The sequence below is a fragment of the Notamacropus eugenii genome, chromosome 5 (genome assembly GCF_028372415.1).
Source record: "Notamacropus eugenii isolate mMacEug1 chromosome 5, mMacEug1.pri_v2, whole genome shotgun sequence".
NCBI classification, from domain to species: Eukaryota; Metazoa; Chordata; class Mammalia; order Diprotodontia; family Macropodidae; genus Notamacropus; species Notamacropus eugenii.
Genome location: NC_092876.1, coordinates 447,819,981 through 447,892,069, shown reverse-complemented (window position 1 = coordinate 447,892,069; position 72,089 = coordinate 447,819,981).

Here is a 72,089-nt window from a genome sequence, read left to right as displayed (position 1 = left end):
AATATCAATAACCTATGCTGATATTAATAAAGAAACTTCCTAAAATAGCCTTCTATTACAAGGTTGGGTAGTTCTCAAATATATCTCTAACATCAATCTTAAATAATGATTTTTCAAAAAGACTAGAAAGTTTAAGTACAATATAAATCTTTAAATGTAAGCTGATTCTGAAAAAAAAAAGTTTGAAAATAATGATCCAAATTAACTAAGAACTCTCTTCCTTGGCTTAGATTATGCCAAACTACTGACAATGGACAGACTTTACTAATTACATATACATATAAGGTATTTACACAATGCAATGCTGTACTATTTCTGGTGTGGGAAGATAGACATACAAATACTTGCCTCAGACTGTTTTGTTAAGTTAATACTACCTACAGTTATTCTGCTTGGGAAGGGGTGAGACAGATTAGTATAGAAATTACCTGAGTTTTTTTGCATAAGAAATTAGACCAATCTCTAGGTCCTTATGAGGAGTTCCATAACTCATGACAATTTCCCAAAATCTCAATCTAGAATGGAAACAAGCAAACAGCATTTGGGTAAATGTTAATTGGTTAAGAATGGTTCAGTATGAACCAATGTCATGAATAATGCAAGCTTAAAATGCATTTTGGGGGGTGACAAAGTGGTCACAAGCTATAAGGCATAATTATACATTTAAGTTATATTGATTTGTCTCTAGGATGTGGTTTACCATTCTTTTGACTTTTCAGACAGAAAATGTGGCTTTGCCCCCTTGAGTTGGGCCCCTTTTAGTGCCAATAAAGTAGAGTTGTACAGCAAAGAACTTCTCTTTCAACACTGGATGAAAACTTAAAGAGCAAGCCACCCTACAAGAGAGACAGGGAAGATGGAGCTAGGGCCAGGCAAATCAAACCACCACTACTAACACCTTGACAACCATCTTCCCTCAGACCTTGAAGGAGATTTCCCAGAGCACCAAATCCAACAGCTTTGGAAATCAAGGTATTCCCAAACCATCAGACCAGAAGCCAAAGTCATCATTGTGAGGAGAAATTATTGTGGAAAAGCAGCCAACCTTCCTCATCACCACCAGAAACAATTGCTGAGCAACTCCTTCCAACGAGCAGAAAAGTTTAAAAACCTTAGAAATGTCAGCACCTCTCAGACTACTGATCCTGCTTTCAGTTCAGTACTCACAGAAATTATCAGGGGAAGCCACTCCTATGGAAGGAAGTCAGCCATCTCTACCAGTGTAAACCAAATGTCACACATAAGGCAAGCAAGCCAACCTAACTGAAGCATCAAGGAACCCTTGATAGAGAGATAGGAGGCAATATATGCCAGACAAGTTAAATCCCTGCCACCATCACCTTAACCACCTACACAGCTAGACCCTCACAGAGACAGTTCATGACCCTGAACCAAAGAGGTTTTGAAATAGTAATGTGTCAAGCCTACTGTCTTTAGCCATCACCATGGGAGGCAATCCATATGGAGATGCAACCTGGCAACTAGTCCTGCAAGTGCTGCAACCACATCTATTGAAGACTTAAGAAAATAAAAACTAAAACCACAGTCACTGGCACTGTCACAATACCAAATGATCTAACATTAAAAAAGGGATATTATTTTATCCATAGAAATGACATTAAGAATAGGTATTAGCATCTGATTTGCTGTTTGTGCCTTAAGGGTCATGGAACCTTTCCATTTGACTTGCAACTAAAACCTTCTATATTTGTTATTTCCCTCCAACAGGAACTGTACTAGTTTTCTAATTATATTCCCACAACTTAACATATTGCTTTGCATATAGTAAAGATTTAATAAAACAATTCTTTCATTCATCAATTACCAAAACAATGCTCCTTGTCAAAATAAGTTGAAACATTATCTTAACTTGGTGATCTAATTAATTTCTTTTTTTATTTCAAGGTTAGAGGATATAAGGTTGCCCCTGTATCTGTGAATGTAGTTCTACAAGATAACAACATGAAATCCAAGATCTAATACTCATACTTTTGCAAATCCCAACATTTTATAGGTCAGCAAACTAAGGAGGCAGCTAGATTTCTCAGTACATAGAGCTCTGGGTCTGGAGTCAAGAAGACCTGAGTTCAAATGTGACTTCAGATACTCACCAGCTGTGTGACCCTGGGCAGGTCACTTAACGTTTGTTTGCCTTAGTCCATTGGAGAAGGAAATGGCCAACCATTCCAGTATCTTTGTCAAGAAAACCCCATACGAGGTCATGAAGAATCAGAAACAAATGAACAACTAAAAGCAAAAACTGAGACTCAATGGGTTAATGATTGGACAGTATTCAAATATCCTGTTCGTATTTCTGAGCAAGGCTTTTTTTTAATTTTATTTTTGTTTTAGGTATTGAACAAAAGTTTTGCTACTAAATATCACACATCAATAACACATATCTACTAAATATCATACATCACTGACCCTTGGCAGGGCCCACCTGATCCTAGAAAGCAAGCTCAACTGGGTACATTTTTCACTTTTTCTTCTCAATTTATCTTTAAGCCTCATGATCTAACTTAGGTCTATAAAGACTTTCCTTGATTACAGTAGGCCATGATCCTTCTTCTTCATTCATATCTGGTTAATTCATAGCCACTAATATGAAAAGAGAATGGAAAGAAGGGATCAAGATTACTTTCCCAAAAGAGGAAGGTCAAACATCTACTAACATTCCAGCTGCCATTGTCTTTATTAAAGAAAGATGAGTCTGATGTGTTTTATGCAATACATAAGTTTGTGAGGTCCTATGCTGTTGTACAATGAATATCCTAATACTAGATGATAGGACCCATACTATATGTTAATAGTATAAAGTATATAGTTCAAGGATGTTATCAGTACAGAATGAGGCAGAAGGTCTTTAGAAAAGGTCTTTCTCATCCAAATCACCTGAGAAATGTGGGGATTTCATTATTGAATTTGAAATTAATTTTACTAACACAATTCCTCAGACTTTAAGAACTGTCCTGGAACAGATCCTGCCTATATTAGCAAATTTTGCTCCCTGAGGACTGAACCAAGGTCATTTCCAAAGTTCAAGGTTTTCTGGACCATCTCCAATAATTATTGTCTCCAGGATGCAGGGATCAAGAGGGTTTTCCTATTGCTGAATGTTTCCAGAGAATATATTATAATTTTAAAAAAATCACCCTCATTTTATCACTAAAATAACTGAACCCCAGGGAAGTTAAGATGATCTCCTAATATCACAAAAGTAGCAAGTCAAAGATTTGAATCTGTATTTAAATTAATGTCATTTACAAATGGCACAATATTTAGAGAATGAAATACTGAGTGATAGAATCAGGATAAAAGAGTTCTTAATAGGGTAAGAGAACGAACCAAACGAAATAAAGTAAAATTAAATAAGAACAGGTGTACACTTGGTTTAAAAAAATTCAAATACAAATTAGAGAAAATGTGGTTAGACCACAGTGCCTGTGAAGAAAATCTGGATACTTAATTGGACTGTAAGTTCATATGATAGGCAAAGCAACTAAAAAACAAAAGAAAAAGCCCACTAATATAATACTATGCATCTGTCTAGAATGAGTGAATTATTCACTATTCACTGAAAAGATCTTGGATTTAAGATGACGAGGGACATTAGTGGTTATTGATTCACTGCACTAATTTTATGTATGGGTAAGTAATAGCAGAAGAAGTTTGACAAACCTAAGGTCACATCACATTAAGCAAGTGATAGTTTGGATTAGAAGTCAAGTTGTCTGATTCCGAACCCAGTACTCTTTTCATGGTACTGTGTCTGATACTAGATAAGCTAGATAAGCCATATCTGAATACTGTGTTTAGTTTCAGATACTACACTGTGAAAAAGACTAAGGCAAGATGGAGTGTGTCCAGTAGAGGGTAACAAGGATGATGCCATGACTTATCAACACAAAAGCAATGGAAATGTTTATTTTGGGGAATAGAATACTTATGAGTAACATAAAAGCAGTTTGCAAGTATTTAATAAGCTCTCATCTGAAAATTGAATTCAATGTATGTTCTACTTGCGTCTAGAAGACAGAACTAGGAAAAATAGCTCAAAGAGTGGCAAATTTTAGCTTGATTTAAAGGAGAAACTTTTGGAAAATTAAATCTGTCCAAAACTGAAATGGATTGCTTCAGGAGGCAGAGGGGTTTCCCTCACTGGAGGAAGAGAAAGAGAATAAAACGAGAAGGAGGAGGAGAAAAGAAAGAACAGAGGATGAAGGGGAGGACAAAAGGGAGGAGGAGAAGATAGTCTTACATAGTCTTATTCTTCATGCCTTCCCTCATTGAATTTTTTCCCAGTCAGGATGCTTAGAATTCATCCTGGGTGCTTGATCAGGCAAAAGATTTAAATAAGATCAGAGTCACTAATTTTATTTCTTTTGATGTAGATGACCATCAAACCTTATTATCTGTCCTTCCTTTATGCCCTGAAGAGTATTGACATAGACTAAAAACCCCTGAGCCTTGCCATCTGCTTAATGTTATATTATTAGGATTTTTAGGATGTGCATTCTCCCTGTAGCTGAACTTTGCTTTGTGCATTATCTCCTCTCAATCAGAACTTGCTCTCCTTGAGAGCAGAGATAATTTTGATTTTTCTATTTTTTTCGCAGGGTTTAGAACAGGACTTGGAGTATTGAAGTGTTAAATAAATATGTCTTCATTCACTCATTCATGAAAAGACTTGATGGCTGTTTATTGAAGGTGTTATGAAAGGATTTTTGGCCAGGTATGGATGGAATAGATGTCCTCTGAGGTCTCTTCCAGCTGTTAGATTGAATGATTCTGTCATTCTTATATGTTTGTTTGTTTTTTTTATTCCTACATCACTTGTAGAGCTGTATTACCTAAATATTTATGTGATAATTAGGAAAGAAGAGTTGTTTTTGATTTGACATTTTTGGGTTTCTTCCCCCAAGCCCCTTCCTCTCTTCATTTTTGTTGTTCACTGTTGTTATCCTACAGAGAATTATCCCAGATGAGCATTTTACAAATGTCTAGAAATACTATCATTTGTGAGGTCTCGTCAGTAACAAGGATGAACATTAAAAAGAGCAACATCTTGGAGGAAGAATATAGTTAATTTTCTTCATATCTTTAAGCCAAACACACACAGGGCTTAACATCCTTCCCACAGCTACAGCCCTTGTAAAACAGTGGCAGTAATGAGCTTTCGGTGGGTTGGAAGTCAACACTACATGCCGAAGATTGCGTAAGCTCTTAATTGCATGGTTCAATCAAAATAGTTAAGCTCTCTTTTTAGTAAGACATTTACACAATATGTCTAGGACAACAAAAACCAAAAATTTAAAAATTAAAATACTAGTTATCACTATAATGCCTATATGAACTGGATACTTCTGAAAAGATTGGCAGATGGACAAAGAGACAGAAAGACAGACAGATAGACAGACAAGTAGATATATAGATAGGTATGTAGATAGATAGATAGATACATGCATACATACATACATACATACATACACACATACATACATAGATGATAGATAGATAGATAGATACATACATACATACATAGATGGATGGATAGATAGACAGATAGATAGACAGACAGACAGATAGATAGAGGCTGGATTGTGTTTGTTTTTAGGGACCACTGATTAAAAAGCCTTGTATGTAAGTATATGCTATTTCTAAATTTGCTTCCAAAAATATCTCTATTGTGTGACAACATTTGTGTGCCATCAGTAGCAGACAGAAGGAAGGCAGAACACAGTGCAGAGAAAACTCATATGTGTGCCTCTTTCATGTTGACAAAAAAGAAGGAAAAAGAAAGAAAGAAAAAAGCCTAGCTCCTCTCTTTGCAATATAGATTAGTGTTACACTGAGCAGTTGGAAATTGGAATCCTATCTCTTGCCAAAATCATTAGAAAATAGACATCCAGATTGTTCTCAACGAGGAGAAAGAGATATTATCCTTCCTTTCCATATGCTGAGCCAGTCCTTGTAACAGTCAACAGAAGAAGGTTGGGGCATGCTAATTTAGTATAAAGTGGCTATTCATCTGAGCCTGCATTTTTGTCCATTTTTCTATCAAAATCAACTGAATTTTAAGATTGAAAAATTAAAATAAAAACCTCAAAAGTAAAGTGTGGTTTTTCAGGCAGTTTTTGAGCCTCGCATGGAATGATTTTGTTTATTTTCTGTTTCTATGGACTATTCTATGATCATGAACATAAATGTGCTTAAACTCTATGGAAAGGACAGTGTTGCTGTCATTAAAGAGGTCATATACAATTGGGAATCAGGAGAGGACAAAGCACTACTAAAGGAAAACTTTAAAATTCTAAGACTAATGTCTTATACCCTCAAACTCAATTAATGTAACTACGCCATTGTAGTTGTGACAACTTTATCAGGTGAGAACCACTCTTTTGTTTGAGGGTAACATCAATTAATCAAATCAAAATTAAGAAACAAACAACTAGTTAATCAAGTTAGGAAGTTGAAAAGTTCTTCTAGTAATTAGATAAAGTTAGATGTGATGAAACGCATCTGGACTGGTTGAAAGAATTGAATATACAGCTGGGTCTATGTATCAGAGAGAGAAATTTGTGTTGGAACATTCCATCAACTGCTTTGTACAAAGTTTGAGAATTCTTTATGGAGTCACACTCTTGCACTGATGACCAGAGGAGGCAAGGGGAGGGAGGGAACCCAGGGGGAACGTATAATTCTTTTAGCCAATTTCTGCCTCTGATTTCAACTAATGGCTCAAAATACTATACTCTTTCCCAACTTTATTCACTAAGCATGCCTAGGTTATGACTTTGAGTGACTGATTGGTTGATTCTGTAATGCTTTCAAAGATGGCTTCTCACCTGATAAATATGTGTATCCATCCTTCGTTGCTGAAGACCATGCCATCAGAGAAATAATGACATGACTTGCACTTGACTTTGTTTTTGTGAAGGAAGGTTGTGCAGGTCACCAGCCTCACTTCTCCTCCAGAGCCATCTGAATCCAGTGACCAGATACTCATTAGGATGACTGGAGATGACCCAAGATGAGGCAGTTGGTGTTAAGAGACTTGCCCAAGGTCACACAGCTAGTGAGTGTCAAGTGTCTGAGGTGAGATTTGAAATCAGATCCTCCTGGCTCCTGCACTGGTGTTCTATCTACTGCACCACCTTGTTCCCTCTACCTGATAAAGATATCACCACATAGAACATCTTGTTAGGGACATTGTTGATGCTGTTGTGTTTGTCCTTCCTTCTTGAAGGGGACCATGACATCAAGATGATGACATGACTTGCAGTTGACTTTGATTTGAGTGAGGGAGGGCTGTGCAAGATCACCAGCCTCACTTTCTTCTCCTGAACCATCTGTGTCCCATTTAATTATGTTCAGTGTGTGAGAAGCCCCACTTATACAATCATAAAATCTTAGTGTTAGAATTTACCTTAGGGGTCGTGTTCAATTCTCCTTGCAATGGCAGAAAAGCTTTTTGCAACACTACTTCTGTATGGCTAATCTATTTCTTTTTGTATAATTCCAGTAAAAGAGAAGCCATTATTTTGTAAGGTAGTTCATTACGTTACTGGATAGCTGTAACTAGTAGCAAGTTCTTCCTTACACTGAGAAAAAGGGCTTCCTATAGCTCCTACTAATTGACATTAGAACTATCTTCTGTGGTTACAGAGAATATCAAATCTCTATTGTATATAATTCTAGGTGTGGCACAATTGCATGTGTATACATATGTGTATATGTGTATATACACATATATGTGTTTATGTATATATGTCTGTGTGTATACACACACAACTCTGTGTGTATATGGTAACATTAAAATAACATCTCATTATCTGAAATCATCTCAGATTGAATGTTTCCACATAAATTAATTTTCCAGTTAAATGGAACTTAGATTTTTAAGCATCAAAGTTGTTTTTTTTTTCATTTTTGTTAACCATTTTTAATGGAAATGACTCTAAAATATATTGTACCCTTCTTACACATAGGACAGTAAGTATCCTACACATAATAAATATTAAATAAATGTTTGCCACTGGTACAGCTGCTGTTGCTGAAGGCAACTGTTACAACACTCAACAACCAGGATGACAGTACTGAATATCATTTGACCATTTCATGATGAATCAGGGTCATCATTATGAACAGTAGTCATTGTGTAATACATGTATATAATTGTTGTCATGTACTGTGATTGGAGTTTGGAAGGCTGTTTGACCCTAGGAAAAATATTGCCAGATGATTAGCTTTTCTTCTTGTTGTTTTTGTTAATGTTTGTTTCCATTTTATAGCATAAAAAATGTTTCTTTCCTCAAATTCATACAGTCAGCTGTCATATTTTTATTGCTCTTAGGCAAGTAAAAGCATCTAGCAAAGCTTTCTCCTTGACTCTGCATTGTTTCCCTACTTCTTATCTCACATAATTTGGAAAATAGGCTAATCTTTTATTTCTATTTTGTTAGAATTCTGTCTGAAATTGGAGTAAGTACAATATTCATGGAAAGAAGCTTCAGTAAAAGACATGGATTATGTGTCATCTTTTTGTGATGTACACTTGACAACCAAACTTGCTGAAAGGACTATTTACACCCAATGCTACTTCCATAACATCATAGAATTTAGAGTTGGAAGGGACTTCCAAAATCATCTCATTTTTATTTTACCAGTGCAGAAATCGACACTCAGAGAGAGGAAGTAACCTGACTAAAGTTACAATGAAGAAATATATATGTGTATACATATATATATATATATATATACATACATAATAAAGCTGGGATTTTCAGAGGACAGAATTTTAATTTATATCTCTTTCCACTTAAAAATATGTCTACTAACATGTGGAGGTTATGATGACCCTCGTTGACAAAGGATATGAAATCATGGATTTTTTTATTATTGATGCATTATTATAATACTACAGTTATTTTCCAATGTAGTTTCCTATTTCTGAGGATATATGTACATGAAGATTGTCTTAAAGATATTTCATTTAGGGGTTTCCCATACAAGGTGATTTTTCTAATGATTACATATGACAGAAGGTTGAAGTGTTGCTAAACTTTTCCCCATAATTATAGTATTCAGAGATTCTTTCTTGTAGTGATTCTTTGATATTGAAAATTTGATAACTTTTAATAAATGTATCCATACAATTTTTCTTGAGCAAAATATTTTATGACATTTGCCTTACTATTATTTTCAGTTTTCAACAATAATTCATTTGTTAGATTTCTCCCCACTATGAATTCTTTTATTGTCAATAAGACATACATTCCTGTTGAAATATTCCCTTCCTTCAATACAAGCAAAGTGTTTCTTTCCTGAATGGGTTCTTGGATGTCTAAAGAGCCTACCTACTCAGACCTCCTTGACATCATAGGTAGCAATATTTCCTAAAGCCCTGATATAGCTTCCTGGCAAGGTAAGAGAAAAGCCAGCAAACAAGGAATCAGTGGTTCCTTCCTGATGTTTCAGGCAGGAAGACTCACAGCATGACCAATGCAGAGAATATGTGATCAATGAAATAAACAACGTATTCTTGATTAATATATTTTCCCAGGTATGAATAGTCTTCCCTTGTTAGGGCTAAGTAAACTGACTTTCATTTACTGATAGATGGGCTATGTGTCTCATTTTCTTCTAGTCTCAGACTGAAATTCCAGTCCAACCTAAGAGAGGCCTTACTCATTTGTTTGCAAAGAGTAAACAGAGTAATCAGTACCTCTTCTAATTGGAAAGTGGGCCCTAAAGACATACTGACTAGATTGAGGAGACTTTCAGTCAATGTGTCAAGATTTCCTTGATTCAAAATGGATTTGTCCCATGGATAAAAAGAGTGGGGAGGCATCCCAATGGACTTTCAGATTTCATAGATCTTGGAGAAGCCACTTGTGATAGTGGAGGGTACACTGCCTTTGGAACCAGAGAGCCCTTTTCAAGTCTCATTTCTTATGCTAATTACCTGTGTTCACCTCTAATCTCAAGGGTGGTGGTTGAGAACTAAGGAGTAGAGAAGAAGAAACATGACTAGAAGAATGGAACCTGATTAGAACAGAAGTAATTGTCTAGACTTTGAGACCTGGATCTCCTGTTATTTTTCCCTTGATCTCTCTCTCTCTCTCTCTGTCTCTCTGTATCTCTCTGTCTCTCTGCATCTCTCTGTCTCTGTCTCTCTCTCTTTCCCTCTCTCTCTCTCTCTCTCTGTCTCTCTGTATCTCTCTGTCTCTCTGTATCTCTCTGTCTCTGTCTCTGTCTCTCTCTCTTTCCCTCTCTCTCTCTCTCTGTCTCTGTCTCTGTCTCTCTGTCTCTGTCTTTGTCTCTCTCTCTCTCTTTCTCTCTCTCTCTCTGTCTTCCTCCTCCCCCCACTGGAGAGAACAGCTCTCTCAGACAGTCAACAGGCAGATATTATGACTTTGATATATGCTAGTTCTTGGGCAAAGCTCTAGAGATACAAATAAAGACAAAAACAGCATCTGCTCTCAAAGAACTTACATTCTAATCGAAGAGATATCATTCATGTAACAACATATGCAGAACAGATATAAGACTGTCTGAGAGAGAATGCAGTAGTAGCCAGGACAGACAAGGAAAGCTCTCTTGTAGAAGGTAGGACTTCTTGTAGGACTTGTAGAAGGTGAGTGTTGAAGGAAGCCAGGAAAACTAAGAGGTAGAGGTGGGAAGACAGAGTATTGGGAATGAAGTAGAGCCAGTGAAAAAGCCTATCAGTGAGGGTTGGGATTCCATGTTTCAGGAAGAGCAAGTAGAGCAGTTTAACTTGAATGTAGGGTACACGGAGGGAAAAACAAAGTGTAGGAAAGGTAGAAAGACAGGAAGGGTCCTGACAATGAAGAAGTGTAAATATCTGAAAAATTTATACTGAGTTTGGGGCAGCTATGTGGATCAATGGATTAAATGCCAGGCCTGGAGTTGGGGAGATCCGAGTTTAAATCTGACCTTGAATGCTATCCGTGTGACCCTTCACCCTGTTGAGTCATTTAACCTCTGATTGTTGGAGTTTCCTCATTTGTAAAGTGAGATTAAAATAGCATCTAACTCCCAGGGTTAGGATCAGATGAGACAACAATAATTTTAAAGTGTTTAGCACAGTGCCTGGCACATAGTAAGCACTATATGAATATCAACTATTAGCCATAAAAGGATCCAAGGAGCATCTTGAGTAGGTGGTTGATATAGTTTAAACTATGCCATAAAAAAAGTGACCTTGGCACCTGCCTGCAAGATGAATTAGAGTGGGGAGATTTTTGAGGCAAGAGTTCACTTACAAGGCTATTTTGATTATCTAGGCAAGACGTGATGAAGGCCTGAATCAGGTTGGCTACTGTGTGATTAGAAAGAAGGGAAGTTATACCACAGATAATTTCGAAATAGATATGACAAGATTTTCAAAGGATTGGTTATGTGGAGGGACTAAATCAACTGTGACACCATGACTGTAGACCTGGGTGACTGAGAGGATCATGATGTTAATGGGATAACAGGACCTGGACTCAAAAAGTCAAAGGCCTTGTCTCTGGAAGTAAAATCCAGCCCTTTTCCCTATAAGTATTAGCATTACTCCCATCAGGTCGCAAGCTACCTAAGGAACTTTGCCTACTTCTGTTGGCATCACAAAAAATTTTGCCAGTTGACTAGAAGACAGTTTGTGTGAATTCATTCCAAGTGACATCCCCCTGTACCCTGACATTTGGTGGTCCTAGCACCCTAAACTATGTCAGTATCCCTACACTGCATCAATGTCCTCGACAGTGATAGGGAAATTAAAAAGCAGTGAGGATCTGGACAAATAAAAGAAAATTAACTCTAATTTTAGAAACATTTGGTTGAAACTGAATGCTACAAAGTTGTAAAGACAAAGCCTATCCACTAAAAGAAACAGGGACTTTGTGAGACTTTTCATGTAAAGACAGGTTGAATAAGTTAAACTAAATAGGAGACCAATATGAATTACCTGCTAAACCAGGTAGTATGTTCTAAATTGCATACTTCATTGGACTGAGCAAGTGAAGACAAATTTCCCTCACAGACATGGCCACTTCACATGGATTCTATTAAAGCAGCGGTGGGGAACCTGTGACTCAAGGCCATATGTGACTCTCTAGGTCCTTGGAAGTAAGGAGGATTTTGTTATTCTTTTTGTTTTGTTTAGTTTTTTAGGTTCCATAGCCATGGCCATTTCCAGTTCCCAGGTGTTAGACAGTATTTCCCAGGCCTATCACTTGTAGATATCTCCACCACAACTGTGCAGTGAGATATAAAGGTGCATTGAATGATGATAATGCTGAAGTTGACCTGTCAGGCTATTACTGGCAATATGCCTTCCTTGGTCTGTTGTCTGATAAAGCAGGTGGGCACTGGTAAGTGAGTAGGGAACCCATAGGGTAATATGACAGTGTAATGCTGTGTTTGCCTCAAGTAGCCCCATGGAGGCTTAGGGGATCCCATAGGAATTGCAGCTCCTACTATATTCTCCCTGACCCCTGTGAGAAGGGTGATTAGGAAATGCTGTAGGAGCTGGTGCTCCCATTGTGAGGACCACATGGTAGAAAAGAATAGACCCTTGAGAAGAATAAACTAGAATAAATTGAGATTATTAACCCCTCTGTAGCTGTCTTCCCATCCTTCCTGTCTTATCAGATCAAGAGTAAACTTGTTATAGAGACTAGAGTCCAAAAATTCCAGTGTTTCCTGTGTGTTCTTCATAAAACAGACCTCAAGTGCAGCCTTTGACTAAATGCAAACTTCACAGAACAAATGCTCTTAATAAAAGGATTTGTTCTGTAAAACTTGGACACATTTAAAAGGTCACACCCAAGGATCTATAAGGTCACATATGACCTCAAGGTACAGATTTCCAAAATCTGCACTAGTTCTTATTTCTCCTTACAGATTGAAAAATGAGCTCCCTCATTTAAATTCTATGACCTCAAATAAAATTTCATTTTGCTACCATGTTGTGGTTCACATTATGCTAGTGCCACTATGATCTGAATCCAACCCCAGAGCAAAGTTATAAGGAGTTATCTCTCTTCTTTGCAGAAGTTTGGCACTATGGGTCTAGAACACTAAAGATTATACTGACATTTTTGGGGGGTTCTTTATGGAACAGGGGACTGTAAAATGAAATCTTGATCTTCAGAGGCAAGTATAGTGTACTCTGCCATATATAATTCCCAAGGTCTATGTTTTATGAATTTGCTCTGGACCTGTTTAATAGAAGGCCATGTTATATGTTTCAGAGAATGCCCAAGTATTTGTTGGGTGTTTCCTGTGTGTGTATTATGTGGCCAAGTAGGGCTTTTAGATTTGCTGATAAACTAAAACTAAGAGTGAATACAAAAGGCTCCAAAACAAAAAATAACAAAAAACAAAGCAAAATGTTTTCTTTTTGTTTCTCCGGTGGTAAACAAGTAGGATGAATTGCTGTGATCATCATCTAGGTGGGAAAGAAGTCTCCAAACTTCTCTGTCCTAAAACCACCATAAAGCCAAGAGCATGCTTCTACATGGCTGCTTTCTGTCTCCATTTCATCTATTTATTCCTGCTGTTAGATAAAGGAGTATTGGAGCAGCTAGATATCACAACGGATAAGGCAGTAGGTCTCATCAGCAATACCTTAAATTCAAATCTGGTCTCAGATACTTGGGAAGTCATTTAATTCCTATGTGTCTCAGTTTCCTTATTCATAAAATGTGGATCTTAATATCATATGTCTCCCAGAATTGTCGAGAAGATCAAATTAAAGAATAATTGCAAAATGCTTAACATAGCACCTGTCACATAGTGGGCACTATTTAAATATCATTATTATCATTCTCATTATTATTTGTTATTACAGATGGCTATAAACTTGTGAACTTTGAAAGTGGAAAATCAAGGAGCAGAGCGAAGATGGCAGAGTAGAAGGACAAACCTACTCTAGCTCTACCACCATAGCCCATAAAATACCTGTGAAAAATGACTCTAAACAAGTTCTAAATCAGCAGAAGCCGCAAAATGTCAGAGTGAAAGAGATTTCCAGCCCAAGACAGCCTGGAAGGCTGACAGGAAAGATGCACTGCACCAGACTAGGAGCAGAGTGCAGCCAGTGCAGCCTTGGCCACGTGGCAAGGACAGGACTGGAGCAGGATTCAGCACTTGGAATCAGAGGCAGCAACTTCAATTCCCATATATCTCAATCCAAAAATGCCAAAGGCAGTTTCAAAGGTTAGTTAGAGAGAACTCTTTCACCTGGGTGAGAAGGGAGTAAGGTCTATTCATAGACCTGGCCCGAGGGTGGCAGCTGCCACTGTGGGAGCAAGGTCCATTTTTGGAGTCTTCTGCCTAAAGACCTTGGAGGAATTGAGCAGCAGATCAGGATCTCAGCCCTCAGTGGCAGCGCTGAAGTGAAGAAGATGACTGTGTTGGTGGAGCTGGTGGAGACTTTGGATCGGGAAACCTATTCAGAGATCCTGATCAGAAAATCTTGTGGTTGCTCCCATCTTGGAGGAACTGAGAACTTACAGGTCCCCAGAGTATACCCTTCACTTGATAAAGGACTCAAAAATCAAGTAACTGTCTGAGAAAATACCCAAAAAAGGGGAAAAATAAGACCATAGAAGGTTACTTTCTTGGTGAAAAGGTATGTTTCTCCATCCTTTCAGATGAAGAAGAACAAATATACCATCAGAGGAAGACATCAAAGCCAAGGCTTCTACATCAAACTCCCCCCAAAAAATATACAATGATCTTACACCATGGAAGAGCTCAAAAAGATTTTGAAAATCAAGTAAGAGAGGTGGAAGAAAATTTGGGAAGAGAAATGAGAGCAATGCAAGAAAATCATGAAAAGCAAGTCAACATCTTGCTAAAGGAGATCCCAAAAAGAGCTGAAGAAAATAACACCTTTAAAAGTAGAGTAACCCAAATGGCAAAAGAGGTTCAAAAAACCAATGAGGAGAAGAATGCTTTAAAAAAGCAGAATGAGAAAAAGGGAAAAGGAGGTTCAAAAGCTCACTGGAGAAAATATTTCTTTAAAAATTAGAATGGAGCATATGGAAGCTAATGACTTTATGATAAACCAAGAAATTACAAAACAAAACTAAAAAAAAACTTAAAAAAATGGAAGATAATGTGAAATATCTCAGTGGAAAAGCAACTGACCTGGAAAATAGATACAGGAGAGACAATTTAAAAATTATGGGACTACCTGAAAGCCATGATCAAAAAACGAACTTAGGCATCATCTCTCATGAGTTTATCAAAGAAAAATGCCTTGATATTCTAGAACCAGAGGGTAAAATAAATATTGAAAAAATTCACTGATCACCGCCTGAAAGAGATATGAAAAGCAAAACTCCTGACAATATTGTAACCAAATTCCAGAGTTTCCAGGTCAAGGAGAAAACATTGCAAGCAGCCAGAAAGAAACAATTTGAGTATTGTGGAAATACAATCAGGATAACATAATATCCAGCAGCTTCTACATTAGGGAATCAAAGGACTTGGAATATGATATTCCAGAAGTCAGAGGAACTAGGATTAAAACCAAGAATCACTTACCCAGCAAAACTGAGTGTCATCCTTCAGGGGAAAATATGTTCATTCAATGAAATAGAGGATTTTCAAGAAATTTTGATGAAAACATCAGAACTGAAAAGAAAATTTGACTTTCAAACACAAGAATCAAGAGAATCATGAAAAGATAAACAGGAAAGAGACATCATAAGGGACTTACTAAAGCTGAACTGTTTATATTCCTACATGGAAAGACAATATTTGCAACTCTTGAAACTTTTCTCAGTATTTGAGTAGTTGGAGGGATTATATACATATAGACAGAGGGCACAGGGTGAGATGAATAGAAAAGGATGATATCCAAAAAAGTAAAATTAAGGGGTGAGAGTGGAATATATTGAGAAGAGAAAGTGAGAAATGGAATGGAGCAAATTATGTCTCACAAAATAGGCAAGAAAAAGCTTTTTCAATAGAGGGGAAAAGGGGGGAGGTGAGAGGGAAAAAGTGAAGATCACTCTCATCACATTTGGCTTAAGAAAGGAATAACATGCACACCCAATCTGGTATGAAAACCTATCTTACACTACAGGAAAGTAGAGGAGAAGGGGAGAAATGATGTGAGGGGGGATGATAAAAGAGAGGGAAAAAGGGAGGAGGGAGTTGTTAGAAGTAAACACTTTTGGAGAGGGACAGAGCTAAAAGAGAGAACAGAATAAATGGGGAGGAGGTTAGGATGGAGGGAAATTTAGTCTTTCACAACATGACTGTTATGGAAGTCTTTTGCATAACTACACATGTAAAACCTATATTGAATTGCTTGTCTTCTCAGTGGGGATGGTGGGGAGGGAGGAAGTGAGAGAAGTTGGAACTCAAAGATTTAGGAATGAATGTTGAGAATTGTTTTTTCCATGCAACTGGGAAATAAGGAATACAGATAATTAGGTATAGAAATCTATCTTGCCCTACAAGAGAAGAGAGAAGGAGGTAAGGGAAAGGAAGGGATTGTTAGAAGGGAGGGCAGATTGGGGGAAGGGGTAATCAGAATGCACAGTTCTTGGGTTGGGGAGAGGGGAGAGACTGGGAGAAAATTTTGAACTCGATATTTTGTGGAAATGAATGTTGAAAACTAAAAATAATTGAATTTTTAAAAAGTGAAAAATCAAGTCACCAGAGGTTCATAAAACTAGGTCCATAACAAAGTATATTAGCAGCCAAATATCATGATGAGTTTATCCTTGAGGCTATATGTTGGACACAGAATCACAGGGCATTGATGCTAAAACACCATGTCCTGTATAATGGGAACAACGTGTTCCCATTATGATGCCACTACCATAAGTGACCTGGGTGAGGCAAATGCTTTGTAGCCACCATTCTGAGTTTGAGCACATTCTCCATAGAGACTGAGATATAAAGGAGAGAGTGTGACTCAGTGTCAGAGGGAAATGCTTTGTATCTTCTTACTATATCTTCTATTGCCGTTATTTTTCAATTGTTTTTTAGTCCTGTCCAACTCTTCATGACACCATTTGGAGTTTTCTTAGCCAAGATACTGTAGTGATTTTCCATGTCCTTCTCCAGCTCATCTTACAGATGAGCAACTGAGGAAAATATGCCCAGGGTCATACAACTAGTGAGTGTCTGAGACTGGGTTTGAATTCACAAGAATGGGCTTCCTGATACTAAGCTCAGAGCTCTATCCACCTTACCACCTAGGTGCCTGCTACTATAAACATATTCAAATTAATCTGTGAAATGATAGTGGGTTGTTAAGCAGTGATATTGATATTATAGAGGAGATATTAAATGGAGCACTGGAATAAGAGTTTGAGTCCACAGAAAAATCTATGGTTATCCCTAGAATTTTTAAAGGGAGTCTACTTCAGAAGATAAAACTTCTACCCATCCCAATCTATAAAAGGGTAGTGTTAGTTTTTTCTGATGTTTTTTGTATAATTCAGTGTAATGGATAGCTCTCTGGGAGTTATGGCAGGGAGGGAGACACTGAGAAATGCAGATATATAAAAATATAAGACAGCAAAAAATATTTGTTGTGGAAAATCTTTCTATCATACACAGTTATCTAAGAGGTAGTCTGTGATTATGTTCTTGTGTTAATGATATTTTGGGGAATTTCTTGCTTATTAGGCTAAAGGCCTTCTTATATCCCATATTAGTATCAATAAAATGTTTTCTTCATTGTCAGTTCTCTGGCTTTTAGCTAGTTGTGCTACCTAAATAAAATGCAAACACATTGTAATTAAGGGTTTATCTCTAGTGTGAATTCCTTTTCATGGGCATTATCTCCTCAATAATGACTCCCCCCCTCTTAGATCTCATATAAATGTTACACCTCCATCAAATTTATTTGTATTATAATTATTTGTTGATTTGCTATATTTTCCTATAAGAATATAGACCCCGGGAGCACAGCCAAGATGGCGGAGTAGAAGGATGCATATACACTAGCTCCGAAACCCACAGACCATAGAACATCTGTAAAAAAAGAACTCCCGGCGAATTCTGGAGCAGCAGAGGCCACAGAACGGTGGAGCAGAGGAGATTTCTGTTCCAGAGAGCCCTGCAAACCTCTCGCAAAAGGTCTGTCGTGCTGCAGACGTGGAGCCGAGCCCAGCCCTTCTGTGGTTGCACGGCACCGAGAAGAGCGGTTCCAAGCAGGCTTCAGGGATGGAATCTCCAGCAGCCGAGCAGGTCCCTCCACCCACAGGTGATAGAGGTCAGTGAGAGGGTCTCTTTGGCAGGTCGAGAAGGGGGGTGGGGTGCCCCCATAACTCAGGCCCCCTCGGGAGGCAGCAGCAGAAGCAGCAGCAGACAAGGGCTCCCCAAGCAGGCAGGAGCCTGCATACATTGTTGAAGGTCTCTGCATAAACCCCCTGAGGGAACTGAGCCCCGTGAGGTGGCCCTGCCCCCACCTGAGCACGTGAACTTAATCTCACACTGAATAGCAGCCCCACCCCCGCCAAAAGCCCTGAGGCTGGGAAGCAGCATTTGAATCTCAGACCCCAAGTGCTGGCTGGGAGGATCTGGAGGCAAAGTGGATGTGAAGAGAGTACTCAGAAGTCAAGTCACTGTCTGGGAAAATGCCCAGAAAAGGGAAAAGAAATAAGACTATAGAAGGTTACTTTCTTGGTGAACAGGCATTTTCTCCCTTCCTTTCTGATGAGGAAGAACAATGCTTACCATCAGGCAAAGACACAGAAGTCAAGGCTTCTGTATCCCAGCCCACTCAATAGGCTCAGGCCATAGAAGAGCTCAAAAAGGATTTTGAAAGTCAAGTTAGAGAGGTGGAGGAAAAACTGGGAAGAGCAATGAGAGACATGCAAGAAAAGCTTGAAAAACAAGTAAACACCTTGCTAAAGGAGACCCAAAAAAATCCTGAAGAAAATAACACCTTGAAAAATAGGCTAACTCAGTTGGCAAAAGAGGTTCAAAAAGCCAATGAGGAGAAGAATGCTTTCAAAAGCAGAATTAGCCAAATGGAAAAGGAGGTGCAAAAGCTCACTGAAGAAAATAATTCTTTCAGAATTAGGATGGAACAGATGGAGGCTAATGACTTTATGAGAAACCAAGAAATCACAAAACAAAACCAAAAGAATGAAAAAAAATGGAAGATAACGTGAAATATCTCATTGGAAAAACAACTGATCTGGAAAATAGATCCAGGAGAGACAATTTAAAAATTATGGGACTACCTGAAAGCCATGATCAAAAAAAGAGCCTAGACATCATCTTACATGAAATTATCAAGGAAAACTGCCCTGAGATTCTAGAACCAGAGGGCAAAATAAATATTCAAGGAATCCACAGAACACCACCTGAAATAGATCCAAAAAGAGAAATTCCTAGGAACATTGTGGTCAGATTCCAGAGTTCCCAGGTCAAGGAGAAAATATTGCAAACAGCTAGAAAGAAACAATTCAAGTATTGTGGAAATACAATCAGGATAACACTGGATCTAGCAGCTTCTACATTAAGGGATTGAAGGGTGTGCAATGTGATATTCCAGAAGTCAAAGGAACTAGGACTAAAACCAAGAATCACCTATCCAGCAAAACTGAGTATAATACTTTGGGGGAAAAATTGGTCTTTCAGTGAAATAGAGGACTTTCAAGCATTCTTGATGAAAAGACCAGAGCTGAAAAGAAAATTTGACTTTCAGACACAAGAATGGAGAGAAGCATGAAAAGGTGAACAGCAAAGAGAAGTCATAAGAGACTTACTAAAGTTGAACTATTTACATTCCTACATGGAAAGACAATATTTGTAACTCTTGAAACTTTTCAGTATCTGGGTACTGGGTGGGATTACACACACACACATGCACACGCACACACACATAGAAACAGAGGGCACAGAGTGAATTGAAGAGGATGGGGTCATATCTTAAAAAAATGAAATCAAGCAGTGAGAGAGAAATATATTGGGAGGAGAAAGGGAGAAATCGGATGGGGCAAATTATCTCTCATAAAAGAGGCAAGCAAAAGACTTAGTGGAGGGATAAAGAGGATAGGTGAGAGAAAAACATGAAGTTTACTCTCATCACATTCCACTAAAGGAAGGAATAAAATGCACACTCATTTTGGTATGAAAACCTATCTTACAATACAGGAAACTGGGGGATAAGGGGATAAGCAGGTTGGGGGGGATGATGGAAGGGAGGGCATGGGGAGGAGGCAGCAATTTGAGGTCGACACTCATGGGGAGGGACAGGATCAAAAGAGAGAATAGAAGTAATGGGGGACAGGACAAGATGGAGGGAAATATAGTTAGTCTTATACAACACGGCTATTAGGGAAGTCATTTGCAAAACTACACAGATTTGGCGTATATTGAATTGCTTGCCTTCCAAAGGGAAGGGGTGGGGAGGGAGGGAGGTAAAGAAGTTGGAACTCAAAGTTTTAGGAACAACTGTCGAGTACTGTTCTTGCCACTAGGAAATAAGAAATACAGGTAAAGGGGTATAGAAAGTTATCTGGCCCTACAGGACAGAAGAGAAGATGGAGACAAGGGCAGAGAGGGATGATAGAAGAGAGAGCAGATTTGTGATAGGGGCAATTAGAATGCTCGGTGTTTTGGGGTGGTGGGAGGGGACAAAAGGGGAGAAAATTTGGAACCCAAAATTTTGTTAAAATGAATGTTAAAAGTGAAATTAAAAAAAAAAAGAATATAGACCCCATGTTTTATGGGATATATTTATGGGGTAAATAGTATCTCCTCCAAAGCTTATCAAAGTCTTCTATAAACAATAAGTGTTTATTTATATTTGCATTTTGCAGGGGAAGGTGTGCTGGACTTGGAAATCAGGAGAATCCAGACTAAAATACTGCTTTTCTGACTTTTATATACTTGGATAAGTATCCTAGATTCTCTGATCATCAGTTGTTCTTTGACAGAATATTACAACGATAACTTCTATAGTTCTGCAATAATAAGTGTGAGGACAGAATGACATAATACATATGTAGATAGATATATGTAAAATCTTTGTTAACCTTAAAGTACCCTATGAGAACTATTATTATTAAATATGTTTTGAATGGAATTTTGACTTCTTGTAAGAGCTTTTTTCCTTTTTCTTTTTGAATGTCATATATATATATAAAATATGTCACATATATGAATAGATTTGGATGTCATATGTATACATGTATACATATATATATATATATGAATGAGTAGGATTAGTACACCTTCAAATAGGTGAGATATAACTGTAAATACAAACAGAAAACTGAGTGTAAATTTTAATTATATATGAATACATATATAGTCACACTATTTGGAGAAGAGCAGCAGCACTTAGGTGGTGGCTATTAAATGATCAGTACAACAACTTGAAGAGAGTTTTTATTTATGATTTCATGGAACAAAGAAACAAAGCATAGCATGTTGGAATTGAGGAAACATTTTGCAAAGAAGAGTAGTGTTCACAAAAATGAGATAGTGGGATATTGACAGGAAAAGAAATGGCAAAAGGAAGTAGCAGGAGGTGAGGTTCACATGGTAGGGCATTCTAGATGGAAGAGCAGCTATATGACAAAATATCAAGAATTTTGACATAATTTCATGAATTGCCAAAAAGTATAAAAGTGTGTTGAGTGTAGGTGGGGGGGTATAGTTTGGGTAAAAGTAATGGCTGGGATGGAAAAGGATGAGGCAGAATATTGTTGAAGTGGCTCTTAAAGAAAATGGCTTTACAGACTGAATTTAGATGAACTACAGGAGAGGAAGACTGAAGTCTCACAATTGACTGATTATCTGGATAATTGCTTCAATTCCCTAGTGACCTATGTACCAAGAGACTCAAGAAAATCTGAACAAGCCTAATGAGAATCAGCCAATGATTCTAATGAGAGATTTAATATCCTTTGTTTCTCCTTTTCATTCTCATTTTGTCTGGTTTTCATTGGACTATGTGAAAAATCTGAATGTGTCTGTAGCAGATGGGGCAGAGAGAAAGAGGGAGGGGTAGAAGATGAGGGAGGGGAGAAAGATGGAAGGAGAAAGAGAGAGAGGGAGAGACAGACACCCAGACACACTTTTCTCAGTTTTGTGATATGAAAGCACAAGATGAAGTGAACATTTCTACAAGGTTAGTAAGAAAAAAATGAAAACTCACAGATTAAAGAATGTACCTAGGTAAATTTTCACTTGTCTTTCCCCTACTCAGACCCATCAGAATTAGACAGATCTCTCTAATAGAGTCCTCTCATTTCAGTAAAATACCCTTTTGTAGGGAGGTTGGAGTACCAAGCCTTATCATTCCTGGAAAGAGGGAAGGGAAGAAGAGGAGAAGTGATTCTGAATTTACCTTCCCTCAGATCAGGGAAGTGATATTAGGCATTTAAATTTCCAAATATCAATGTGTTACACATAAAAAAAATTAACTTTAAAAATAAACAGGGAGCATGTGAATTTTGAAAGAATAAGGCAGGTGAAATGTTACCTTCAACTCTTCTTTTAATTTTTACTTCAAAATTACTCCATACCCTTCCCCAGTTTTGGGGGTGCCTAGAACAGATTTTCTATATTAAATGTGGTTTTGAGCAACTGACTTTTTTGGGTGGTTGTGGCAGGGAGACTATTGGCAAGATTTTTTACTGTGTTTTTTCAACTCCTTCTTTGATGGAACATTTGCCACTGGGTTATTTTGTTGAGAATTACTTCAGGTCTCTGTTTTTAAATTCCTTTAAAGTCTTTTGTATAGCTGTTTTAAGGTAGTTCATTCTGGTGAAAATAGAAACCATTTTTGAAAATGATTTTTAATATAAGCTAAAAGTTTTATAAAATAACTATGTTAAAAGCATGTTTGCCTTGATTACTCAGCTAATAATTGTACTTAAATGAATCAACAGATACCATAGTTTAGTAACTGGTAAACCTTTTTGGGAGAAGCACAGGTCTCTATGGCTTAGCCTCTCCTTTCCCTTTCTTGGTGTGTTTTTGTGCCACTCTATGTCTTTCTGTCTGGCTCTCTTAGTTGTGTGTTCTCTGCTTCTATAGTTTGTCTCTGTGCTACCAAGCCTCTCTTTTCTTTTTTCATTTCTTTTGAAATGTTTGTGCATATATGTGTGTGTATGTTTGACTCCTCTTTTGTCTCTCTTTCTATCTCAGTCTTTTTCTCAGCATATTTTTTTTGTTTTTGCCTGTCAGTCACTCCCTACCTTTCCTTAAAGAGATTGTAAAATTATTTGCTACTGTAATGGTGATTTGAATGGGAAGATCTTTCCCATTCATGATAGGCCCATGTGATCTGTTAGGTCAAATGGAAGCCTGAGTCACATGAGTCTGTGCTGGAAGGAGTTTGCTGAGCAGGTGGAACATGAAGGGGTGAAGCAGGAAGGGTGGAGTGGGACAAGTGTAGCTGGAGCATATCTGATAGGAAATTGGTCAGAGTAGTTGGAAATGAGGGGAAAAGAGAAAGCCAGAAGCTGCTGGCTGAGTCAGGAAGTCTGTGATTTTGTTTAAGGGAGCCTGTTTGTGATTAGTTTGACAAGGGAGCTGGTCTGTGGGAATCCTAGAAGAGGGAAGGCTTGGTGTTGGTGTTGCCCTTTGCAATGTGGTTGTGTATGGATTTCTTTATTGCCATGATGGATTTGGCTTTCTGGTGTTGGGGTCTGGTTTTCTGAGGTCTGAATGGATATTTTGGTTCTGTCTTCCACATGGAGAGTCTGTTATATTTCTCAATTTAGAATCGCACCAGTGATTTCATGGTTGCCATAGGTGCTGTGAGTATTGATTTGGCATTATCGCTACATGCAGACTGTGTAATTTTTGTATCTACCTGCTACTGATATATGGAGATATTAAAAAAAAATGCTCTGTAAGTGAATAAACCAGAAAATATGGAGGAATACTTCAAAAGCTGATTTGGATAAAAGAAACAGTTCACTTAGGTGAACTATGAGGATTGTTTTTTTCATTCAAATTAATCCTGAAGTTCTACAACCACATATACCTTCAGAAAGGGCATGTCTGACTCAAGACAATTTTCAGAACATTTCTGGGCCTCAGTTTCCTCATCTAAAAATGAGACATTTGGTCTACATTCTCTGTAAAGTATCTTTCAGGTGAAATATCTTATGATTCCAAGATTTTGAATGTATTGACAAATTCCATAAAACAGGAGAGAAAAATTCTCTAGAATCCATAAAATTCCAATGATGCCAAGCTGGAAATTAATTATAAGGGGATTAGGGATGCCTAACCATCACCATCAATTAAATTCATCCTTTCTCCCCTGCTATTTACTTCTTTCAGTCATGTCCAACTCTTTGTGACTCCAACTGGGGTTTTCTTGGCAAAGATACTGGTGTGGTTTTCCATTTCCTTCCCCAGCTAATTTTACAGTTGAAGAACTGAGGCAAAGTGACTTGTCCAGGATCATACAGCTAGTATGCATATGAGGCTAGATTTGAACTTAGAAAGATGAGTCTGTCTGACTTCAGGCCTAACCCTCTATCCCTGTCTTGTACCCCCTACATCCCCCCAAAATTTTATTTTCAACAGTCCTCTGTTAAATACTTTTCCCCATTGCTATAGGTGGTTCAAATATATCAAATCCCGCTCCTCCCATATTTTTGTTTATTTGTTTGTTTTGAGACTGAATCTCCTTATTTCTTCCAGGCTAGAAATGAAGTGGCCCAGCCTGGAAGTGAAGTGGCCATTTATGAGCTTATCCCTCTCCTGATCAGCATAGACTCTATGATCTGATTTAGTTCTAACTTGAACCTGTTTGCCCCTCCTTATTCTGCCTCATGGTGAGTTACCATAGATTCACTACATTGGTATAGAATTTAGTGGGCTTAACTGATCAGTATTGGCCCTAGTCCCTCCTCTCCCTGATTTGCCAAGGATTACATTTTACAACACATATGATTCTTACCAGTATATTTGAAAACCTTTTTTTGACCCAGAAGAGGTTAAAATGGGAATAATTTTAAACAGTAGATTATGAACATTCATTCTTCATATTTTACTTTGGATTCAAGGATTTACAAAATTATTATAATTATATCTCTCTAAAATCTCCAAGGGACTTATGTGGTTATTTCAATTATATAAGTTGGAAAACTGAGGCTCAGGGTCATGAAGTAAAATTACAAACCCTCTAAAGAACACAATATTAGGGATTTTAACAAAAGCCTTTTTTGGCTTTTGGACTCTTGACCTATTCCAAGAGAAACTGTTCCAGAATATCACAGTTTTTTTATAAGCTGTAGTGACCTAGCAGATGTATTTTTTATCCATATCTAACTCCCACCTTGGTTCTAACTTCTCTTCCTCCCTGCTTCGTCTCCCTGCCTTCTTTTCCCTTGTTTCTTATGCTGCTCCATCTGGTGGTTTACCGTCTGTTTTCTTATTTAAGTATGTTAACATTAAGAAATTTGATATATGAAAATCTGAATTTTCCAAGCATCCAATTCAATTCATACATTACATGCATTTCTTTAAATAGAGCTTCCCCCACGCATTTTCAATATGATTTGGTTTGCGGCCAAATCATACTGGATTACTGAATTCAGTGACTTACCCAGAGATGAAAAGCTATTGTGTCAAAACTAGGATAAAAACCAGAGTGACATCTTTTCTGTGAGCCTTCACTATCTATAGTACTCCAATGGCAATTTAGATTTAGATGGAAAGAACTTCAGAGGTGAGATAATTCAACCTCTTCATTTTACAAATGACTGAACTGAGTCCCAAGGAGAAGATATGTTTTGGTCAAGGTCAACCTGCTAATATGTATATAGTGGTGCCAGTAATTGATTTCAGGTTCTCTGACTCCATTCTGTACACTAGGATGTAGCAGGTAAAAGGGTATTGCAACTATTTCTTCTCTGGTCTTCCCTAAAAGTGAAAGGAATTGGTATAAACTAGAGATTGAGACTTTGGAGGCTGAGGCAGCTCAAATAGCAATTCTGAGCTGTGTACATGTTAGCAGCACTGCACAGCCCATGCCAGTCAAAGGGGAGAAAAATGTTACCACCTGCTCATTGCATCATTATTGAATGTATGTTTTTATTCATCTTTCTATATGTTTCAAAACAGGTCTTCATATGCCCCAAATATGGAAGATATACTGTGTGCCAAATAAGTGGTTGTCAATTCAGTTTGGTTATCTTGATTTTATTATGTGATGAATTATTTATTAAAGGGCAAATAACAAGCCAAGAACATTATTCATATCAAAACTCATAATAACTCACACTGCCTTGGCAGTTTTTTTTAAAATTTATTTCCAACAGACTAAATTATATTTGTTTCATTCTTTACCTTGGTTTCTTATATGAAAAAAATAAGTTTGTGCTTTCAGTTCTGTTTTTAGAACAAGTCCACCACCTGGACATCTGGGTGCATGTATGAGAATTCATAACAACAAACTTTGCAGTATAAAGTCTCTAGTATTTCTCAGCATTCTGATCCCTCACACTCCCACATTACTGATTGAACAGATGGATTTTGGAGTTTGAAGTATTAAAATAGATTTGGGTTTCTTCAACTTGATGGGAAAAAAATGTGATTTCCACAGATGGAGAGAATTTATGGGAAATGCCCCACAGTGGAAGGTCAGCTCTAGTACTACCAACCGAAATACCACTGTTTTCTCAACTGCTGAGTCAGTGCTAAGGAGGCAGACTAGTTGGAATATGACCAAGACTGACAGCTTCTGAGTCTATAAATTGAGACCATCCTATGTTCATCATAATCCAGATGTAATCATATAGTTACTACCAATAAATGCCATTCGATTAAATTCAGCCATCATTTATTAAATACCTAGTAAAGGCAACCAGCTGACACAGCAGATAGAATACTGGACCTGGAATCAGAAAAATGCGAGTTCAAATCTGACCTCCGACCCACCTAGCAGTGGGACACCGGGCAAGTCATTTAATTGCTGTTATCTCAGTTTCCTCATTCACGATAAAAATCGGGATTACCACGTCACGTATTTACCAATGTAAAATGAGATATTTTTAAAGAGCTTTATAAAACATAAAGTTCTATATAAATAATGGCTATTATTTTTTTATTTTGTGCAAGCCACTGTCTTGGATTCTTGGAAGTCGAAGACCAAAAATTCTGCCCTCAAGATGCTTACATTCTGTTTAGGGACAACAATTGTACAATTAGGGACACCAATGTACACAGAGGAATAAATATGAATGCATGGAAATCAAATGTGAAGTAATGTGATTATTCTCTTCATGAGAATAGTTTGCAACCCATTTATGCTTTCTTATTGTGACTGATTCTTGTCCATAATAGGACTATCAAGGATGATCCACGTAAGGAGAAGAACATCTTCCTTCCTACCTTTTTGAAATTGTGTGAGTAGAGTGGAATTCTGAAGCTATACATTTGTCATCACTTGAATCATATGATTATCTCATTTTTTTCTAATTATATATTTTCTAAATAATATTACTTATGCAATTGATGAAGCATAAATCATGGAAATATGCTGTGTCTCACTTTAAGAAAAATGCAAAAAGTATTGATTGCAGTTAATACGTAATATATTAAACATATATATAGAAAGATACATGTATATTTGTGATATTTTAAGAAATTATTTTAACATACAGTGATACTGTAAAGGATTCTTCAGACACAATGCAGGTTTCCTTTAAATAATGTATCTCACTATTCAGGTTACATTCACAGGATGGCCTCAAAACTTTTGAGGAGCACATTCATTCATTCAATAATCTTTTGTTAAACACTTATTCTGTATAAGGCACCTTACCAGACATTGAAGATAGGAGGATGCAACCCATTCTTGTCTTTAAGGTGTTTACATCCTACCATAAGATGTATTTATTTGTTTTTCATTGCCGAAAAAAATATGATTCTAAATGTTTCCATACTTGAAGAAAATTCAACAGGTCTATTTGCTTAAATTACACATCAATTATGTTCCTAAATGACAGAATGTGAATGTTTGTTAATATGTGCCCTATAAGAGTTTACTACTTAAAGAAATCATTTGTTTAACGCTAATTTAGGCTAATGAATTATTTTATAATATAATCCATATTTTTATGTAAAAAGAATTTATATTTTCATTCCCATGCCAACCTTCTAGGGTTATAAAGCCTATTTTTGCTGTAATAGTTGATGATTTTTAAATTTATTTTCACTATATTTAAACATTATTTTCTTCACATGCCCTAACCTCTTTGTTTTTTTCTTTGTTTTTTTTTTTTTTTGGATGATTATAAGCTATTCAAGGAGTGAAACTGCCATTACAAAAAACAAAACTCACTTAGGCACATCCTCTCAGACTCTGGGACACTATTTACATCGTTCATGGTTTTCCCTCCCTTTGAAATTGTATTTCAGATAGGAGTACTCTGTCTGTGAAAAAATGAACTTTCAAACGAAATCGACTAGATTTGGAAAATACAATGCAAGTCTTCAAAAAACAAACAAAATAAAACTTGGAAGCATTTATTCATTCATTTGCTTTTCTGCTATTTCATTCATTCTTTTGTTTGTTTGTTTATTTTTGTCACCAGCAATAAAATCTTAATAACTCGAATGTCCCAAAATGAGCTCTTATTGAAATTTTTGCAAGATTATAAATATTTGACATTTGTTTCCTCCAAACTTGTTCCTCTCATGTCTGTGACTCAAAGCAATCCTTCGACATGATGGACACATATATTATAACAATAACCATATCAGAAATGTAATCTATATATAACGTATCTGAAAGTCTTGAATTTCAAGCTATTAATTCTTTCCAGAAAACAAAATTTTTGCATTTGGCTAATGTAGCCAAAGGCTATTTATGGGAGGAAACAGACAATATTCTAGTATAGCCACAGCTATCTTTTTATAAATCAGGACCTAGAGAAAGGCATACAGAGAAAAACCTCTGTCCAGGAAATTTCTTACATCTTTATATAATGGAACCAACCAAAACTTTCCTAAGCCCTGAAGGTTTACCTGGGTTTAATTGTACAGCAACTATATAAAGAGCCCAAGACATCAGAAGACAATAGATTTTCATCCATTGTATTTAATCAAGAAAAAAAGCATAAGTATATTTCCTTCTAGTTAAATTTCCTGATGCCCCCCACACACACATGTGCACACACACACACACGGACATAGAAATACATAGATGTTAAAGGATCTCAGAGATTATCTGTTCCAACTCTATAATAGATTAGAACTGACTCAGAATGTTCCCTCTGGTAGTTTAGGTCTGAAATTAATATGGAATGAGATCCAGATAAGTATTTCATGCAAGTCTTTCCATGTTTGTTTGTTTTTTTTTTAATCAATCAACTCAGCATTTCTTCTGGTATAGCAGTGTTCCATTGAATGTAACATTCTTTTTCTTGTAATGGTTATTTATTTATTTTTCTGTCTGTTCACTTATTTATTTTTAATGTTCAGCATTCATTTCCACGAGATTTTGAGTTCCAAATTTTCTCCCCATCTCTACCCTCCCCCCCAACAAGACACTATACATTACTTCCCCCAATCTGCCCTCCCTTCTAAAACACCTCTCCTTTTCCTTATCACCATCTCCTCTATTTTCTTGTAGGGCCAGATGGATTTTATATTTGATTACCTGTATTTCTTTTTTTTAATTATTTCATTAGTTTTAAGTTTTCTGCAATCACTTCCATATATCTTAGATTTTTCCCCCATCCTTCCCACTATTTTTCCTCTCCTTCCCCTCTCCCTCCCTGAGAGAGCATGTAATCTTATACAGGTTCTACACATACATTGTTATTAAACATATTTTCACCTTAGTCATGCTTCATAGAAGAACTAAAATGAATGGGGGAAATGATAAAACAAAAAATAACAATAGAGAAAATGGTCTGCTTCATTCTGCGATCCAATACCATAGCTCTTTCTCTGGATGTGGAAGGCATTTTGCCTCAGAAGTTCCTTGGGAATGTTTTAGGTCCTTGCATTGCTGTGAAGGACCAAATCTCCCGGAAAAATTCCTCACACACTGTGTATATTGTTGTGTACAAAGTTCTCCTGGTTCTGCACCTTTCACTAAGGAAAAGTTCATAAAAGTCCTTCTAGGCCTCTCAAAAGTCTTCCAGTTCATCATTTCCTCTAGAACAATAGTATCCCATGACATTCATACACCGCAACGTGTTCATTCATTACCCAATTTTTGGGCATCCCCTTGATTTCCAGTTGTTGGCCACCACAAAGAGAGCTGCCATAAATAATTTTGTACATGTTGGACCCTTTTCCATTTTTGTGATCTCTTTGGGATATAGTCCTAGAAGCGATATTACTGGGTCAAAGGGAATACACATTTTTCTTGCCCTTTGGACATAGTTCGAAATTGCTCTCCAGAATGATTGGATCAGCTCAAAGTTCCACCAACAATTAATTAGTGTTCCAACCCTCCCACAGCTTCTTCAACATTTGTCATCTTCCTGTTTGTCATGTTAGTCAATCTGATAGTTTGTGATGTGATACCTCAGGGTTGTTTTGATGTGTATCTATCTAATCAGTAGCGCTTTAGAGTATTTTTGCATATGACTATAGATAAACTTCTTCCTCTGAAAACTGCCTGTTCATATCCTTTGACCATTTATCAGTTGGGGAATGGCTTGTATTCTTTTATATTTGACCCAGTTCTCTATCTATTTTAGAAATGAGTCCTTTATCATAGACACTAGATGCAAAAATTTTATCCCAGTTTTGTGCTTCCCTCCTAATCTTGGTTGCATTGGATTTGTTTGTGCAAAAACTTTTCAATTTAATGTAATTGTAATCAAAGTTACTCATTTTGCACATCATAATGTTCTCTGTCTCTTCTTTGGTCAAAATTCTCTCCATTCTCCATAAATTTGACAAATACACTATTCCTTGCTCCCCAATTTTGTTTATAGTATCAGTCTTATTGCTAGATCATGTATCCATTGGGCTTTATTCTTGTGTACAGTGTCTGGCTATGTGTCTATGCCCAGTTTCTACCACACTATTACTGAGTTTTCCCAGCAATTTTTGTCAAATAGTGAATTCTTATCCCTGAAGTTGGGGTCCTTGAGTTTCTCAAACAGTAGACTGCTATATTCGCTAACTACTCTGTCTTGAGTACCTGACATATTCCACTGGTCTACCCCACTATTTTGTAGCCTGTACCTGGTTTTGGTGATGTTGCTTTATAATACAATTTGAGATCTTGTAGGGCTAGGCATTTCTTTTCATTAGTTCCTGTGATATTCTGGATCTTTTGTTCTTCTAGATGAATTTTGATATTATGTTTTCTAGCTCTGGAAAATAATTACCTGGTAGTTTGATTGATATGGCACTGAATAAGTAAATTAATTTTGGTAGAATTGTCATTTTTATTACATTAGGTGGGCCTACACATGAGCAACTCATGTTTTTCCACTTACTTAGATCTAACTTTATTTCTACGAAAAAGTGTTTTGTAACTGTCTGCGTATAGTCCCTGGATTTGCTTTGGCAGGTATATTCTCAGATATTTGATAATGTCTACTGTAGTTTTAAATGGGATTTCTCTTTCTATCTCTTGCTGTTGGATTTTGTTGGTAATATATAGAAATGTAGATGATTTATCTGGGTTTATTTTGTAACCAGTAACTTTGCCAAAATTCTTTATTATTTCAAGCAATACTTTATTTGATTCTCTGGGCTTCTCTAAGTATATCAGCATATTATCTACAAAGATTGATGACTTAGTTTCTCTTTTGCTTATTCTGTTTTCTTCAATTTCTTTTTCCTCTCTTTTTGCTAAAGCTAACATTTCTCATACCATTTTGCATAACCGTGGTGATAGTGGACATCCTTATTTCACCCCTGATCTTATTGGAAATGCATATATCTTATCCTCACTGCATATAATGCTTGGTGAAGGTTTTAGGTAGATGCTGATTATTATTTTATGGCAAGTTCCATTTATACTTATGCTCTCCAGTGTTTTCAATAGGAATGGGTGTTGCATCTTGTCAAAAGGTTTTTCTGCATCAATTGAGATCACCATGTGGTTTCTGTGAGTTTTGTTGTTGATAAGATCAATAATGGTAATAGTTTTTCTAATATTGAACCACCCTTGCATTCCCAGGTTAAATCCTTTCTGATCGTAATGTATTATTCTCATGATAAGTTGCTGTATTCTTTTTGCTAATATTTTATTTAAAATTTTTACATCTACATTCATCAAAGGAATTGATCTATAATTTTCTTTCTCTTTTTTGGCTCTTCCTGGTTTAGATATCAGAGACATATTTATATCAAAAAAGAATTTGATAGGACTCCACCAATTTTATAAAATAATCTATAAAGTATTGGAATTAATTGTTCTTTAAATATTTGATAAAATTTACTTGTAAATCTGGCTGGCTCTGAAGACCTTTTCCAAGGGAGTTCATGGATGGTTTATTCAATTTCTTTTTCAGATATGGGGTTATTTAAGTATTCAACTTCCTCTTCTGTTAGTCTGGGCAATTTATATGTTTTTTTTTTAATATTCATGCATCTCATTTAGATTGTTAAATTTATGGGCATACAGTTAGGCAAAGCAATTTCTAATTATTATCTGAATTTCTTCCTCATTGGATGTGAGTTGACCCTTTTTATTTTTGATGTTGGAAATTTGATTTCCTTTGTTCTTTTTTTGAGAAAATTGACCAAAGTTTTATCAATTTTATTGTTTTTCTCATAAAACTAACTCCTTGTTTTATTTATTGGTTCAGTAGTTTTCTTAGTTTCAATTTTGTTAATCTCTCCTCTGGTTTTTAGTATTTCTAATTTGGTATATAATTGAGGCTTTTCAAGTTGTGATTTTTTAAAATTTTTTCAGTTGCATACCCAATTCATTGATTTGTTCTTTTTCTCTTTTATTCAGGTAAGCATTCAACGATATAAAACTTTCCCTAAGAACTGTTTTCGCAGTATTCCACAAGTTTGCTATGTTGTCTCATTATTGTCATTCTCCTGAATGAAGTTGTTAATTGTTTCTATGATTTATTGTTTAACCAACTCATTCTTTAGGATTGAGTTATTTAGTTTCCAATTAATTTTTGGTTTATCTTTTGATGCCTTTTATTACATATAATTTTATTACATTATGATGTAAGAAGGATGCATTGACTATCTCTGTCTTTCTGTACTGAATTTTGAGGTTTTTGTGCTTTAGTACATGATCAATTTTTGTATATATGACATGTACTGCTGAGAAAAAGGTATATTTCTTTCTATCCTCATTCATTTTCTCCAGAGATCTATCATATCTACCTTATTCAGAGTTTTATTCACCTCTTTAACTTCTTTCTTGTTTATTTTCAGGTTAGATTTATGAAGCTCAGAGAGGGGGAGGTTGAGGTTCTCCACTAGTATAGTTTTGCAGTCTATTTTTTTCCTGTAACTCCCTTAACTTCTCTTTTAATAATTTGAATGCTATGCCACTTGAAGCATACATTTTTAGTAATGATATTACTTTGATATCTATTGTTCCTTTTTGCAGGGAATAGTTTCCTTCTTTATCTCTTTTGATTAGATATAATTCTGCTTTTGCTTTGTTGGAGATTAGGATTGTTATACCTGCTTTTTTTACATCAGCTGAAGCACAATATATTCTGTTCCAACCTTTCACCTTTACCCTGTGTGTATTCCCCCATTTCAAGTATGTTTCTTGTAAACAACCTATTGTTGAATTATGGTTTTTAATCCATTCTGGTATCCATCTCCATTTTATGGGAGAGTTCCTTCCATTCACATTTACAGTTATGGTAACTATCTGTGTCTTTCCCTCCTCCTTCTTCTCCCCCACCCCATTTATGCTTTTATTTCTTCCCCTCCACAATAGAGTTTCAATTTTTGACTGCTAACTCCCTCAGTCTTCTCTCCCTTCTTTCAGCTCCCCTCCCTTTTACTCTCCTCTCCCCTTACTACTTCTTCCCTCCCTTTTAGCCTCCACTCCCTTTTCTTTTCCCTTTCCCCTCCTACTGCTTATAGAACTAGTTAGATTTCTATACTTAAGTGAGTTTGTTGTTCCCTCCTTGAACCAAATCAGATGAGAGTAACTCTCAAATGATGCTCATCTCTCTCCCCTTTCCCTCTACTGTAATATGCTTTTGTGCTTCTTTCTGTGAAGTAATTTATCTTTTTCTGCCTCCCCCTTTTCACATCTCCCATTAGAATCCCTTCACAGCCTGAAATCACCTTTTTTATCATCATATCATTTAATTTATACCCACTCCTTCTATCTATGTATATTCCCTTTTAATATCATAATACGTATACAGTTCTCAAGATTAACAATTCTCATCTTCACTTATAGGGATGTAAAGAGTTTGCCATTATTGAATAAGAAGATTTTTCCCATGTTTTTACCTTTTTATGCCTCTCTTGAGACTTGTGTTTTAATATTGAATTTTTTATTGAGCTCTAGCCTTTTCATTTGGAATGTCTGGAAATCCCTTATTTCACTGAATGTTCATCTCCTTGCCTGAAATTTTATGATCAGTTTTGCTGATAATTGATCCTTGGTTGTAGTCCTAGCTCCTTTGTCTTACACAGTGTCATATTCCAATCCCTCTAATCTTTTAATGTAGAAGCTGCAAGGTCCTGTGTGATCCTGAATGTAGCTCCATGATATTTGATTTTTTTGTTTATGCCTGTCTGCAGTGCTTTCTCCTTCACGTGATAGAACTGGAATTTGGCAACAATATTCCTTGGTGTTTTCAGTTTGATATCCTTTTCATAAGCTGAATGGTGGATTCTTCCGATGACTATTTTGTCCTCTGGATCTAGGACCTCTGGACCTTTCTTTGATGGTTTCTTGGAAAATATTGTCCAGGCTCTTTTTTTCATCGTGTTTTTCTGGTAGACCAACAAATCTTAGATTTTCTCTCCTGTATGTATTTTCCAGGTCAGTTGTTTATCCACATAGACATTTTACATTGTCTTCTATCTTTTCATTCTTTAGATTCTCCTTTATTGATTCTTGATGGCTCATAGAGTTGTTAGCTTGTAGTTACCCACTTCTAATTTTTATCAAATTGTTTTCTTCAGTTAACTTTTGAATCTCCTTTTCCATTTGCTCAATTTTTGCTTTTAAAAAGTTATTTTCTCCAGCAAGGTTTTGTACTTTCTTTTCTATTTGTCCAATTTTTCTTTTTAAGGATCTCTTCTCTTCAGTGAATCCTTAATTCATATATTTAAAGTCATTGACAAGTTTTTCTTCTACTTCACTAATCTGGCTTTTAAAATTCTTCTTGGGGACTTCCAAGAATGCTCTTTGGGCTTGAGACCAGTTTGTATTCTCTTCTGAATTTTCATATGAGAATACAGTCTCAATGCTGACATCTTTGGTATTCATCTTTTAGTCCTTGTCTCCACAGAAAAATTCTATGGTCTTCTCTGGTTTGCTTCTTGTTCATGATCATCACCCTATTCCTGGCTTTCAAAGTGGATATTTGTTTCTGGGGTTTGGGGCAGGGGGGCTCTGTTCCATTGTTCTTTTGCTTATAACTTGAGGTTTTGTGTGTTGTGGCCTCTGGTTCTTTCAGCTAGAAGCTGAAATGATGCAGTCCACCTGGTGTTGAACAGGTTGTTGTGCTGAAGCAGAGAACAGGAGAAGTCTTCCTGGATGTACCCTGGAGTAACCCTGGAGCTAGCTGTGTTAAGTGTGAAGGTAGGGTGGTCTGACCACAGAAGGTCTCCTCTGCTGAGTGAGAGTATAGGCAAGCTAAGCAGTAGGTGAACCCTGTCTGTGCTAGTGTCTTCCTGATTCCCTGATTCAGACATGAAAGATGATGCCTGGGCTCTTTTTTTGATCATGACTTTCAGGTAGTCCCATAATTTTTAAAATGTCTCTCCTGGATCTATTTTCCCAGGTCAGTTGTTTTTCCAATGAGATGTTTCACATTGTGAACTATTTTTTCATTCCTTTGGTTTTGTTGCACAATTTATTGATTTTTCATAAGTCATTAACTTCCATCTGCTCCATTTTAATCTTTAAGGAATTATTTTCTTCAGTGAGCTTTTGGATCTCTTTCCAACTGATCAATTCTGCTTTTTAGAGAATTCTTCTCCTTATTGGATTTTTGGATTTCTTTTGCCATTTCGGTTAGTTTATTTTTTACAGTGCTTTTTCTTCAGTATTTTTTGGGGGTCTCCTTTAGCAAGCAGTTGACTCTTTTTTCATGATTTTCTTGCATCACTCTCATTTCTCTTCCCCATTTTTCCTCCAGTTCTCTCACTTGATTTTCAAAATCCTTTTTTGGGAATCTTCCGTAGGCTGAGACCAAATCATGTTTCTTAGAGCCTTTGGATACAGGAGCTTTGACTTTGTTTTCTTCTCTTTGCATGCTTTGGTATTCCTTGTCACCCAAGTAAGATTTGTAGTCTGATTCTTTTTCCAGTTTTTGTTCATTTCCCCAGCCATTCACGTGATTTTTGTGCTCTTTGTCAAGGTAGTTCTCTGCTTCCAATGGGAGTTGGAAATATACTGTCAGCCTCTCAATCTCCCCACAATCTGTGGGCCTAGAGCTCCAGAAGCAGTGGCTGCAGGTGCCACTGTTGCTGTTATGGTTGCCTTAGGTTCCCCTGCCCCTCTCCCTGCTGCTGCTTGGGGCTGGAGCTGGACCACTCCACACTCCTGCACTGGTCCCACAGGCCTTTTTTACTCACTTTCCAATTTATCCTCTGCATGGTGGGGACATGAAATCTGGAAACCACCACAGGTGTGAGAGATTCTGTCCCCCTAAGGCCTGCTCAGGTTCCCACTGTTCACTCACAGCCCACACTGAACCTGGCTCTGCTCCCAGTGTGGCACAATAGATACTTTTCAGCAACCTCCCAGCCTGCATTGGGCTGGAGATTTTCTTCACTCCATAATTCTGTGAGTGTTGCAGCTCCAGAATTGGTTTTGAGCTTTCTTTTATGGGTATTTGGCTGGACTTGGCAGAAGTGCTCTAGAAAGTTCATACCGTTCCTCTGCCATCTTGGCTCTGGCTCCATGTGTAACATTCTTGAATCATGCTGAACTTGCAGTCAAAGAAATTCTCATATTAAAACAAACAAATAAAAGCCAAAAAAGAAAACAAATTATTATTTAGTTACATCGTTCCCATTCTATGCTATGATTTTGAACTAATGTATAAAATTTTCTATGTATACCTATTACATTATATCTCATCAGATTTAGCCCCTTTCTCAGACTGTTGAAGTCCTTTTTGATGCTGATTCAGTGCATTACTTCCAGCTCCCTGTTATCTGAAAATCTGATAAGTAAGATATATATGCCTTCATCCTTTGTGCCTCTACTAAAGATCTTCTTCTAACTTGTCATCATTCTGTTAAATGCTTCTCTTTGGGCCTAGTCATTCAGTCATTTCTAAATATACCTGGGTATATATTGTCTCACACAAATCTTTGCTTTTTGTCTAACGGGCAACTTAATTTGAGAGTTTTTTGTTTTGTTTTGTTTTGGTTTGGTTTTTTTAATGCTTTGATGAAATCTGAGTTTGCTCTATCACAGGCTCTCACATGACCTGTTCTTGATATTGATTCTTAATGATTCTTGAATTTCTTCATTATAAACAGTACCTTGTACAATTTCTTGAAATTTTTGCAAAAGATTGAAACCTACACCAGTCTGTACTTTGAAGACTTTATTCTTTTTCTTTAAAAATGTGAATTACAAAACCTATTCCATATACATATATATATATATACATGTGTGTGTGGGTGTGTGTGGGTGTGTTTGGGTGTGTGTGGGTGTGTGTGGGTGTGGGTGTGGGTGTGGGTGTTTATCTTAGATTTCAAATCTCTGCTAAAAGTTGAAAATATCTACCTTCTCTGTTATTCATTATCATCATGATCTCCATCTTAAATACCAGTCTTATACCTTCAACCATAGCTTAAATGTTTCTTTTTGTTGTCTGTAATGTTTCTAGTCACCTTGAAGTGATTCTGAGATTTAATGAAAGATTCTGATGTTATTCCAGTACGTTATTTTGCATTTGATAGCTACATCTTTTTAAAAACGTTTTATTAGATATCTAAGTTGTTGAATAAACCCTTTATGTATGCACATTGATCTCTTTAGACATTGCCTCATTTTTCACTCATAGGAATATTCTGAACTTCTATTATTTTCTGCTTTAATCCTACTGTAGAAATTTTATATTCCCTTTCATTTGATTGCCTCTGTAAAGTATGAAGCCTATTCATTCTTTTTAGTCCCAACTCTTGGAAAACGCCCTTTAAAATTTTAGGTGCAGTCCATACTATTCCTAGTATTCTCTTTTATCATGAATTATCAGCCACCTCTTCTCAAGGCCCCTAGAAGTTGTACTCTAATAAGCATCTATCAAGCCATAATCAGGTACATAGCAACAGTTCCTACTGTCACCATAATCAGGTACATAGTAACAGTTCTTATTATCAAAACCTTTGCCTTTGTAAAAGAAAATTCTTAGCAAAACAAAACAAGAATGTACCATATTATACTTCTGATAAAGATAGGAGTTTCAGAAGATGCATACGTATTTGAAGTCCTCTGTATCTACTTTGACAAATGTCCTAGTGCCATATTTATGATCTGTTTCCTGAACTGGTCATCTATTTCCTCTTTTTGGCTAAGTAGTCTAATATCCTTCCACTAGTCATACTATAGTCACATGTTTCAATACACAAAATCTCAGTCATAACAAGTAGGAGAAATGTATCTTCTTATGTCAAGATTTCTAATGAATCTTGTTTATTACACATACTTTTTATTTTTGTGAAGGGACAACTGAGTTTATGACTTTTATTGAAAATGTTCTCCCTAAATATTATCTTCTGAGAATTACCTTTCCTCTTTAATAATATTATTTTGTCCTTTGTTATTCTCTGTCTTTTCTGGTTTTACAGAAGCTTTGGGGTTAGATTCCTTCTTCCACATCCATATTCAGTTTTTAATACCTCTTGTTCAGATTTGTAATGACCCAAGAAAATATACATATATACCAGTTCTCACTATATATCATTCCTGCCCACATGCCCTTCATGACTATATTTTAAGTTCCAAAGCCCATTCTTACAACTCAGAATTTTAATAAGATGTTTATTTCTCAAACTTGATATTCTAACACCTCCAACCGAAAATCCTTCTATGTCTTACAATGTCTCCACCTGTACAGTCTCCTCCTCTGATTGGCTAGTTTCCACTTCAGGGGAGTCCTCCATATCAGCCTTGCTCAGATCCATCCCTGTGCATGACTCCCTAGACTCTCCATCAACCTTGCTCTAATACAGGTCCTTTTCTGCTCCATTTTAAATTTCTTGTTACATGTCTTGCTATTAGAATATAGACTTCTTGAGGGCAAGAAATATCTTACCTTTTGCTCTCGCTTGTATTCCCAATGCTTAGTACAGTGCCTGGAAGAATGTATGGGATGTTCAAGGAGGACTACCACATCTGGTATAAGCACTGCCAAGCCTTTTTTTCATAGCTTTTCGTCCACCTTTGGTGTCTACATGCCACACAACTCTGACCTGTGACTACACAAAGATGTAGCATGCAAAGCAGCAATACACTGTTAAACTATTTTGACAATTACACTAGGTTGAGAGTGACTGGTGGCCCTCAAACTCATCAATGAGTTAGTAGGGTATCTACCCTAAGTGTGTGAAGACTTTCCCTGGTGGAATGGGTAGATGAGAACAATGTGTTTCAAGAGCCATAAAGGAGGCTGAACTAGGCATTGTGAAGAGCTTAGAGCTTGGTGAGACATCAGAGATGCCAAAGTCATCCACTGCATCTCAAGTCATTGCCAATCATGCTGACAATTGTCAAGATGGACTTCAATCACTCTAGAAAAGAGGGATGCTGGTGGTTTCATGAAATTCTGCCTACTTAGATCCAGTTCACATATGGGTGAAAACATCAACCCATGATATCACTGGTCTTCTTTGATAATGAAAGACAAAGAACAAAGACAGTACCTAGAGTTCAAAAAACACTTAGATGCTTCATCTATCTATCTATCTATCTATCTATCTATCTATCTATCTATCTATCTATCTATCTATCATCTATCTATCTATCTATCTATCTATCTATCTATCTATCTATCTATCTATCTATTTATCTATCATCTGTCTTCATTATCATCATTATCTCTGTCTCTGTCTTCATTTAGCAGCACAGACAACATTACCTTTCTCTATAAGATCTTTACTCTCTCAGAATTTCGCCCTGAGTTGTTAATGTATTTTGCATAGTGGGTTAATATATTTTTGATAAAGGAAAGGTCATTCCCATCCATTAACAGGTTCATGTGACCTGCTTAAGTCACATGGAAGCCTGAGTCACATGGAGCCTGTAATGGGAGGAGTTTGCTGAATGGGTGGAACAGAAAGAGGTGGAGCTGGAGCAGAGCTGAGAGGAAATTGGTTAGAGTTTAGTCAGAGTTCAGAAGGATGCAGGCAAGAAGGAAGTTGTCTAGTGTGAGTGAAAAAGCTTGTTTGTAATTTGTTTAATTGATCTGGTTTGTGGGAAGCCTAGCAGGGGGAAGTCTTGGGGATTGTATGGCTCTCTGCATTGTTGTGTATAGATTTTTGTTACTATGATGGATTTGACTTTCCGATGTCTAAATAAATGTTTTGGTTTTGTCTTCCATGTGAAGAGTCTGTTGTATTTTGTGATTCATAATTGCACTGGGATATTCATGGCCTCCATAGGTGCTGTGAATGTTGCATAATCACTACACATCTCTAACTATCTCCTTCAGTACTGAATATACCTCTCTAATTTCACTCAAAGACACTACATCAAAACAGGGGGGAAAAGGATATGCTTCTTGTTTCTCATTGTCACTTGCAGGTTCACTTCCTCAAGCATTTTCACCCAGGAACTTCTCCTTTGAGGTTCCCTCTATCCAGATATATTGCTTTATCCAGATGGATCACTTTTCCCACATCCTTTCCTCAAGGAATTCTGTACCTGATTCACCAGTCTTCCTTTTTACCAAAATCCCTTCCCTTTTAATGGAATTTTCAATTTGTTTGATGATGTGGTCATATATCTTTGTCTTTCCCAGTTAATCTACTGACTGAACTCAAATGATTTGGCACTTTTATTCCACCTTAGCCATATTTAGGAGAGTCACACCCTTGATCTCATCATTACCCACAAGTATAGGCCTTACAATTCATAAATATGAAATTTCATAATCTCTTGTCCGTTCATCTCTTCCAGATCTTCTCTCTTCAACATCCATTCTGCCATGACCTTCTTTTCCTGCTTCGAATATGTTTATCATCTTGTCAACCAGTTCAACTTGACAGTATGCTCTTTCCTCCCATTCTTTAGACAATTCTTGTATCCTTCAGATCTCTTTCTAAAATCTGGCTTTGAATTCCTCTTACTATATGCTTTCTTCTGTTCAGGTGATATAGGAAAGCACATAACCATACTAGATTTTTGTAAGGTAGATCCACTACCAATTTGTTATATAGCCCCAGTTGGACCCTCAGTATGACACATCAAGCATTTTTTTTTCAATTGAACCTCTATCACACTCCCAATAACAGCCATCTCAACCTCTCTTTTCTCAAGCCTCCTACATAACCATTTCCTATCCCCATCTAAGAATACTTCATTGGAAAAAAAAAGGAGTTTATGCAACAACAACTGCATCTCTTACCCATCCCAAGGTATAAAATCACCATAGCATCATTCTCCATCCTCTCTCCTTTTGCTCCAGTCTTAGGAATTAAATGGTCTACCTTCTTGCCAAAGGAAGTTTCATTCCCTCTTGTATTATCTTTGAACCTGTCTTTCAATCATCCCTCTTTTCTATAATTTTAAAGCTCTCTTTATTTCCTTCTTTCTAGATATTTTCAAAGAGAATCAGTTCTCTCATCCTTAAACCAAACAATGCACTGAAAGCTTAACATTTTTTTCTTCTTTTTTTTACTTATACCACAACCAATTTGGTCCAGACTGACACCAACCCTTCCCTAGACTTTTGCAACAGCTGTTACATGGGCTGGAGCCTGAATCTATCCTCTTTCCTCTCCAATTTAAGCAAATATGGAAAAAATCAATTGAATAATATGTATACTTTGCTACACTTTTGTAATTTGGGAAGCTATCTGGTTTAATTTTTGCTAAAAGATTTATCAATTAACATTTAAATTTTTATTTTTAGCCAGTGAAAATTAAAATGGTAAAATTAATATGTAATCCCTCACTGAGGTTAAATATGAAATGAACAGAAGTCTTAAAAATAATTGAAAATAATCAAAAAAATAATATATGTAACAGTTAGCTTATTGCTAAAATCCCTTTACCCTTTCACATTCAAACTGCTAGAAAAAGTTGTCTCCATTTTCGTCCTATATTTTTTCGCTTTTTATTCATTTCCCAACCTCTTCTTTTCCGGTTTCCATTTCCACCACTCCACTGACACTTCTTCAAAAATAAACAATGATTTCTTTACTAGTAGGTCTCTGTTTGTGGTATCAGTTTTCCCCATAAGAATCATCAGAAGCATTAGAGTAGAGGTTTGAAAAGCCTCAGAAATGTCCATCATACCATGGTTATATGCTCCAGAAAGATAGCACATATCACTAGCATGAATATCAATTCCTTTATGACATCTTTTCTTTCAGCCATTTCTTTAGTAACTGTGGATTCACATCAAAATTCCTTGGATCATCAGAAGCTACTTATTTCTCAAAGTAGTCAGTTGTTTTTCCATAAGAAATGCATCACATTGATTTAAACAGCCTTCAATTTCTGTGATCCTTCTTCCCTTCCCCCCCCAACACCATCCTTTTCTTCAGCCTATTAACATAGATTAGGATTCTTCCTTTCCTATCCAGACAATAATTCTTTTCCCCCCTTCATCCAGTCTTTTAAGGAATTCAGTATTTTCTCATAACACCATAACATTGAGAGAAAAATCTCTTTTACTTGCTACTACTCATGCAGAAATAAACTTTTATAAACTGTTACTTGGTGTTTATGGAAACCTAAATACAGTGCACTCTTAGTAGATCGCTGTGCCATTTCCTTGGCCCTCATACTTCCTGAAAGTGAGTTACTCAGTCCACTTCAATTCTGTTGACTAATTGATGGTTCTTTCTACCTATTTGTCATTCTCATTCATTTTTCCAAGGACACAATACACTTCCTCATATTACTGAAATGGTGGTCCAATTGTTCTCTCTGTGTCTGAAGTGTGTTTCTAATTTGGGCAATAATAGCTCCCTTCTCTTTTTACTTTTTCCTGTTTCTGCTAAAGAAACCACTCTTCTTCTAAACACCTAACCTTGAAATCCATGATTAATCTTGATTTTCTTCCCCTGTCTCCTGCTCCCTATTAAATAATCAGTCACCAAACCCTATTAATTTTACCTTTCTAATGTTTCTTATATCTAGCCCTTCCTTTCCATTTCTTTTATTATCACTGTAATGATAATCTTTCTCACAAATTATTATAAAAACTTCCTATAAGGTATGTTCCATTTCTAATTTCCCTTGAATAACATTGCCAGGTTAATATTTCTAATACATAGTTATGTTCATGTATACCCCAAACTCAAAAATATTCAAAAACCAATTCTTTATTCTAGCATTCAAGCTCTTCATAGTCTGACTTAAAAACTATTCTCTTATTCTAATTACATACATGTACTTTAGACTAAAGTCAAATTCACTACATCTTGAATAGGTACAACATTTTTCATACAACCACATTGGCTTTCCATATTTCTAAGCAAAAGTAACTTTCCCACTGATGCATGTCTTTATTTTTTTGTTAGCTATTCTTTATTATCATTGGGTGTCAAATACAGAAGGCTGTTTATTTATCCATCCATCCATGCATCCTTCAGGCCTGGGCCTGGCACTGGCAGCTGTTTCTGGGGTGAAAATGTTGGGAGACAAGGAGAATTTACCAGGAGAACAAGCACAGAGTCAACAGCTTGGGAGGGGGGCTCTGGGCCCAAGGGGACCATGTGATGCTCTATGTTTTCAAGCAAGTGTTTACACGCTTTGCACGCAGGCTCCCCATGCTGACAGAATAAGTCAATGAAGGGTTTGTCATGCTGGATACAGTGATCTTGGGCTGCTCATGGGACCAAAGATGTTGCAGTTGCCTCAACAGGGTCTGCACTCTGTCCAGACACAGGCTAATCCAGAGTTCCCTGGGGTGTCCCCTGGGGAGCAGGCCTGGCACCACATGGTGCCTCAGGGGCTGGTGATGGTGGTGGGGTCCAGGATAAAGTGACTGCAGCCCAGGCAGACCAGCTCCTTCTACTAGCACCATATCACTAGAGAAATGTCCATGGCTTCTAGGCAGGAACAGGGAAGCTGGCAAGGTTTAGGGGGAAGGGCTAATCTTCATGCATATCTTTCGCTTGATGTCTTCCCTATCTTTCATAGTCTAGCTTAAATACACAAATGAGGCCTTTATTAATTACCCCTCCAATGAGAAATGATCTTCCATACCATAAATATTCATAGTACCTTTTCCTTAACTCTCATGTCTAACTCACCTTACTAGATCCTTGTGGGTAGAGACCTTGCTTTATTTATCTATCTTAACCTTCTATCAAACATAAGGTATTGCTTATATTAGATAAATAATGTTTGTTGAATAAATAAATGTAAAAAATGAAGGGGGAAAATTCATAGTTTGTAAGGAAATGAATGAATTAAAATGAAGGGAGAAATGTATAGTATAGAGAGAAAGCAGTATTCACACACATCTGACTTCTTTTTTTACATGTCATTTAACAAGATCATGGAATGGATGAATTATTTATAGCTATTCAAAGTCCATGAGTTGTAGGTTTTGCAGCACATACTTGTTTGGTTTGCTGCCTAAAGGAAAGTTGATACCAAAGAGCAAGATCACCATCTTCACATTAGGACAACAGTTCATTCATATAACCTGTGTACTCTCTGTGGATAATATGGGTGTCAATAGAAGTCTCAAAAGCCTATCCCTTGTGGCAACATTTTGACTTTCGTCCATTTACTTCAGAATTTAACCTGGCAACAAAATGTTATCTGTTTAAGAGAAGTGGGAAAGTCTCCATATAAAATGTTTCTTTCTTTCTTTTTTTAAATGAAGTGTAAGATTGCTTTGAGAGCAAAAGAAAAATGGCTTGAATAGCAAAGATTCCAAGCATTTAAAAATATTGGTTTAAGGGACATGTGACAATTTTTTTACAAATCCAGCCTAAATATTGAATGTCATGCCCTATGAAAGAGAGGATGCTGAAAAGGGGAAAAGCTAAATCAGGTTCTCTCTTTTTCATGGGTATGGACAGAAAACTGAAAATTGAATCAGCTTTAACTCAATTGTTCATTCAACAATTAAACTGAGCAAACATTTATTGAGTACTTATTATTTAAAAAGCACTACGCTAGGAAAGATAGCACAAAGACAAGAAAGAGATTCCAAACCTCAAAGAGATTATATTCTAATGGAGGAATGCAACATAATCATAAGTAAGCAAATCATTATTTACACAGATGAATATTCTCTTTCCCCTGAAATTATTTTGTGTTAACAACTGAGGAAATCCAATAAGCCTTATTTGTGACAGGAAATCTAACTTTTCAAAAATAGTGAAAAATGAATATGTCACCGATCTAGTGAGCCAATTGTGCAAATGTAAAAATGAGGGAGAATAAATGCTGTGTACAGGGAATAGTTAAAAGGAATAGAAAATATATCCAAAAGAATAATATGATAAAAAAAGACTGATAAATTAGGTGGGAGCCATATTTCATGGATCTTTAAATGCCAGGTTTAGGAGATTTAGTTTGTCATAGAGGTAATCTATTGAACATTCCTGGGTGGGAGACAGTCAAATCCGTGCTTTAGGAATATCAGTTTGGTGCTTCTGTGAAAAATGCACTTGAAGGCAATAATAAAAATTACAAAGTTATCAAAATAATCCAAGCAAGAAATAGAGAGGCATGGAATTATGCTAGGAGTTGTGTATGGGCATAAGAAAGAGGATGTTGTAGAAGATGTTGGGAAGACATGATTAAGGACTTGGTTACTGATTAACTATAAGTTTGAGGGTAAGGGAGAGGAAGGAAAGCATTAAGGATGACTAAGTTTTTGAAACTAAGTGAATAAAAGTCTAATGCTCTCCTTTGTGGAAATAACTCAGTTTGGAATCACTATCTAGAAGAATATAAGCACTTACATGTCACCTACTATGTACCCAGAAGAGTGTTAAATGTTTTTTAGCACATATTATCTCATTTGATCCTCAGAAAACCCTATGAAACAGGTGCCATTATTTAATTTACAATTAAAGAAACTGACACAAAGAAAGCTTAAGAAGTGACTTGACCAGGCTTAGAAAGCTAGTAATGTCTGAAGCTGGATTTAATTCAGGTCTTCCTAACTCCCTCCAAGCTCAGTGAATGTTTGGCTGCCTCTAAAGATCTTTAATGAATTCATCTGGGATGATCTGTTCACAAAAAGAAACAAGCAAATAAACAAACAAGAAAATGAATGAATGTAAAGAAATAGAAGAGTACTTAGGAAAGAGCCTTGAGGGATGTCACACTTTGTGTCTGGAATCAAAAAAAAATGAAGTAACACATTTATTAAGTACATATTTTGATCATAGCAAAATGATAGGCATTCAGGATTATTTCAAATAAAGTTTGGAGCTAATTATTAGCCTCAAAGTACTGACAATCTAGTTGAATTTTACAATCCTATCTTTCCTAAGGACAACTACCTACACTAAAAGCTCTCTCTTTCTGTTTTGCTATGATAGCATCCTGCCCTGATTTTCCCATTGGTAGTTATATGTTGGACATGGTTAAGACATTGTCATCTATACCATCATGGAATAGTGAATAGATAACTGGACTTCAGAATCAGGAAGGCCTGTATTCAAATCTTTTTCAACATGTGTGATCCTGAATATGTGACTTGATGGCTTCTATGATCCCTTCTAATGGTAAAATGTTGCTATTAAATTTAAAAAGTACATTTGTAATTTAGTAGGAAAGTGCACTGAGGGTAGGAATAAAGTCACCTCCAATAATACACACAAAAACACATATATTAATATACTGTCATCAATTCCATGATCATATTAGAAGTTGGCTTTGGTATCCAACGTTGTCCACAACATCACACTTCCCTGTACCTACTTATTTACTTATCCTCATTAAAACATAAGTTCCTCGAGGGTAGAAACTGTCTTGCTCCCTTGTATTTATATTTGTAGCATTTAGAACAATGTCTGCTACATTACAAGCTCTTTATAAATGTTTTATGCATCCATCTATCTTGGAAAACTCAGAGTATACCCTGAAAAAAATGACACAAATGAAAAGAAAATGGTTTTAATGGGGAAAAAAAGAAGGAAAGTATGTTGGCATAATTAGATACCTCAAGGGGGAAGCCAATTACAAAATTACAAGCAAATACCTCTAGTGTCTCCAGTGAGATATATCAATCACATCTAATGTGCTTTCGTTTAGTTCTGACCTTGCTTACAGGTATCATCGTCTAAAGGGAGCAGGGCTAGGACAATATCATAACCATAAAGTACCTACAGAAATCCCAATCAACTCATTTTCACTATGGGTTTCAATGCTGCATCTTAATCATTCAATAAACATTTATTAAATACATACTACACACCAGAAATTTGCTACGCTCTGGAGATGCAAAGACAAAAAAAGGAATCAATGCCTATTCCTACTATATTGTATCATGGAAGAAAATGCACACAAATAAGTATATAAAATATGTGTGTGTATGTGTGTGTGTGTGTGTGTGTGTGTAAAAGGTAATTTTTAGCTGGTACAGTAGCTACATAAATCAGAAAATATTTCATGTAGGATTGATGTCAATCTTGTTAGAAGGCAGGCACTGCTGCTATACTTTGGTTCATGGAGATGTGGATGTGGAATCTTCTGGTTGGATGAAAGGGCTTTTTTTGAGCTAAATTCATTTCTTGTTAACTGAGCTGAAACTTATTAATTTAATGAAATTTTCTATGATATAGTAAGCTGTACACAGCCTGAAGGTATACGTAGTTCAAGAACTTTGCATTGTTTGATATCTTGGACTCCTTTTTTTTTCCAGAAATTCAGTATATTTATAACAAACTTTTAACCTTGTAGACAGATCATCAATAATACAGGCAATACAGAATAAAACAGCAGATCTAAACCAGCTTATGATGACTTTTACTAGCTAACTGAACAGTCTTTGAATGGAAAAAATCCTTTCAGGCTGATAGATAGATAGATAGATACATACATACATATATACATGTATAGATTTATGTATATACATATGGATAGTATCTATATAGCTATAATCTATTTGTATTTGCTTGAAGTGTAAAGGAACTACTATACATACATATGTGTATATATGACTATGATAGACATAAATAAAACAATAGTATACAGTACATAACAATTTAATAAATATATAATAACCCCTTTTAATTTCATACAAGTATGTTCATAGTCATATACTTGTGTGTCTACCTACAGTCATACATATCCTTTTTTGTGTAGATGATAGGACTTTTCCAAACTACTGTTCTCTGGAAATATACTACATGAGGTCTCCTCAAACCAATGATTTGTTCAACCTAATCTTAAAATTCTCCACATTCATTGCCTTCTAGGAAAGTATTGATAAGCTGGAGAGGATCCAGAGAAGGTTTGGTAAGTGAATGCCAGAATTTGAAGAACTATTGTGAAAAGAATCTTTTCATGTTTGCAGAGTGACAGAAAAGAGAGCAGAGCTATGTTGGGAGTTTTTTACCATCCTTGTTCAGTGAACAATGAAAGGACATGTTGATGGAGGAGCAAAATCATATTTATCTCAACATTCTTGCTATAAATGAAAACAGAAAGGAGAAGGAAGTTGTAACTAAAAGAAATGATGGGTGGAGATAGTTATTCTTTATAAGGAAAAGAAAGAAGATAGAGTTTTTCTAACATCCAAAGGTAGCAAAAATAATTACTTTCTTGAATTTGAGATAATCTCATATAACAAGACTGATGTTTCTCAAAAGGAAAATAACTGCCTCTCATGCATCAACCTTGGGAGTGAATAGTACGGAAATTATATGAAGAACTTAATATAACTCTCATTAAACTAAAATTCACTTTGATCCTTGTGGTATCAGTGAAAATGTAGGAAAATGTGAAAATGGCAAGAAATATACAAGAAAACATAGTTCAGGAAAAAAAGAATCTGACAGGTCAAAGATGTGATTACAGAATGCACAGAAGTCTCGTTCCCTTTATGGTTTAATAGTGAGAATTTGTACTCCCATCTCAATTACTATAAACAAAACGTGTAGGCCGAAGGTTGTAAATCACATCAACCAATCAAAAGGGCAAGATAGAAAAGCACTAGCTAGTTCTGAAAGTTTGGGAGGAGTAAAGTACTTATATCATCGGAAGAAAACAGACAGTATTACAGAGGCAATATTTTGTAATGGGCTGAATCAGACACAACAATGAATGAGTGTATATAATAATGCACAAAGTCAAGTAGGAAGCATATGGTTGAGTTTTGGGAGTGCCTTGGGGAAACAGATCCATAACCCACTCAAAAGAGAGAGCAGCAAGATATGGGAGAAGAGTTGGTAATCCCAAATAAGTGTTATTTTCCTCCTTTAACTACTATGTTATAATAGAGGCCAGGTTATTATGGGATAATGCATTCAACCAGGAGATGAAAGATACACACAGTACAAGCTAGACACAAAGAGGTAGGAGGTTTTAAGATTTTATTAGGGCTTTCAAAAGAAATGCATAGAAATGAAAACAAAACAAAATTTGTCTTTGACCCTTGAAACCCTGAAGAAGTCTATACCTAAGAAGAAACTCTTGAAGACTCTGTAAGAAGTTATTTATTTCTTTGCCACAGTTCCATATGCAAAAATACATAAGCATATCAACAAGTGTATGTTTGTGGGATACTGTGTCCCAGACTTCTGGAGGGCTTTTTTTTTTTTTTTTTATGTATCAACTATTCTTAGTATACAATTTCAGTGAATATCCTTTTCTAAAAGCTAATCAAATGGACTTGTTAGTCAATGGGGAGCATATGGGCTGAAAGTTTGTGAGTGATAGTAGAAAATCTCAGTCTATTAAGGTTACCTTAGAATTCTGATGAGAGTAGTCATTGCCATCTGAGAACCTCACTTACCAATCTATTCTGTTTTTGGAAACTGAGGATAGAGAGTTACAATATCAGAAACTATTTTTTCAAAAAAAGAATTTGCTAGGTGCAATTCATGACAAGCATAAAATTATGTCACACCTACACACAAAATGAAACAGACTGCATTCTATCAGTCAGCAAAAAGCATTTAATTTGTTGAGTATGTTATCTCTGAATCAAATATTTGTGTGCAATTGAAAAGTGGACTTGTCAAAGCAAAGATCAAATTTAGTAAAAATCAAAAAAAAAATTAATGAGAAAATGACATGGCATAAAATAGAAGCAATTCAATCCTGAACAATGGAAAAATATGAAATGGAGATTAGAAATACAATAAATACCAATTATTAATATTTTGTTTTTTCAATACAATACCGAAAAACAGAAATTTGACTAACATAAAGTTACTGTCAGAAGGAGACAAAAAGAACCAGAATGTTCCTTAGGAAGTATTTGACTTGTTTCATAATCAGAGAGAGATTTTCATGTCAAAAATAACACCAATATAAAATCTCAACTCATTTGTAAAATATTAAGAAAGACTATGGAGAATCACGAACAGTATTGTTTTGTAAAGGATAAATATGCCTTGCAGGATAAAGATCAAGCTAGAAAGTTTGACAGGACATTCAACTAGTCACTCTGAGGACATTTAAAATGAAAATTTAAAGAGGACATCAAGAAAAAGTGGAAAAGATTTAAAAAGATTACTGTAACACTGAATTCTCCATGAAGTATAGTAGAATTACAAGACGTGGGCCTAAATATCATAGTCTTTATGGAAACACAAAAATAGCACCCAAGAGATAAAATAAAAATGGGAGAAGTTGTAGTATTGGATCAACTATATATGGCAGACACTCTTCCTGTAAGAAAAAAGAATTGTGAAGATATTGAGATATTGATACGTAATGTATTTGTAGAAGGGGAAGATAACAAAAGTTTTGAGAAAATCTTCGTGGCCTAGAAAATATTAACCACTAGAAATGTATGTACAAATAAGATTTTGGAAAGTAATGTAATCATCTAAATCAAAAATTATGAAGTTTTTCTCAGCAAGATTTATTTGTAATATGTATGAGCTAGAAATCTTCCCAATAAAATCAGAGGTGAAGCAAGGTTGTCCATTTTCAACCCTTTTATTCAATATTGTATTACAAATGCTAGCTTTAACAACAAGAGAAGAAAAGGAAATCAAAGGAATTAGGACAGGCATTGGAGAAATAAAATGATCACTCTGCAGGTGAGAAGATGGTATAGTAAGGGAATCAACTAAAAAACTATTTGAAATAAATCATCAGCACTTCTTTATATTACCAACAGAATGAAGCAGGAAAAAATAGAAAAATTCCATTTAAAATTATTATAGACAATATAAAATATTTGAAAGTCAACCTGTCAAGGCAAACCCAGGAACTTTTTGAACACAAAACTCATTACACAAAATTAAAGTCAAATCTAAATAACTGGAAAAACAATATTTGCTTATGGGTAGTCCACATCAATATAATAAAAATGACAATTCTACCTAAATTAATCTACTTAGTGTGCTACCAATCAAACTACCAAAAATTTCATTTTATAGTACTAGAAAAAAAGAGCAATTCATCTGGAAGAATGAAAGGTCAAGGATATCAAGGAAATCAATAAAAAACAAAGTGTGAAAGAAAGTGACCTCGATCTCAAATTGTATTATAAAGCAGTAGTTGTCTAAATAATTTGGTAGCAATTAAGAAATAGAGTAGTAGATCAGTGGAAAATGTTATCTTCACAATATGCAGTAGTAAATGACCATAGTAATTTAGTGTTTGATAAGCCCAGAGACACAAGCTTTGGGGACAAAAACTCATTATTTGACAAAACTGCTAGGAAAATTGGAAAACAGGTTGGCAGAAACTAGGTATAGACCAATTTCTCACAAGAAAGGTCAATATATACGAAGTATATATTTGTATACCAAGAAAAGGTCAAAATGAGTACATGATTTATGCTTAAAGGGCTATGCCATATCCAAATTAGGAGAGGATAGAATAATTTATTTGTCAGGTGAATGGACATGGGAAGAATTTAGGACTAAAAAAGTTATAGAGATCATTATGAAATGCAAAATAATAATTTTGATAACAAATTTTTTAGAGTTTTTGCACAAATAAAACCAATTCAACTAAAATGTGAAGAAATGCATAAAATCAGCAGAATTTTTTTACAGCAAGTATCTCTAATAAAGTCCTCATTTCTCAAATCTATAGTGGACTAGTCAAATTTATAAGAATGCAAGTCATTCCCCAATTGATAAATGGCCTAAAGATATGAACAGACAGTTTTCAGATAAAGAAATCAAAGTTATCTGTAACTATGTAAATAAAAAATGCTCTAAATCATTTTTGAGTAGAGAAATGCAAATCAAAACAAGTCTGAGGAGTCACCTTATCCTTATCACGTTGACTAATATGACAGAAAAGGAAAATGATAAATTTTGGAGGGATGTGGGAAAACTGGGACAATAATGATTTGTTTGTGGAGTTGTGCACTGATCCAACCGTTCTGGAAAACACTATGGAACCATATCCAAAAGGCTATGAAACTATGTGTATCCTTTGATGCAACAATACTACTTGTTAGGTCTGTATCCCAAAGACATAATTTAAAAAGTGGGGTAGGGAGATAGAACCTATATGTACAAAAATATTTATCAGCTCTTTTTTGTGGTAGTTAAGAATTTGAAATTAAAGGAATATCCATCAATTGAGGAATGGCTGAACAAGTTGTGGTATGTAATTGTAATGATATATTATTATGCTATAAGAATGATGATTTCAGAAAATATCTGGAAAGACTTACATGAACTGATACAAAATCAAGTGAGCAGAATCAGTAGAAGACTGTACACAATAATGCAACATTGTGTAATGAAGAATTGTAAACGATTAGACTATTTTCAGCAATACAACAATTCAAGACATTCCTATTGGATTCATAATGAAAATACTATCTGCCTCAGAGAAAGAACTGATGTTATCTGAATACACACTGAAACATATAAATTTTTCTTTCTTTTTTTGTTTGTTATCTTGCACAAAATGCCTAATATGGAAAATTTTTCTATGATTGCCCATGTATAATCCGTACCAGATCACTCACCATCTCAGAGAGGTGTGAAGGGAGGAAAGGAGGAATAGAATGCAGAACTCAACATTTACAAAAAAAAAAAAAAAAGAATGTTAAATTTTTTTTTACATGCAATCGAGGGAAAAGTAAAATATTATCAAAAAACTTCAACCAAAAAAGTTATCAGTTTTCACAATCAGTATTCAACAGTGGACCAATTCTTTATGATCTTTTTTTGACTGAAAGTAGTGTAAGACACAGGATTCCATAGGACTTATTTGGAATTATGAAAAAGCATTCAATTTATTAGAGAGCAGAAAACCACTTTGAAGTTGTTTTCAAAGTAACTCCTATCCTTAAGTCTAAACTCTTTTGATAATCATCTGATCGTAATTATTAGAGAAGTCACAAGAGAAGCAAATGTGCACACCAAAGATGTTTACAGCTATAATGAAGTAAATTTACATATAATGTAAGTTGAAGAAGTTTGCTATGTGAATAGTGAAATCCTCCAAAATTGCAGATGACACTGTGCTGATGGCTTCAGATCCTGGAACACTGTAGAGACCTCTGAAAGTGTTCTGTAACTACTCAAAAGTCTGGCCTGACCATCCAAACAGAAAAGACTAAGTAGATGATGCATGTATATCATCAAGATTATAACATGTATTTGGATGGAAAAGCTGCAGAACATAAACAGTAACATGGATATGTGAGACAGAAAATACAAGCATAGGTCAGACTCAAATCTGAGCCCGGAGTTGAATAGAAGTATAAGAGAAGGCTGGATCACCTTTGGGAAATAACTCGTGTCTCATAAGGAAAAGGCTCATCTGTTCAATACCAATATTGCATAGATATTATTGTATAGTAGTTAGACAGAAGATAACAATAACATAAGAAATGAAAATTAATGTCATGCAAAGAATAATAGGTTGTGTGATTGTGTGCAAAAAAAATAAGATTAAGGAACTATGAAAAAGAAATAGATTAAAGGAAATCATTAGGGAAATAATTATGGAAGAAAATCTGTACTGATCATTTGACAAGCGCAAGGGAGTATAGGTGGCCAACCAGATAATATCCCTGCTACCTAGGAGAAACCAAAGAATGCTTTCATCATATTGAGATGCCTTCATCAACTGTGTTGAACTTTTGGCAAGATATAGACAAGAAACATAGGATGGGTGACACACATGAGTTGATATCTACATGGTGGGAAGGAATTCACAAACTGACAAGATTAATGATCCATTTGAGCATTGAATATCAAAGCCAATTAAAAGAGAGATCTTTTTTGTTCTGCCTATCCCCAGTGGGCAGAAGTAATAACAATGGGTGGAAATTTCCAAAAGGAAAATTCAAAATAAATATAAGGACATCTGTTTGGACAATTAGAACTATCCAAAAGTAGAATGGCTACTTCTAGGGATAAGAGGGAGTGTTCATCTCACCAATAGTCATAAGACTGATCATATTACTACTTGGAAGGTATTATGTGGAGCATGCTAGAAGATATAGAGGGCATTCAGGAACAAGTGAAATCAGTTGATCTCTAAGGTACTTACCAATTTTGAGACCATGGATCATTCTAGGCACATGTATGTGAGTGTGAACACTGCAGATTCATTAGAAAGGATATATTTTAATATAGAACATGCTACAAGAGACTTTAAATCTACCTATGTCCATACCACTACTGCAAGTATTCAGGAAGAGCTATGAATATGAATGCATATGCATCAAATAGCCAATGAAGAGTAAGTATAAAGAGCGCATATGACTAAACAGCATATTTTCTTGTACTTAACAGTTTTCATCACATTTTTGCTAAGGACATATTGTTTGGGGGGCAGGGTCAAGATAGCAGAGTGTGGGCAGCAATCTAACAGAATTGAGTTATCCTCCAAAAACCTTAAAATAACTCCTCAAATAAAACTTTGGAAGGGCATAGTCAAGAAAAGATCAAAGTGAGGTATTTTTCCGGCCTAAGACAGGAGAAGGGTCTGTGACACCAGTGTAAGTATGGGTCCAGAGGATGGTGGTAGCAGACACAATGATGGGTGTTGGAAGTAACTGTGACAGCAACAACAGTAGCAGCTAGCTACTACTAGCAAAAACAGTAGCAGAGTTCTCAGTCTAGAATTAGCATGAAGGTCAGAAAAATGTCTAGAAAGTAATCTGGGGGAACCCTTTCCTGACACTGGGATCATGTAGAATTGTTTGGCAACTCTGTTTACCACATGTGGTTCTGGATTGCAGTTTCAGGAAGAAAAAGAATACTTCCAGTAAGTTAAAAGGGAATTAGATCCCTGGTCTCAGTTCCAAGAGAGAGGAACACTAGTACTTATGAGTATAGGAGAAAATGGGGCCTGATCATAATTCTAGGGACAAGAGAAATGCTAACACTTGCAGGCTCAGAGGAGAGGGAACCTTTCTGCATAACAACAAAAGGCAAGACCAGGAGAGCAGTGATAACTACAGTTCTCCCCAGATCACACCACCTTGGAAGCAATAAAAACCTCCCAGAATTAGCCTGCAAACAGCAGCACAAAAACCCTGCAGCTTAGAGCAATTCCTCCCTGCCCCCAGGTAAGCAGAGATAAACTTTAATATAAAATTCAAAATCAATAAATAGGATGGAAAAATGAGCAAACAAGAGAAAAAGAACTTTACATTAAAAGGCTATGATTGTGACAGGGAAGACCAAGACATTAACTCAGAAGACAGCAACAATGTAAAAAGAGCTATAAGCAAAGACTACAAGAAAGATGCTAATTGGACCCAACCCCAACAAGATTCTGGGAAGTGCCAGAGAAAGATAAGAGTGGTAGAGGAAAATTTTGGAAAAGGAATGAAAATGATGTAAGAAAATTATGAAAAGAGAATTAACAGCTAGGTAAAAGAGTCACAAAAATTTGAAGAAAATAAGAAATTTAAAAAATTTACCTAAAGGTAGAAGAGGCACAAGAAAAATCACTGAAGAAAAGAACTTAGAAAGTAGAAATGGAAAAATGGGAAAAGAGGTACAAAAACTCCCTGAAGAAAATAATTCCTTAAAACTTGGAACTGGGCAAGTGAAAGTTTACAAATCCATGAGATTTCAAGAAACAATAAAACAAAGTCAAAAGAATGAAAAATAGAAGACCATGTAAAATTTTCACTGGGAAAAGAGCTGACCTGGAAAATAAATTCAAGAGAGATAATCATGATCCAAAAGGGAGCCCAGGCATATTTCAGGAAATTATCAAGGAAAACTTCCCTGATATTCTAGAACCGGGGGGTAAAATAGAAATTGAAAGAACCTACCTTCTGAAAGAAATGCCAAAATAAAAACCCCAAGAGTATTATAGCCAAATTCCAGAGTTCTCAGGTCAAACAGAAAATATTTCAAACAGAAAGAAACAATTCAATCATTACGGAGCCACAGTCAAGATCACACAAGATTTAAAAGGTTCCACTTTAAAAAAACAGGGTTGGGGGAAGAGCCAAGATTGTGTGAGCAAAAGCAAAGACTCAGAAGAGCTCTCCCCCAAATCCTTTCAAATATCTGTAAACATGACTCTAAACAAATTCTGGAGCAGCAGAACCAACAAAAAGAGAGAGTGAAACAAATCTGTAGCCTAACACAACCTATAGCGTCAACAGAAAAAGTATATTGCACCAGGATGAGAGAGGAACACAGTCGAAGATATGATGTGCCAGCACAGACTTGGCCCCAGCAAACCTAGAGCAGGCCTCAGGGGACTGAATCATTGGTAGCTGTGCCTGTTTCCAGACTTCTCAACCCACAAAAAGCAAAGACAACTTAGAGGGTTAGTAGGAAAGGGGCTGTTGGGCCTGGTTGAAAAAGAAGTGTAGCCCAGCCCTGGACCCAATACCATCCCAGCTGTAGCAAACCAGGAGTAGGCTTTGGGAGTGACTGAATTAGCAGTGGCATCAACAGTGGCTGTTTCCAGAGCTCACAGTCCACAGATAGTAAGCATATCAAACAACTGGTGAGAAGGAGATTACAGGGGTCTCTTTGCTGGCACTGAGTCAGGACTCTGGTGCTTTGCCCACCCTTGGATCTGTATCACAGTCCCGACTGGCAATCCTGGGGTGAAGAGGAATATTGACATGGCAGAACAGGTGGCAGTAATGAAGAGAGAACCCTCCTCACAGATCTAGTGCAAAAAAGAGTGTTTGTGGGAGCACAGGCCAGGAAAGGAGTAAACATGTCTCCTTAGATCAGAATACCTTCTAAGAACTGAAAACTTACAAGTACCAAGAAATATCTCTGAAAATACCTGAATAAAATCATTGAGGCTTGGGACAGTACACCCTCCATACTCGAAGCAGAACCCTACTTTAACAAAGAGTTAAAGAGTCAAGAAATATGCTGGGAATATGAGTCAACAGTAGAAAAATACTCAGGTTATATAGAAATATCAAAACATACACTCAGAAGAAGACAATAAAGTGAAAACTCCTACATCCAAAGGCTCCAAGAAAATTGGTAATTGGTCTTAGGTCATGGAAAAGCTCCAAAGGAGTTTGAAAATCAAGCAGTAGAAGTGGAGGAAAATTCGGGAAGGGAAATGAGAGTGATGCAAGAAAATCATGAAAAACAAATCATCAGCTTTTATCAAGCTGACTTGACTCCTTGACTTATCAAGGAGACTCTCCCACATACTGAAGAAAACAACACCCTCAATCTACCCTTCCCTTCTTCTAAACCCCAGTGCATCTCTCTTTCTTACAAATTTTTTCTTTTTTTTTGTTAGAGATCATCCCAACATTATCAACTCACACTCATTCATTCTGTCTATGTAGAATCCTTAGAGCTTTCTAATAATGATAAAGTTCTTAGGAATTACATACCTTGTCTTCCTATATGGAGATGCAAAAGTTTATTTAGTCCCTTATGATTACTATTTCATATTTACCTTCATATGCTTCTCTTGAGTCTTGTGTCTGAATCTCAAATTTTTTATCCAGCTTTGGTTTTTTCATCAGGAATGCTTGGAAAATTCTCACAAAAAGGAAGCATACAAGGAAAGATTTTTGCAGGGCAGGAGAATATATTGGAGGGTGGTGGGTAATGCTTGAACCTTATTCTTATTGAAATTGGTTCAATGAAGGAAGGATGTGTATATAACCCTAACCCTAAATGTATGTGTGTATATTGTGTATATACATTTACATGTATATATATGCATGTGTATATAGTATATGTGATATATGTGTGTACACACTCATACACATACAATAAATACAGTCACACACTCAGTTGGGTATAAAAATCTGTCTTACCCAATAGGGAAATAGAAAGGGAAGAAAAAAAGAGATATACAAGGGAAGACTGACAAAAGGGAAGGTAGATTAAGGGAAGTAGTGGTAAGAAGCAAAACAGACTTTTGAAGAGGGACTGGATAAAGAGAGAGAAGAATAAATGAAAGAAAATAAAATGGTGGGAAGTACATAGTCATCATAATTGTGAATGTAAATGAGAACATAAAACAGAAGCATATTGCAGTATAGGTAAGAAACCAGAGCCCTACAATATGCTGTTTACAGGAGACACACTTGAAACAGACACACAGAGAATTAAAGTAAAGAGTTCAAGTAGAATCTATTAGGATTCGACTGAGGTCAAAAAGACAGAGGAGCAATCATTATCTCAGACAAAGCAAAAAATCAGTTGACCTAATTAAAAGAGATAACCAGGGAAACAATATTTTGCTGAAAGATGTCCTAGACAATGAAGTAATATTAAAAAAAAAACATAAAAAACATAAGAGCAAATTTCTCTGATAAAGGTTTCATTTCTCAAATATATGTAAGGAATTATGTAGAAAAATTTATAAAAGTAAGAGCCATTCCCCAGTTGATAAATAGTCAAAAGATATAAACAAGCAGTTTTCAGAAGATGTAACCAAAGCTATCTGTGGTTACATGAAAAAAGGTGCTCTAAATTACTACTGACAAGAGAAACGCAAATTAAAACAACTCTGATTTACCACCTATCCCCTATCAGAAATGACAGATGCTGTTATTAGAGTTGTAAACTGGTTCATTCATTCCAGAGAGCAACTTGGAGCTATGTCCAAAGGGCTGTAAAACTACAAACCCTGTGACCCAATGATACCACCACAATTACACCATAGAGATCAAAGAAAAAGGAAAAGGATCTATATCTACAAAAATATTAATAACAGCTCTTTTTCTGGTGGCAAAGAAGGAAATTAAGGGTTTGCCCATCATTTGGGGAATGACTGAACACGTTATAGTGTATGATTGTAATGAAATGTGATGTGGTATAAGAGAAGATGAGCAGGATACTTTCAGCAAAGACATTTAAACTGATGCAAAGCGAAATGAACAATACTAGAACACCGTACAAAGCAACAGCAATATTGTACAATGGTCAGTTGTGAACAACTTAGCAATTTTCAGCAATTCAATGATCTAAGACAATTCTGAAGGACTGGATGAAAAATGCTATCCATCCCCAGAGAAAGAACTCATTTCTCACTCACACTTGCCATTATAATTCCTTCAATTCCCTCAGAGGGAATACTATTATGCTATACAAAATAGAGGGGAGTGCTTTCAGGAAAAAAAAAATCAAGGCTTATTTAACTGATACAAAGTGAAGTGAGACAAAAGGGGGATAATTGTGCATAGTAACAGTAATACTGTAATGATGACTGACTGTGAAAGACTTGACTATTCTGATTGACACAATGACCCAAGACAAAGGATATATAATGAAAAAAATGCTATTCAGCTCCAGAGAAAGAACGGATAAATTCTGAGTGCACACTGAAATATAATTTTCTTGCTTTCTTTATTCCTCTTGCTTTTTTTGTGATATAGCTTATATGGAAAAATGTTTTGCATAATTTCACATTTATAATTGATATTTTTCTGTCTTCAAAGTGGGTTGCTGAGGGGTTAGAAGGAGGGTGAGAATTTGGAACTTAAAATTTTATACGAAAAGAATGTTAAAAATAAATATTTTAAAAGATATTTTCTTTGAGTGGCTGTTATATAATGATATATTTCAAATCATAGCATAGTTTTAGAATTTCATTTCCCATTAAAATTTCTCAGGAGCATCTTGGGAATTTTGCTTTGTGTCTAATTTCGCATAACATACACTGGACAGTGTAGGCATACTAAACCTCCAAGTACAAAAGAATGAATGACTTTGGTCATTGATAATTTGAATACAAAATAAGAAATCAATTACCCTCATGATTTCCAAGGTTCAGCTAGAAGAATCAAGTATATGAAATATCCGTGAAAATCTTGACTCCACTAAAGAGAAAATTTCAAATACAATATTTAGCTAGCAATGAATAGAATATTAGACTTGGAGTCAGTATAGACTTGAATTTGAATCCTGCCTCTGATACATATTAGCTATATGACCCTGGGCAGTTAATTTGATTACTCTCAGACTCGGTTTCCCCACACATGAAATGAGCATCATGGTACTCATTTGACCGAAGTGTTGTGAAGATCAAATAAAGGAAAGGGAAAAAAATTTTTATTGTAATTCAGTTCAACAGATATATTATAAGTATCTACTATTTGTCAAGCACTGTGCCAAGTGCTGAGGATACAAAAAAAAAAAAAAGGCAAAAGATAATCTTTTCCATGAAGGACAAATCTTTGCCCTGAAGCTTACAGCTTGATGGAGTAGACAATATTGAAACAAATATGTACACAAAGCAAACTATATAAGGGATAAATAGGAAATAAGTCTAAAAAGGGAAAGCACTGGGATTAAGAGGGGCTAAAGAAAGTTTCTTGTAGAAGGTGAGAGTTTAATTGAGGCTGTAAGGTAACCAAAGAAGTCTGTAGTTGGGACACAGGTGGAAGAGCATTGCAGACATGGGAGAAAGCCAGAGAAAATATCCAGAGCTGAGAGATGGAGTGTCTTGTTTGTGGAAGAGCCAAGATGCTTGTGTCACCGGATCAAAGAGTATATGTCAGAAAGTAAGAGATAAGAATAATAATACCTAAAAGCTAGGTATGAGCTAGGTTATGAAAGGCTCTGAATATCAAGCAAGCATTTTGTACTTGCTACAGGAAGCAATAGGAAAAGTTGGGGTTTAATGAGCTGGGAAAGTGACATGATCAGACCTGTGTTTTAGGAAAATCACTTAGGGGTGAATGAAGATGGATTGTTATGGAGTGGAGAGAGGATTGAGGCAAGTGGCTTCATGCACCATTGGGCTATTACAATAATCATAAAGTGATGAGGGGGTGCACCAGAGTAATGCCAGTGTGAGAGGGGAGAAGGGGGATATATTTGAGAGATGTTGTAAAGGTGAAATTGATAGTCTCAGCAATAACTTTGATATAGGGACTGAAAGATAATGAGGAATCCACGATAACTCCTAGATTGCAAACCTGAGAGGTTGGGAAGATGGTGTTGCCATCTACAATCTCAGAAAAGGTAAGAAGAGGAGAAGGTTTAGGGAGAAAGAGAATGAATTCTGTTTGGGATATATTTAATTTAAGATGTCTACTGGACATTCTGTTCAAGATATCTTAAAGGCTATTGGAGATAAGATTTGAGGTCAGGAGAGAGATTTGGGGAGGAAAGGTAGACTAGAAAATCAACAGTGTGAAAGATGGTAAGTCCATGGGAGCTGATGGGAAGTAGTGTAGAAGGAGAAGAAAAGAGGACCCAAGAAAGAGTCCTAAGGGAACCTATGGTTAGTGATGATTTAGTAATCACCCACTAGGTTTGTCATCATGCTACACAATTTACAAATATTGTCTCAATTGATCTTCACAACAGCTATGGACAGGTTGAAAAAAATACATAAGAAAATATAAGGTTTGAAAAATACTTTGTAAATAAATGCTAATTATTTTATTACCACTGCTTGCATCTCTGTTGCTAAAATAGAGTGGAAAAGTGACTGTTAACAGAAGAGAATCAGCATTTTGATAGAGAAACTATTCTCTCCATTTTGCTGTCTCAGAAAAAAAATAGTTATTGTTGGAGTCTAAGGTAGAAATGAAGAAAGAACACATAATAAACCCCTTCTTTTTAAACACACACCATATATATATATAGGTGCTATACAATCTTTTCAAATTCAAATATAAGGTCAGTAAACGTCTGCCATTCTTTCCAGTTGATGGTCTAATTTATGACTTTGTTGATGGTCTACACTTAAGAAAGTATTTGAGAAATGTTAATAATGCAGATTAAACTTAAAAGTATGTTATTTGTATGTTATCCTTTTTTCTTTTTACAGAGGAAGTTGTTAAATACTTGCCATCACTGCTCCAGTTTTGAGGATAAAAACAAAACATTCTAGTTAAATGACCTTTGGAGACTTGTCTATGTATTACACATGTCCACTACATATTTATTATACATAAACATATGGTACATATGGATTAGCTTATCTCTCATTATGGCAATATAATCCATCTTCACCTCCTTAATTGTTTCACTATTCTTGTCAACACATCAACCTATTAAAATGGTTTCACTTCTCTTCAAAGTTCCCATGATTCACCTTTCCACACCATCCAACTGAGAATCCTATCTCATATTTTACTAAAGAGAAAAAATAAGGCCATCCAACAAAGCTTTCTTCTCCCCTGCTCCTCATCTCACATCACATAGATGCTTTCTGCAGCTATTTCCTCTTTCACCCTTTTTTCACATAAAGAGGTGGCTCTTCTCCTTGTGAAAGTATCCCTCTTCTACCTGTACAAGTTGTTCCATGCCATCCTATGATCCCCAGGAGCTAGTCCCCTCCATCATATCCACTCCATCATTGATCTTCAATTTCTCCCCATCTGTTGGTTGTACCCCTATTGCCTACAAAGGTGCCCATGTCTCTACCATCCTCAGAAACACCCCTCACTTGATCAATTCACCCCTCTGCCTATCATCTTGCATTTCTCCTCCTTTTTGTAAGCTAAACTACTTTAGAATGCTATCTCTGATGGATGCCTCCTCTCCTTTGCCCTCATTCTCTGGCTACTTGACTTCCGCATTCAATCTAAACTGTTTTTTCCAAAGTAACTAGCAATATTTTAATTGTCAGATCTAATAACCTTTCCTCAGTCTTTTCCTTTTTGACTTCTCCATAGCCTTTGAGAATATCAATCACCCTCTTCTCCTCGATAGTCTCTTCTTTCTGGGTTTTCATGACATTGTGGTCTTTTACTTTTGTTCCTACTTACCTGGCCATTCCTTCATGGTCTAATTTGCTAGATCTTCATCCAGGTACCGATTCTTAAAAGGCAAGTATCTCAAGGCTCTATTCTGGGTCCTGTTCTCTGTACTATTTCACTTGGTGATCTCATCTGGTCCCATATTTTAATTATTATCTCTTTATTAGAGATGATTTTCAGATATACATGCCCAGTTTTAACCTCTCTCCCAATCTCCTAGCTCACATGTCTATCTCCCTATTAAATATCACAAACTGGATATCCCGTAGACATCTTAAACTCATGTCTAAAACTGAAGTCATTGTTTTTCTTCCTCTCCCCTACAAGTGCTTCCTTTTTTTTAAATTCACTACTATTGTTGTGATCATCACTTTAATTGCAGTCACATGGGCTCACAACCAGTGTTTCAGTCTTGACTTCTCACTCTAACAGTTGTCAAGTCCTGTCATTTTTACCTTCATAACATCTCTTGTACATGTCCCCCTTCTTTCCTCTGACAATGCAACTACCCTGGTACAGATTGTTAGCACATTATGTCTATAATATTGCATTTCTCTGCTTCATCTCTTCCAATTTGAATCCAGTCTCCATTCAGCTGTCAAGTTATCTTCATATAGTGCAGGTCTGACCATATCTCTATTCAATAAATTCCACTAGCTCTCTATTGCCTTCAGAATTAATTGTACAATTTTCTATTTAGCTTTCAAAGCCCTCATAATCTGACCCCTTCTTACCTTTCTCATCTTCTAATTCCTTACTCATCTCCACACACTCTGTGCTCCAGTGATACTGGCCTCTTTGTTATCCTTTACATCTGATAGTTAATTTACCAATTGTAAGCACTTTTACTGTCCCCCATACCTGGAATTGTTTCCTACATTTCTGCTTCTTAGCTTCCTTGGCTTGCTTCAAATCTCAGACAAAATCCCTAAAAGAATCCTGTCTTAGCACTCCTTAATCCTAATGCCTTTATCTGAAAACACCCTCATTTTATCCTGTATATATCTTTCTTGCACATAGTTGTGGGCATGAGTTTCTCCTATTAGACTGTGAGCTCTTTAGGAGCAGGGATTTGTTTATTCTAATTTTATTTTTTTTAATCTTTCTTTATATCCTCAGCACTTAGCAAAGTGACTAGCACATAAGAGCCATTTATAAATGCTAGTTGACTGTGGCTATGACTATGTATCCTTATCTAGATGACAGAGATTGTGAACTCCATGGAGTCTTTCGGGTATCCATAGCATCAAGTATGGTACTCTGCATGGTGAACACAATAAATGTTTGTGGAAACTGAAGGTGAATATGGGCTATAGGTCTCAATAAAATATAACGGCCACTATAAATATAGTTATTGAAGTTTCTAACCATTTTAAATACATATTTTACTTTTCCAACAAACTGAGAGTGCGGTAAATAAGAGGAACATCTTTAATATAAAGTAGCCTTTCCCTTTTATTTAACCTGCTACATTCCCTAGCACTGTGATAGGTGCTGGGATGGAAAGACAAAGAAAGCAAGGGACAAAGCTAGGGTTTGAACCTGAGAACTTTTAGAATACAAATCCAGTAGTTTTTATTCTGTTACAAAATGGGTTTCTATTATCAGCAGAGGGAATTAACTGGGAAGATGAAGTGGACTCTTATGATTCATGGAAGTTTTAAAAGAAAAACCCCTATATATCTAATATTGTATTCTTTGGAAGCAATTCTCTTTTTTAAAGGGTTAACATGGTTCTTTATTGTTTTCTCTAAGTTACCCTGGCAATTATTCTCTTTTAATTCCTAAGAATAAGGACCATCTAGCTTTTCTATTCCATGGCCTATCAATGCCTGAAATAGCTAGCATTTAGTAAATGCTTATTGGTTTATAGATGAAATTATTACTCCTACTATGAAGTTTAAGCTAGTTTTTTAAAGATTAATGCCAACAGAGTACAAGATCAGGCCATTCCTGCCAGTTTGGAAAATCTGACGGCTGATGTTGGATTTGGGATAAGAGGTCATGGATTCACATCTTGGCTCTAAGACTTATTACTTATGGACAAGTGATTTAACTCCATTGGACTTCAGTATCCTCACCCTAAAAATGAGGTCATTAGACTAGATGATCTCAAATATCCCTTCCACTTTTAAATTTATGATCTATAAGTCTATGGATTCTGGACTATGAGTAGAAGGCTGCCGTATTTTAGGTGAGAGAGTCTCATGACGAAAAGAATTAACATAAAGTAGTGAAATTTTTGGTCACAGGAAATCATGAAGACCATCAATTAAGTAGGGAAAAATTTTTAGGAGGTCACAGCAGAGAGAGTATATACATTGTTAAAATCACAGATCTTTTGAAATCCCACATTTTTTTTTATTAATACAATTCCTTCAAAGCAGATTTACCATGAAATGAGAGCAGATGGCCAATCATACATCTCCATTTCTCTTTTTCTGTAGTTTATTAGGGTTACCCAGAAAACATCATAAGGAGGGTGGCTGGTTTGATAGAGAGAGGGAGATAGAAAGAGAGAGAGAGAAGAGATTTTCATTTTAAAAGGCAACGTTAGGATTTATGAAGAGCAGCCTCTCCTTTTGGATTCATTCGGTTGATGTGAGTGTGTGGGAAGGGAAGCTGTTTTGCTAAAAAGCTTCTAAATGATAATTTTTTTATATAGCAACAGTTTTTCAAAAGCCATTTAAAAAACAGTTTCACAGTGTACTCTCCTGGATGGCATCTTTTCTTTCACGCAGAGGAGTGACTTTCTTTAAAGTATTTATAAAAATAGTTGCTCTCTCATCAAGGAAAAGTTGCTCCCTTCTAATTCCTTCCTCAGTATCTTCCCTCTTCTCATCTCCCTCCTCCCATAGAGTTCACTTCATCCCTCTCTCTTCATAGATTTTTTTTTAAATGAGGGTTGGACCAAATACTGCATTTTATGTGAGTATTCAATTAGAAACTCAAATCATAAGAGAAAGATATTCTAGGTCACAGGATTAAATCTTTGTCTTCTTTTAACTCTCAGTATACATGCTAATTTTCTCAACAATTACTGCCTGTTTTTTAAATAGAAGGAACACAAAAGGCTTGAACCTACATGTTTGGAAATGAAGAGATAAGGGAGGGAAATGTATTTGCCTTAAATGCTTACTGATTTTTTAGAGTTGCATTCTAGAGTATCACTGAAACACCCATCATAATATGAAAGGAATGACAGATTTACCAAGGTACTTCATTTTGATCAATTGGGGAATGCCAGGCATTATTAACCACACAAAAGCCTCACCCTACATTTGTATACCATTTTTCTTACAAGGAGTTTAAGGTATCAAAATCATGCTAAAAAACCATCCTATTCATCATGCTAATGCCCTAGCTTGAAAGTCACAGATATTTATGATTTCTCCTCTCCTATATATGAGGAAAAGGTGGTCCATTCATTTGTTTTATAAGTAACCAAGTGACCAAATGATGCTCCTGACTTCCAAATCCCATTATTCAAATGAGTTCATCCATGGCTTTTTCTCCCTCATTCAACCAGAGTTCTTTCAGTAATGTTATATCACATTTTTCCTTTTTGTTTTTGTCGTTGTTCAATCATTTAAGTTGTGCCCCATTCTTTGTGACCCCCGTTGGGGTTTTCGTGGCAAAGATACTGGAATCGTTTGCAGTTTCCTTCCCCAGCTCATTTTACAAATGAGGGAATTGAGACAAACAGGATTAAATGACCTGTCCAGGATCACACAATAGGTAAGTGCCTGAGGCTAGATTTGAACTCATGAAGATAAGTAGTATCAAATATAAGAGAAAATGACATGGAAAGGCAAGAAGGTTCTGGTCAATTCCATGAAATGTAGTGTCTCTTAACAGAGAGACATATACTACAGGTGCAGACTCATAGGTGAGTCAGAGCATCACAGAATCACAGATTTAGAAATCAAAAGATCTTTAAAAGTCACCTGGTATAACCTACTTAATTTGTAAGAATTCATGGGCCCAGAGATGTTAAAGGACTTGCATGAGGTTGCAGAGAAAGCAAATAACAGAATAGGATCTGAATCCAGCTCTATTAGGCTCCAAACCAGCAAGTATTTTTTGTTTGTTTGTTTTTACTGTCCAATATGATTCACTGTGAAGGGAAAGAAATGAAAGTCATTATTATCATCATCCTCATCAATCATTATCCTACATTTTATTGGTGAATAAAAAAGAAAATATTCTTTAAAAAAAAGACTGATTCTGTAACCATGGACAAGTGACATTATCTTTCTGATCTCAGTTTCCTCATCTGTAAATTGAGGATGTTGGACAACGTACACCTACTCACCATGCCTAACTCACATCTCTCTGTTCACATGGTCACCACTTTAGTTCAAGCTCTTGTTACCTCTCACCTGGACAACTGAAACAGGCTCCACTCTAACGCCTTGCCAATGTATCCTCATTAGCTCTAGTGGTTCAAAATCCTCCATTTGAAATTTAAAGCTCTTAAAATCCTTATTCCTACCTATCTTTGTAAGCTTATTTTATATTACTCACCTTTGTAAACTCCAAAATCCAGGAAAACTGCCTTCCTGATATTCCTCACATATGACATTTCGTTTACTTTGTCAGTGACTTTGCATTTGCTTTGGACAGGCTGTTCCTGTGCCTAGAATGCACTCCCTTCTCACTTAGAACTCTTGGAACTCTCTAGTTTCCTTTAAACTCAATTCAATTGCTGTCCCCTACAAGAAGGCCTTCCTCATCCCCCACCTCATTTTCTAGTAAAATCCTCAAAACTACCTTAGGTTAACTTTGCACATATTTTTATCTACTTATGTAAGTGTAGGGTTCCACTGTCACCCCCTAAGTGTAATTAAAAAAGATCTCGAGACTGGTGGAATCAAATTATATAAAACTAAACTAGTTGTGACTAAGTCCTTAATCAGTTTCTGAAGTTTAATAAAATTTTGGCAAATGATGTAACAGGAAATATCTTGCAATTATATGAAATAATCAGACACACTTCTTGGCCTTTGAATTAAAAATAGAAGTCAATTCAGCTGTGAGCTCAGTCAAGTGTTGGAGGAATCCAAGTTTAGGAACTGATTATTCAATCTACAGAGTTGGGACCATGCCTTTTCTAGGGAATCACATTTGGGAGGAGAAGAGAATTTCTCTCTTACCCTACCACTCAATGGTTATGCTACCAGATAGATTGGAAAGAAAGAACATGACCCAATGGAAACAGTAGTCACCCAAGGTAAAGCAGGCTCAGGGAGAATAATCTTTCATGGAAGTGAAGTGCCCAGTAAGGTGCTAAATGTATGGGGAAAACCCTTTGGCACATGTAACCACAGAAGTAATCACACAGTAGGTTTCTGCTCTCTTTCTCCATTGATCTTGTGTGTACTTGTGTGGGAGCATGCGCCAAGTCCCAGACTTGTGGATGGGGTGGAACCCCATCTAACGAATTAGTCCAGGGGGAGTTAGAGAAACAGTTTCAGCACCTATAATGTTTATGTTGTTAATGTAGTTTCCCTCAATAAAATGTGGTAGAATCTGCCATGGAGTCAGAGAAGCTGAGTACAACTCCTGCTTCTGTATATCTTAGTTGTGTGACCCAGGGCAGGTCATTTAACATCTCAGTATCCTGGGAAAATGTCTTGAAATGTAAATTACAAAGCTGATGTCTATCTGCATTGGCACTGGTCAGAGGAGTTTCTTCATTCCAGTTATAACATCACCAAAATTGGAGGTCAAGTTAAAAAAATAAAATAAAAAAGAACAGGAAGGAAGGTGTGTGAATAAGCAAAAAGATGTTATATATATTTTATCCCTTGAACATCAAAGCTGACATAGAAACTGCTTTTTTATTTATAATTTTTTGGGTTTCCTAAGATAGGGAGAAGAAAAAAAATCTGCTCCAGAGTTAGGGAACAGATGGCAATTAAAAGATGTTATCATGTACCTTTATCCACTATAAGACAAATCGATTAAATATATTACAGCACTGAGTCAAACAATGCTCAGTACTAAGGACAGGGGGAAAGAAACAAAACCAGCTCACAACAGCCATAGTATGTGTGCAGATGCATACATATATGTGAATGTGTGTTTGTGTACACACATACATACGTATAGAAGTATATATACATACACATATATATGTATATATGTATGTGTGTATGTGTGTGTATATATGTATATATATATACATACATACATATATATACATACATACATACATGTATATATATATATACACTTAAAACTTCTTGTCATCTTAAGGGCCCGTTTTTATGGCAAACTGATGACACTTAAACCATTAAAATGTCATTTCACAAGGCTTCCTTGACACACTTTTCGTACTTTTAAAAATCTACTAGGTACTTCTACAGCAAAGTCTCCCAGGAAGAAGCAACATCCATGGGGCCTAGACTAAGTCAGTTTTCTTGTTAGCAGGTAGAAAATGCAGAGCCTAACATAGCTATTAACAAAAGAAGGGGTTTAGCACCAAATCAGATTAAATTGAATTGAAAACTGATTTCCTGTTTTGAAAATAATTTGAGAAGTAATGTTGTGTAATGGACATTTAGGAAACTCATACTGCAATCCTGACCACCATGGGCAACTTTGTCAGCTCAGTCATGTTACTGCCCACTTAGTTCCTGTTTGATATGCCAACATCTAGACATCTCAGGTCTCTCTCATTAACTCCAGGGCCACGGCAGTAAATTTGCCTTTGGGGTATTTTTAAATGACAGCCTAGTAGGCTTCTAAAACTTAAATTCTTAAAAAGAAAACTTGCTACATTCCATATAAAACATCTCTGCTTTAAATCTTCATATTTAAATTGAGGACATGAGGACTCTCTCAATTACTCTGCTTCATAACCTTGGTCATCCTCCATCCTCACTAACCCTCAGCCCCCAAATTCAATTATTTGCCAAATCTCATCAGTTCTGCCTCCTTTTCACTCACATCAAAACCACCCAAGTTCTGGATCTTATCATTTCTTTCATGGACTTTTGTCACTACTTCCTAATTGATCTCCCTGCTTCACCTCCTCTCCTGTAATCCATCTTCTACAAAGCTGCCAATGTCATTTCCCTGAAGTATAGCTCTGATCATGTCATTCAGAAAGTAAACTGAGTAGACCCTTGTTTTCTCTAGGATCAAATAAAAATTCTTATTTGAAATTTACAACCTTCACAACCTAGCTACACCTTACTTTTCCACTTTTGCTTTAACATTTTTTCTTCCATAGGCACTCTGCTGCCTAGCTAAACTAATTTCCTTATTGTTCCCCACACGTGACATTCCTATTTCAGGGTCTTTCTGCCAGTTATTCATCAAACTTGCAATGCATTGTCTCCTCACCTCCCTCCCTCCCATTCTCTCCCATTCTCTCCCATTCTCTCCCATTCTCTCCCTGTCTCTCTCTCTCTCTCTCTCTCTCTCTCTCTCTCTCTCTCTCTCTCTCTCTCTCTCTCTCTCTCTCTCTCTCTCTCTCTCTCTCTCTCTCTCTCTCTCTCTCTCTCTCTCTCTCTCTCTCTCTCTCTCTCTCTCTCTCTCTCTCTCTCTCTCTCTCTCTCTCTCTCTCTTCCTCTCTCTCCTTATAGGTGTTTGTGTTGTCTCTGCTGATACAACGGAACGGAAGCTCTTTACATCACAGACTTTTCTAAAATTTTATTTTATATTATCAGGATTTAGCACAGCGTCTGACCAATAAAAGGTCCTTAATAAATGGTTATTGATTAATTGGCATGTAAGAACAGATGAAGGAGTACTAGAAAAGTGAACCAGGGATAAAGATATCTGTTTTAATCTGTCACTTCCCAAAGTTCACACATCTAGTTCATGCCAAAGTCCTATTATTTGTGCTTCATGGTCCTCTTTCTCTGTCCTATTATAACAGCCTTTCATTAACATAATTCTAGGTCAGTTTTTTTTTTTTCCCATCCCCTCAGAAAAGTCCAATTCAAATTCCACTTCCCCTCTAATCGCCAGTGACCTTTTCCCTTGAACCACCTAGACCAAACCACTGACATTTCTCTGAGCATTATTAGTTTATATTATGAACTCAGGGACAGTGTCTTATCTAAAATTTATATATTCTCTAGCTCCTTGCATACCATTCTGCACATAGCAGGGACTTTATAAATATTTGTTCAGTTTTATCAAAACAAACAAACAATAAAAAAGAAATGACAAACCAGGAGTTCAGAGGACTGAAGATGAAATACACCAGAAAGGAAAATCTTCTAACAAGTTTAGTCAAGAAAAATTAATCCACATAGTAGTTACGTCCAAAAATGATGTCTCTCCTCCTCTGTAGGCATCAGCTTTCTGTCACGAACTGGGAGACATGATTTAATATAAGTCCTCTGGAAATACATTTGGTCAGTGTATTGATCAGACGTCTTAGGTTTTTCAAAGTTGTTTTTGTTTATTATGCTATTATCGCTGTGTAAATTATTCTACTAGTTTTGCTTACTCTGTATCAGCTCATAGTGTTTTGGATTCTCTTAAATCAGTCATTGAATCCTGTCTTAG